General features: G+C 44.2%; 3 protein-coding genes, 1 long non-coding RNA gene and 2 pseudogenes across 14 annotated transcripts; 3 read left to right on the top strand and 3 right to left on the bottom strand.

Annotated features, from left to right (window-relative positions):
• The first annotated feature begins 672 nt into the window (after window positions 1-672).
• On the top strand, window positions 673-14,073 carry LOC119051633 (HAUS augmin-like complex subunit 2; annotated as a pseudogene).
• On the bottom strand, window positions 9,197-9,282 carry LOC119051637 (uncharacterized; annotated as a pseudogene).
• Window positions 14,074-18,173: 4,100 nt separating the features above from the next.
• On the top strand, window positions 18,174-32,426 carry ZNF329 (zinc finger protein 329). Of its 11 annotated transcripts, XM_053672096.1 has the most exons (7): window positions 18,174-18,233; window positions 20,698-20,834; window positions 22,766-22,856; window positions 24,864-24,939; window positions 25,956-26,039; window positions 28,167-28,335; window positions 29,654-32,426. In XM_053672096.1, exon 7 carries the CDS (start codon window positions 29,674-29,676, stop codon window positions 31,291-31,293), a length of 1,620 nt encoding a protein of 539 aa, XP_053528071.1. In that variant the 5' UTR covers window positions 18,174-18,233; window positions 20,698-20,834; window positions 22,766-22,856; window positions 24,864-24,939; window positions 25,956-26,039; window positions 28,167-28,335; window positions 29,654-29,673; the 3' UTR covers window positions 31,294-32,426. The 11 variants fall into 11 exon arrangements, with proteins under 11 accessions (XP_053528071.1, XP_053528072.1, XP_053528070.1 ...); XM_053672097.1 differs by lacking the exon at window positions 22,766-22,856 and having other exon boundaries at window positions 25,956-26,035; XM_053672095.1 differs by lacking the exon at window positions 22,766-22,856.
• Window positions 32,427-39,923: 7,497 nt separating this feature from the next.
• LOC128628407 (uncharacterized) lies at window positions 39,924-51,463 on the top strand. Its single transcript, XR_008392799.1, has 4 exons — window positions 39,924-39,990; window positions 42,423-42,479; window positions 44,448-44,683; window positions 51,129-51,463. It is a non-coding gene; the product is annotated as an uncharacterized LOC128628407 (long non-coding RNA).
• Window positions 39,990-51,534, bottom strand: LOC119051616 (zinc finger protein 135-like). The gene is made up of 5 exons (XM_053672093.1): window positions 51,458-51,534; window positions 49,690-49,775; window positions 45,020-45,146; window positions 44,267-44,362; window positions 39,990-41,501 (listed from the first exon to the last, which is right to left on the bottom strand). The coding sequence occupies exons 2-5, from the start codon at window positions 49,720-49,722 to the stop codon at window positions 40,069-40,071; spliced, it is 1,689 nt and encodes a 562-aa protein (XP_053528068.1). The 5' UTR covers window positions 49,723-49,775; window positions 51,458-51,534; the 3' UTR covers window positions 39,990-40,068.
• A 4,781-nt stretch (window positions 51,535-56,315) lies between these two features.
• On the bottom strand, window positions 56,316-57,725 carry ZNF135 (zinc finger protein 135). The gene has a single exon (XM_053672107.1). The coding sequence runs from the start codon at window positions 57,723-57,725 to the stop codon at window positions 56,316-56,318; it is 1,410 nt and encodes a 469-aa protein (XP_053528082.1).
• Window positions 57,726-59,327: the final 1,602 nt, after the last annotated feature.

Below are 59,327 nucleotides of genomic sequence, written 5' to 3'. Positions count from 1 at the left end.
TTTTTTGCATTTAGCAAATTAAGCATGCTATTTAATTTACAATAATTTGATTCTATTAAGAAAGCATTTCTGGACAAGTATCAGCTATTATGCATATAAAATGTCAAAAGTATTATGCATCCTCTTTGCACACAGGGTCCCAGTCCCCTGTTGAAATCCTCCAGGACCAGAAGTATTTTGGAATTCACAAGTGTTTGGGTTTTAGCAGGATTATAAGGTGCATACATCACTCAGTATGTACAATACATTCCAACAGGTCTGGGCAGTCTCTGGCCATCAAACACTTAAGTATATCTGTAGCAAAATATATGAAGAGTCATGCCATGTTAGAGAAGGAAAAAATGTAGAGAATTCCGGCCAAGATGGAGGCAAAGGTAGACACACCGTGCCTCCTCAAACAACCAAAATAAGGACAACAACAATTCAGAAACAAAATAACAACCAAAACTGAAAGAAAATTAAACTGTATGGAAGTCCGACAACCAAGGACTTAAAATAAATACATTCATCCAGACCCGTAGGCGGGATGTAGTCAGGCGGCCAATTGGAGAGCGGTCGCAGCACAGGAAGCGGTGACACTGGGTGCACAAGGCACCCCGGGCGTGCAAGGTGACACCAGGCAGACCCTGGACACCCAGGAGGCAGCTGTCAGACCCTGGGTGTGGGGTGGCAATGGGCAGATCCAGTGAGGTGGTGATTGAGAAGCAGGACATCATGCGTAAGGTGGCTGGCTGACTGTGCAGTGGTCCCACATTTGCGTACAGATTACTAGGGAGCAAGACAGATTGAGCAACCCAGGGTCCTAGTGCTGGGAAATGAAGCCTCGAAACGCCGATTGAAACACCTGTGGGGGTTGAGGCGCAGGGAGAGACTCCCACCCTCACAAAAATTTGTTGGAGAAAACCCACAGGGTCCTAGAAAACACACAAGCCCACCCACATGGGAATCAGCATCAGAAAGGCCCAGTTTGCTTGAGGGAAGCGGCGGAAGACACTGAGGTGCAACAGAGAGCAGAGGCCGTTTTTTCCTCTCTGACCCCACCCCCACATACAGTGTCACAACCCAGCGACTTGGGTTGCCCCGCCCTGGTGAACACCTAAGGCTCTGCCCCTCATACACAACAGGTGTGAGCAGACCAAAACATTATGGCTCAAGCAGAGAAACAGCTCAAAGCCCCAGAGCCAATACTTCTAAGCAACCAAGAGATAGCCAACCTATCAGATGCACAGTTCAAAACATTGGTGATCAGGATGCTCACAGAACTGGTTGATTTTAGTCACAAATTAGATGAACAAATGAAGGCTAAACAAAGGGAAATGCACAAGGAACCAATAGTGATGGGAAGGACACTGGGACTCAAATCAATGGAGTGGGCCAGAAGGAAGAAAGAAACATTGAACCAGAGCAGAATGAAGAAACAAGAATTCAAAAAATTGAGGAGAGGCTTAGGAACCTCTAGAATATCTTTAAACATTCCAACATCTGAATTATAGGGGTACCGGAAGGGGAAGAGGAACAGCAACAAGTGGAACACTTATTTGAACAAATAATAAAGGAGAACTTCCCCAATGTGGCAAAGGAAATAGTCTTTCAGGAAGTCCAGGAAGCTCAGAGTCCCAAACAAGTTGGACCCAAAGAGGAACACACCAAGGCACATCATCATTACATTAGCCAAGATTAAAATGAAGGAGAGAATCCTAGAAGCAGCAAGAGATAAGAAGACAGTAACCTACAAAGGAGTTCCCATCAGACTGTCAGCTGATTTCTCAAAAGAGACCTTACAGGCAAGAAGGGGCTGGAAAGAAGTATTCTGAGTCATGAAAGACAAGGACCTATATCCAAGACTGCTCTATCCAGCAAAGCTTTCATTTAGAGTGGAAGGGCAGATAAAGTGCTTCTCAGATAAGATCAAATTCAAGGAGTTCATCATCACCAAGCCCTTATTATATGAAGTGTTAAAGGGACTTACCTAAGAAAAAGAAGATAAAGATGAACAGTGAAAGGACAGCAAACTCACAGTTATTAACAGCCACAACTAAAACAAAAGCAAACTAAGAGGACAGCTAGATCAGGAGCAGAACCATAGAAATGAAGATCACATGAAGGGTTAGCAACAGGGGAGTGGGAGAAAGAGAAGTGAGGAGAAGGTACAGAAAATAAGTAGCATAGACGGTAGGTAGAAAACAGATAGGGGGGAGGGCAAGAATAGTATGGGAAATATAGAATCTAAAGAACTTGAGACATGTGGTCATAAACTAAAGGGGGGATGGTGGGGGAGGGGTGTGCAGGGTGGAGGGGAATGAAGGGGGGAATAGAACAACTGTAATGGCATAATCAATAAAATATATTTAAAAAATTTTAAATGAAAAAAAGGAAAAAAAATATCTTTTAAAAAAGAAAATAAAACCAGTAAGAAGAAAAATCTTTAAAAAAATTAAAATTCATTTGAAAAAGAAGAAAAATACTTTTCAGAGCTTGAGAATTTCAGGTTGAAAAAACAGGAGTTAACTATTCAGCATTTTATTGTATCATAACTTTCCCATAAAATTGGCTTTTGAGTCTATTTATTGCTGCTACACATTTACTACTTGCCTGTTCTCCCCCACATTAAAGATAAGACAAACCTAAGATTATTCAGATCTGACATAGCACATGGGGGAACCTGAAGAATCTGAGCTCTGAGCGGAGTCAAACCACAATCAGCTTCCAGAGAATGTTCTGTGTCATTAATGCGGGAAGTCCACAGAATGCACCTTGTACTTTAGCAAGTTGACACAATTTTTGGATTGAGGTGTGTGGATTGTATCAAGTCCTTTTTTTTCACCCAGAGAGGACTTTTACTGTCACCTACTATGAAGGACAGTGACAGAGAGAGTGAACATATCTACATGCGTAATTTGATGAAGCCTCTACAACATCCTCTTGGTCCCACTGTTTTCACATCATACCCTTGCAGCTGAGCTGACTTGGCTCTTCCTTCAGTGGACCTCTATTTTGTGGGATGCCCATCTCCCAAGGGGTAATGATCTGAGTGAGGCGAGCAAGGTTCTGAAGTGGATTGGAAGCAAAAAAAAAAGGTTATTTGAGAAGTGTCTTTGGCCACAAGTAACAGAATATGCATTACATGAAATCCAGAGGCATTGGCTTCCAGAGATGGGTTCTGGGCTTGACTGTTCCCCTTAGCCAGCCACTGCCCACCTTTTGGCTCAAGCCTCCTCTCTATTATCTTTTTTTAAAGATTGTGTTTATTTTTAGAGAGGGGAAGTGAGGGAGAAAGAGAGGGTGAGAAACATCAATGTGTGGTTGCCTCTCACATACCTCTTACTGGGAACCTGGCCTCTAAGCATGTGCCCTAGACTGGTATCAATTTAGTGGCCCCATGGTTGAGGTGGCACTCAGTGGCATTCAGTCCACTGAGTCATACTAGCCAGGTATTATCTTGATTATTCCTAAGTGTGTCCTCATAGTCTCAAAGTGATTGTTACAGTTCTAAGCATTACATATAGCCATGCAACATTTGGCTTAAGTTTTTGGTGTCAGGGAGTTGTATTTGTTTCCTTTGCTACTGTAAATTACCACAAACTATGACTTAAAACCACACAGATTTATCATCTCACCTCTGGAGGCAAATGTCCAAAATGTGTCTTGCCAGTTTAAAGTCTAGATGTTGGCAGGGCTGCATTCCTTCTAGAGTCTCTAGGTGAAAATACATTTCCTTGCCTTCTCTGGATTCTAGAGACTGCATGCATTCTTTGGCTCATGGCCTCTTCCTTCATCACCAAAGCCAGCAGTGTAGCATCTTAAATTGTCTCTCTGACTCTAACCTCTGAGTCTGTCATCACATGGGCTTTTTTGACTCTGACTCTCCTGCCTCTTCTTAAACAAGGGCAATTGTGCACTGGCTGGGTAGTTTAGTTTTCAGAGCATTGCCCCAATATGCCAAGGTTAAGGGTTTAATCCCCAGTCAGGACACATACAAAAATCAACCAATGAATGCATAAATAACTGGGGAAATTTTTATATTTCTCTCTCTCTCTTCACCCCCCACCCCTTCTTTTTCTTCCCCCCCAAAAAAAATCAATTAAAAAAAGGGCAATTGTGATGACATAGGGCTCACTACAAGTAGCTCAGGATAAGCTCCACATCTCAAGATCCTTAATTACATCTATAAGATCCCTTTTACCCCGTAAGATAACACATTCATAGGTTCCAGGCATTAAGATGTGGGCATTTTGGGGAAGCCATTACCCACTACAGGATAGGAATATCTCTTCAGAACCCATCTTTCTCATAGACGTCCTCAGGCCCCAGCTGACCAGGATTGACACATGCTGGGGCCACTTGGTGTGGTATCAGAGACTGTAGCCCTCTGCAGGTGAGGCCTTGAAAGAGGCCTGTAAGACTTGACAGGAAAACCAGGAATGCAGGAGGCAGGAATGACCTGATGCTAGCACCGGGGGTCCCTGTGGGAAATCAGGCCTGAAGAATGTATTATACCCTCTGAAGCTTGCTTTGCTTTGTGTAGCTCTGTTGGTATAAACCAGATGTTTGAGTTCAAAGCATAAGAATGAACTCCTGAACTCATGATCCATGCCTTAATGACCCTCTGGCGTCAGCTTATCTAACAGTCCCTGACCTAAGGCAGGTCTCTGTGTTCCTTCAATTGTTATCTATAGATAATATCTGTTTTCTATAATTATAGTCTTTGGACGTTGTTTGATGAGCTATGCATGCATGCTGTATACCCTCCCCTACATGTACCGATACCAATAAAATCCATTTTGGAGAGGGGTTCAGGGCATTCTCCGCTAGAGGGAATCAGCTCCTTTCCCCAGACAGATTGTGTCCCAGCCAGCTCATGTCATCCTTGACTGGGAGGATTCTGAGGGACAGGGTTTCCCTCGGACACATGTGTCCATGTCCTAGCTGTGAGAACAAGTTGGCAAAAGAGGGGCTGGCATTTTGGCATTTGTAAAGGGAGTTGGGCCCTCCACAATGGTGCAGGGTGGCACAGCCACCCACAGTGGCAGGCATACAAGTCTGCTCCAGTAAAGCTCATCTGCCCAGAAGCCTCAAGATGAGTTATAAGACCACACTCCCAATCTGACAACTGTGGGTACTGGAAATTTCTGGACTTTCTACCAGCAGAGATCTGGAGCTGAAGTCAGTCTCAACCTCCAGGGAGCAGCCAGCAGATGGCAATTCGGTAAAGGGTTTGGTGATAGAGCTGGGAAGGAAAGGTAGCATTCCATGAAGTGTAAGAGAAGAGCAAGAGCTCTCCTTTAGGTCTAAGAGGAAACCCAGCATACTGTGGGTGCTCATAAAAGCAGAAGAAGCAGAGGTCCTCAGGTTTCATGTGTGGGGACGTCCCTCTCTTTCTCCAGACCACTCCAGATACCCATTTGGGCAGGTATGGGTGAAGTTACCTCCCAAACCCAGCTTTTTAGGGGATTTTGGGTGTAGCTTGTAAGATGTGCATTATCCTTGGAGTTTAGACACTTCATCAGGGTCTAGTATGTCATTTCAATGCTGCTGGACACTGGCTATGCCCCTAGAACTGTGAAGGAACACTCAGCTATTTATGATACTTGTCTTAAAGTGAATAGAAATGAATAGAAATATTGGAAAGCCCTGGCTGGTGTGGCTCAGTGGATTGAGTACCACACTGCAAACCAAAGGGTTGCCTGTTCGATTCCCAATCAGGGCATATGCCTGGGTTGCGGGGCAGGTACCCGTTAGGGGATGTGTGAGAGGCAACCACATTGATGTTTCTCCCCCTCCCCCTCTGCACAAATACATAAATATTTTTTAAAGAAATATTGGAGAGTTAGTGTAAAGCTCTGTGATTTGCTTGAAGTGAAAGCATTTGTATTATGCAGGAGAAAATGGATGGTATGCTTTTCAACTTTCTTCTATGCACACTATACATTATTGTACATAGGCTGATCCCTATGATACTAAGAGATGAATGATCTCTGCATGACACTTCAAATTCAGTGGTTCTCTGATTCATATATGGTGTAAAAAGATAGATGCTGTTGTCTTTGATAATATTTACATTTTGTTATTTAGGGCAATCATTTCTATGGGACATTGTCCGTAAGGCCTAGACTCCTAACTCCCCTTAAATTGTGTTTCTGTGGCATATCAAGGGCATATGTTGAGCACAGCTGCTCATAACTGCTCATCCGCAATTGCAGGGAGCCACAGTGCAAAGTCTTATTACATTCAGGTACCTGTGTATGGATCAGAAATAACTTGTGAATTCTTTCTACTTTGTGGTTTATTTCTGATGTCAAATAAAATGGAATTTCAACCAACAGATTAGCCATATTATGTCCAGTGAGTTTCATTAATCTATATGAACTTCCTGATGTCAAATAAGGTGAAAGCTGTTGTTGAAAGTCCACCACATTGACCCTATTAATAGTGTTCTCTAGTATGAGTCTTCCTGTGTTGAGTAAAGTGAGAACATCCCCTGAAGGCTCTTCCACACCAACTACATGTATAAAGATTTTCCCAGTATGAGTTCTCTGATGTAGCATCGAAAGTGCCTTTCTCACAATGGCCACATCAGTAGGTTTCTCTCCAGTGTGCATTCTGTGATGCTGAGTAAGGAAGGAAAAAAGCCTGAGACCTCTCCATGAATGATTACACTGTAGTGTTTCTCGCTCTTATAGATTCTTAGATGTAAAGTAGTCTCACCTGGAAAGTAATCCCCTGTATTCACTGTTCTTTCATAAAGTTCTTTCTTTTTAAAACTTTCTAATACTTTTTATTTAGTTTTAGAGAGAGGGGAAGGGAGGGAGGAAAAGAGGGAGAGAAACATCAATGGGTGGTTGCCTCTCATGTGCCCCCACTAAGGACCTGGCCCGAAACCCAGGCATGTGCCCTAGATTGGGAATCAAACCAGGGACCCTTTGGCTCATAGGTGGCCACTCAATACACTGAACCACACCAACCAGAGTGAGAGTTCTTTTTTTAAAGATTGTGTTTACTTTTACAGAGCAGGAAGGGAGGGAGGGAGAAAGGGAGAGAAACATCTATGTGAGAGAGAAACATTTATCGGTTGCCTCTCACACATGCCCTGACTGGGGACTGAACCAGCAACCCAGGCATGTACTCCAACCAGGAACAGAACTGTTAACCCTTCACTTTGTGGGATGACATCCAACCAATTGAGCCACACCAGTCAGAGCTAAAATTTCTTATAAATGTAAATTCTGTCATACTGAGAAGAGGTAAATTGCATCTTTAGGATTGTAGGGTTTTCTCCTTTATGAGTCCTGAAATGTGCAGAAAGGCAATTTTTCTCCCAGATTGTCCCACACTCAACACATTGGTAAAGTTTGTCTCCTGAGGGAATTTGTTCATAGTTAAAAGGGTTGAGCTCTGTCCAGACTTCTCTACACTTTTTAGGTTTATATGATCTCTCTCAACTATGACTTCTCTGATGTCATTGTCTAGTGGAAGAAAATAGTGAGTTCCAATGAGCTTTTCCCTTAAATCCATTATTGTTGCTTCACGGTCCTGAATCAGTGTTTCCTCAGGGGGCCATATATTCTACCATGTCTCTTGCTTCTGTTGCTGCCTTAAGTGGGTCTCACATTCCTGGTCTTGACCAAATGTGGAAGGATGTAATTTAACACTTGTGAATCTATTTCCAGGATAGCACATGGTTCTAAGAAAATTGCCCTGCTTTTTTTTGTTGTTGTTGTTAAGTCTGCTTTTTATTCTAGTTTCCCAACGTGGAAAATAAAATTAAAATTTTAGCCCTGGTTAGCTGGCCCAGTTGGAGTGTCATCTCATAAACCAAAAGGGTGCAGGTTTAACTTCCAGTCAGAGCCCGTGCCTGAGTTGTGGGTTCGATCCCCAGTTGGGTTGTGTGCCAGAACCCAGCTGGGGCCCATGCAAGAGGCAACCAATTGATATTCATCTCTAGCATTGATTTTTCTCTTCCTCTCTCTCTCTCAAAAAAAAAAAAAAGAAAAGAAAAGAAAAGAAAAATGAAACCAATAAGCAGGTCCTCAGGTAAGGATTTAAAAAACATATAATTAAGTGTTTACAGAAAAACTCCTGGAGAGAAAATAGTGAGATTAAGTGAGAAAGCAGACTCGTTTTCAAATCTGCCCTATAATGAGTAGTTGAGCAGTGAACGGAACACTCCTTTTCCAGATGCTTTTTGGACCCCAGTTCTTTGGGGACTGATTCTGAACGCTCTTCTTTCTCCTACCAATGTGATCTGTTGCATTCCCCTGGATTCAAACACCATCTGAACATTGATGAATGGTAGTTCCATGGTTTCATTCCAGATTCTGGTATTGCACACATTCAACCGCCTACTGGGAATCTCAGCTGATTGTACAACCACAACCTGTCAAAACTGAATAATAATTCCACATCTCCACCTGCTCTTGCCCCAACTTTTCCCTATCAGTGGTAGCATCCTCATCAACCCAGTAGTTTGTGCCAGTGGCAAAGACACCTTCACCACAGTTTTGAATAATACCAGACTTTGAGTCCACATTAAACATACATCAAATCAATCTACTTTTTCTTTCCATTGCCGTGTCCTGCTTGGAGTCACTGCACTACTTTAACTGTCATCCATTCCGCTCATGCCCCAGCTCACCATTCATCCTGAGCTATCCTTCAAAAATGTAAACCAGATCATCTCATTTTCCTGCTTAACCTTAACCAATGGTTTCGCATTGTTCTTAAGTATTTATAATTTTTTTGGTAAAATATCCACCTCTACTTGCCAATGGCTAAATATAGAAAATACCATGTCTCTTTGTTTTGTGTATCCCTTCAGTCCCAGCATGTGTCATGGGAGAGCCAAGACTGTGTGTGGACTGATGGTCTGAAGTCACTTGCACCTCTCACCACTTCACTCTTGACAGCTATGTAGATAACTTCCAAGTCGAGATTATTAACTGCCAACTTCCACATTTCCAAAGCTTCTGACCACATAGCTGCCAGAAATTTGTCCCCCGTACAAAAAAGTTGACCTACAATATTATGTTAGTTTCAGGTATACAAGATAGTGACTAGACACTTCTATATTCCACAAAATGATAAGTCTAGTACCCATTTGACACCATACACAGCTACTATAATATCATCGACTATACTCCCTGTGCTGTATTTTATATCCCCAGGACTATTTTTATAACTGCCACCCTTTTTTAAGGGACGAATTTGCATTTCAACCATGGGCAGTGGCCATGCTAATTTTCTCTGTACTGATTCGGTTTTAGCATATTGCTGCCAAAGTGAGCACTATAACCGCCAATTCATATGTGTTCATCCTCTTCCCCCTTTCCCCCATTTCCCCTAACTCCTTCTTATCTTCAGTTTCTTTTTATGTTTTATCCTCACCCTAGGGCATTTTCTCATTGTACTTAGAGAGAGAGGAAAGGAGAGGCAAAGAAAGAGAAAAACATCGATGTGAGAGAGAAACTTCAGTCATTTGCCTTCTGTATGCATCCTGACCATGGATCAAACCCACAACCTAGATGTTCCCTGACTGGGAATTGAACCTATAACCTTTCAGTTTACTAGACGACCCTCCAACCAAATGAACCACTCTGGCCAGGGCTCATCTTCAGTTTCTTTATTTTAAAAAAATTTATTTATAGAAAGAGAGGGAGAGAAACATTGATGTATGAGAGAAACGTCAATTGGCTGCCTCTAGCATGGCCCCAAGTATGATCTGGCCAGCAATGCAGGCATGTGCCCTCATGGGGAATCAAACTGGCGATCCCTTGTATCACAGGCTGGTGCTCAATTTACTGAGCCACACCAGTCAGAACTTCAGTTTCTTGATTGCACCAAATTCTTTCCACCTCAGATCCTTTGCTAGTGCTTCTTATTCTGCCAAAATGTTCCTTCCACCCTGGCTGGGTAGATCAGTTCATAAGAGTGTTGTCCTATAAACTGAAAGGTTGTGGATTTCATTCCCGCTAAGGGTATATACAAAAATCAATCAGTGGGTGCATTAAAGAACAGAGCAACAAATGGATATTTCTCTCTCTTTTCACCCTCTCTCTCTCTAAAAATCAATACAAGAGAATTTTTAAAAAATTCTCTTTCCCAGTTCATCATATGCTGGCTTCTTCTAATGCTTGAGATGTTCGTTGTTTATTTTATTTTATTTTACTTTATTTGGAGTTCTAATGGTTTTTATTATATATAAAGGAAGAAATGAACAGAATACAGTATCAGCGTTCCAACAGAGATAATCATATTATGCTGGCTAGATGTTTGTTGTTTTAGTCTAGGAGTCAGAAGTCTAAAGCCTCCAGATTCAGTCCATTTTTAAAATAGCTCACAAACAGAGCTATCACTACGACTGATGGGCCCCAGTTTCCATGTCCCTAACTAAACATTCTAGAGCAGAGCTGTGAATGGTCAAGTACCAAAATTTGTACCAATAAGCCAGAGACAGGATGTGAGGACCAGGCCTTCAAACCCTGACTAGGAATCAAATTCGTGGTTCATAGTCTGGGGCTCAATCCACTGAGCTACACCAGGCAGTGTTCTCTCCCTGTCTTTCTCCCTCCCTTCCCCTCTCTCTACAAATAAATAATCTTAAAAAAAGAATCAACCAGTAAGTACATAAGTAAATGAAACAACAAATCTCTTCCTTCCCTTCCTCTCTCTAAAAACATAAAATAATAAAATGTTCATACCATTTTCTCTAGCACTTAGAAATTTCATTTCTAGAAGTTCTTCCTAAAAGTCACTTAGCAATAATAGCAATTTTGCATTAAGGGTTTACTGTGCTCAGAGCAAATCCAGTATTAGGGGGTTACTGAAAACAGGCATTCCGAAGGTGTGTTCATCTACAAGTAGATGAACAGAAACAAACCTGGTATCAGCGAAAAAAATCACTGTATAGTAAATACAATCCTCACAATCCTCTTAATTACTCCAATGTTCAAATAATGAAGGTGTTTTATAGAGTTGAAGTCTTCCGTCTTAAATTATGGAGTTAGAAAGCTGTGCTAATCTGAGGCAGAAGCTGTGTCTCAATCCATAGTCTCTCAATCCCATTCAATTATCATCAAAATATACCCCCAAATGGCTATGTGAGCAGCAACAAAGCACATATTGTTAAATATGAATTATATTATCTAGGGGCTGGGTGCACAATTCTATTCTATTCAGGTTTCTGAATATTTGAAAATGTTATTTAAAAAAAACATTTTATTTATTTATTTTTAGAGAGGGGGGAGGGAGGGAGGTAGAGAGTGAGAAAAACATCTATCGGTAGCCTCTCACACATCACCAACTGGGCTGGGGCATGAGCGGAATGGATGACAGTTAAAGTAGTGCAGTGACTCCAAGCAGGACACGGCAATGGAAAGAAAAGTGTATTGGGGACTTGGCTGGCAAACCAGGCACGTGCTCTGACTGGAAATTGAACTGGTGATCTTTTAGTTCACCAGACAGTGCTCAAGCCACTGAGCCATACCAGCCAGGACATGAAAATGTTCTTAATATAAGGTTGAGGAAAAGTAAATCCAATAAATGCAATATTTTTTAAGGTTCACATGTCTTTGGGTGAGAAAATTATCTTTTATTAGTTACTAGACAACTAATCCATTGATTTTTAAAATTTAATTATTGTTCACGATTTTTTCCTTGCATTAAAAAATTATCTTTAGACTTATCAAATTGACCAATTCATAAGTTGTATAAATTCCTATTTATTTGTTTGTTTCTTTTTTAGAGGGAGAGAAGGGAAGGGTTGGGGAAAGCAGGAGAGAAATTGGTTGCCTTTTGCACCACCTGGACTACAACCCAAGCATGTTCCCAGGTGGGTAATCAAGCCAGCAACCCCTTGGTTCACAGGCCAGTGCTCAATATACTGAGACACGTCTGCCAGGGCCATAAGTTGTATAAATTTCTAATCACTATGCTGTGTACTTCAAATGGATATATTGTACATCAACTGTAATTGAAAAAAATTTTAATTATTAAAAAAATTCTATAGTAAGAATAGAATAGCTAGGGTGGCCCTAGGTCAAATCAGTCACGGGATAAATAGTCCTCTACTGTCCCCTATAGGCCATGGTCAGTTCTTCACGCATCGCTTCAAAGTGTGAACCACCAACTACAGGCAACCCTTGGGACCAGGCTTACATGCTAAAGCTAAGGTCTACTGCTGGGCCATTTTGTAACTTTGGGGTTAGTCATTCAGGAAATGTAAAATATATCTACGAAATCAGCTTCTTGCTTTGTGAACTTCTCCGGGCTACATCAGATCACAAAAATTCAAGCTGAAATCAACTAACCAAACAAAAACAAATAAACAAAACCCTGAAAATTGAACTTCTAAGACTAGAAAAAGACTTAGTAGATATTGATTGTTTTTTTTAGGCTAGGAAGTGTCATACTCTGTTGCCCTCACTGGGCCGTCCTGATATGCCAAGGTGGCCAGCTGGATCTCCAGTCAGGGCACATACAAGGACCAATCAGTGAATGCACAATGGAAAGCATGATCATTTGAAGCAGTGCTGAAAGAGAAGCCCCTTGGGCAAGACTGCTGAAACTCACGTGCCAGGAAACCTGCCCATTTAAGATGTTTTATCACAGACACATAGTACATTTGCTGGAGTTGGCAGTGACTTTTATTGAGAGATAAGAAACCCACCCTGAAACAATTAGAATTATCCCTCATTTAGATGCAGATCCAAAGAAAATGAGTAAGGATTTAACAAAGATGGATATTTTGGTGACTGAGACAGAAAAACTGGCTGAGAATGTACTCAAGTGGTGAGAACAACAAAATGAAATTTTCTCTGTATCCTCAAGATATTAGCTGAAGAAAATAATTTTCACAAACAGGGTTTTATGTTGCTTTCTTTAACTTTTACTTCTAAGTTAATATCCAAAATAAAAATAAAATAAGTTCATGTCCAAACTACTAATGGCCAAATGATTCAACTGTTCATTTTTGCTTAACTATGTGTAGTCATGAACAGCACATTTCTAGTCAGTGGTAACAAGGGTATTTATAGGCTTTGCTTCTAGCAATGCTGAAAGAGACCCTCTTTATATTAAAGTACTAAGATTCCAAGTTCATCAAGACAGAACTAAATTTTCCTTTCTTTTTCATATATTTTCATTCCACTTTTCAATAAAACTCATGGAAGTCAAAAAATAAAAATGTGTGAATCGCACTACGATGGGTCTCAGGTTCTTGAACTGTGGCTCAAGTTTGAGTCCCACGGATGACCTTTCACCTGTGAGGTCACTCACTTTGAAGCCCCATCCTGAGTGCCTTAAGGACCTTGACATCTGCAACGCCTGTCATTCCCCTGCTGTCGCTAGAGGGCACTGACGACCAGGCTAACGGGAATAGCGGGAAAAGGTGGTGCGCGGAGAGGCGGCCAATTCCAAGTGAGTGGGTTCTTCTGCCAGATCCCTCTTTCCGACCAGGGGCCTCCCTTGGTCCTGGTCTGACCCGTGTTCCTGCAAGACCCCCACCCTCTGAAGGGGTAGGACCGCCGGTGACAGGCACCCCTGGCCCTTGGACATGTGTGCACATCTTTCTTTTCATATTTACATACAGCATTCCCCTCCCCGAGGAATAGCTCAAGGGTTGTTGTGTGGACATAAGAACCTCCGGACCTGTAGAGAATTTGTAAAAAATGTTATTCGAGCCAAACACGATATGCCTGGAAGCAAGATCTCAACAGATTAAGAAAACTGCTACCGCCGAGATGACAGTTTGTAGCGTCTTTTAGGCATTTGAAATAAAGATGGGATGATAAGATTACAGGAAGAAGAGAAGGCTCTGAAAAGACGCATTTCAGACAGGATCGGGCGAATTCAGGGTGGTATGGCCAAGGACTGAAAAGACACCTTTCAAAGGCTCAGAAACAATGCACAGGGCTTGTGTAAGGCGAAGATAAACCTTTCACTAAAGATACTATAAATTTGGAGTGTGACAACCCATCTGCCTGGATAGGCATTTGTGATCAGATCATCCTGTGAGGTTGCTTTCCACAGTACCCTGATTTTGTCCTCACCTGTCCCCTCACAGGAGACAGAGAATCCTAGCCATCCTTTAATCTTCAAACTGAAGGACAAGGTATGAGCCCCACCCCCACTCCCAATGTGCAGTTTTGAACCCAGACGTGATCCTCACAGAAAAGGCTGACTCTAGCGTACAGCACTTGAGAACTCCTGCTCTGACCACAGAGGAATTTCCATATCAAGTGAAAGTTCTATATCTGGCAAAAAATATCCTTTAGGAATAAAGCAAAACAACAACAACAAAACAAAAGCAAAAAAAAAAAGTATTTTCAGGTGAATTCATGGCCAGTATACCTTTTCTGTAAAAAATGCTAAAGGAAGTTCTTCAGGCTGGAGGAAAATGACAGCAGAAGGATAAATGAAACTTTAGGAATGAAGGAAGAGCAGCAGAAATGTAACTTTTTGGGTAAATATAATAACTTTTGCTCCTCTGAAATTCATTGAAATATGTGTGAATGTTCAAAACAAAAATTATAACATTGGGAGTTTTTCAATGTATGTAGATATATTACATATGTGTAAGGTGACCTAATATGATTGTAGGACATCTATATTTTACTTGTAGTTTAAGAATTAATGCTAAGCAGTCTATGAAAAGTTGGATATATATATATAGTCCCTGGAGGAACCACTAAAAATAATACAAGGCTATATAGCTAAAATGCCAGTAGATAAACTAAGATGGAATGCTGTAAAATACTCAACTAACCAGAGAGGGCAGGAAGAAGGGGAACAGAGGAACAAAAAACAAGGGACAAACAGAAAACAAATAATAAAATAATAGGCCTAAACTCAGTCTTAGTAATAATTACATTAAAGGTGAATGATCTAGCCCTGGCCGGCTTGCCCAGTTGGTTGGACTGTAGTCCCATGTACCCGAATCTTGACAGTTTGTTTCTTAGTCAGGGCACAAACATAGGTTGCAGTTTGATCCCTGGGTAGGGTTTGTACGTGAGGCAGCTGGTCAATGTTTCTCTCTCACATCAATGTTTCTCCCTCACACCAATGTTTCTCCTTCTTTCTTGGCCCTGTCTGTTGTGGCTCAGTGGATTGAGTGCTGGCCCGTGGGCTTGCAGATAAAAGGTGGTCAGTTCAAATCCCAGTAAGGGTGTGCAAAAGGCAACCTAATGATGTATCGATGTTTCTCTCTCTCTCTTTCTCCCTCCCTTCCCCTCTCTAAAAATAAATAAAACATTTAAAAAATTTGTAATTGTTCAAGAACAGTTTTCTGCCTCTTCCCAGCCCACCCCCAGCCCTCCTCACCTCCCTCCCGTTTCCACCCCCGTTATTGTCCATGTGTCTTTTATATTTGTTCCTGCAAACCATTCATGCTTTCCCCCTGAAATTCTCTTCCCTCTAAATAAATACATCTTTTTTAAAGCATTTTTATTTCATTATTGTTCAAATACAGTTTTCTGTCTTTTACTTCCATCCCAGCCCACCGCCCTAAATAAATACATTTAAAAAAATATTTTAGAAAACATCCTTAGGTGAGGATTTTTTTAAAAGTGTGTGATGTACTCATCGAACTGTAAATGTAAACTTTGTGCATTTTGTTGTATGTAAATTATGTCTCAAAAAAGAAGCCTATTAGGACCTAAGATCATCAGAATGATACTTCTGTGGCCACATGGGACATAGGACACCCAGTGCATACCTTGGCAAATAAACTCAGATACTCCTCCCCCAAAAGTGAATGATCTAAACACAGCAATTAAAAAATAGAAAGTGTTAGATTACATTAAAAAACAAACAAAAACAAACCCAACTCTATGGTATCTATGAGAATCCAACTTCGAATGCAATGATATTGGCAGGTTAAAAGTTAAAGCATGAAAAAATATACATGGCCAAAACTAATCCAAAGAAAGCCCAAATGGCTATGTTATTATCAGACGATATAGACTTCAGAGAAAATAAAATTACCAGGAAAAAGAAGGATATCGCATAATTATAAAAGGTGAAATTCAGCAAGAAGATGCAATAATCCTAACATGATTGCACTGGAAACAGAGTTCCAAAATAAGTGAAGCAAAGACTGGTAGAATTAAAGGAGAACTAGATCCATAATTATAGTTGGAGACTTTAACACTGCTCTGGAACAACACTGTTAACAAACTTCATTAAGTTGTGATTTGCCCCATCATAAACCACTGGGCAGAATAAGAACACTGAAAAAAATGAACAGAACTTAAGAGGCCTATGGGACAGTATCAAAAAGTCTGACATTTCTGTCCTTAAAGCATCAGGCAAGGAGATAGTTACATAAAAAAAGCTCGAAGAAATAATGGATACCAACTCCCCATACTTGGTCTCATTTGGCCTCTCAATTCTTTTCCTATACTATTTTTATGAAGACTGAATTTTTATGAAGTACTATTTTTATGAAGTACTTTTAATCTTTTGCTTACTACATGGACTTATTTTTACATGAATATTGGACTAGAGCTCTCTTCCTGGATTTTTTATTTTAAAAATAGTTTAACAGAAACGTTTCAAAAATAGAAAGTTCCTGTTACCTTTCACCAGTTTCTTCTAATGTTAACATTTTATGTAACCATGATGTAATTATCAAAACTAGGAAATTACCATTGATTCAATCTTAATGACTAAACTATAGACTTTATTTGAATTTTGTTTCCCTTAATGTGTATTTTTGTTCCAAGATCCCACATTGCATTTATTTGCCACATCTCCTTAGTCTCTTCCACTCTGCGACAGTTCTTCAGTCTTCCCTTGTCTTTTTTCAAGTTTTTTAAAAATAATTTTTTAATTTAATTATTGTTCAAGTACAGTTTTCTGTCTTTTACTCCCATCCCAGCCCGCCCCCCCCTTTTTAAGTTTTTATTGTCTTGATTTTATTGTTGTTTTTCCTTCTCTTTCATGATCTTGACACTTTTGCAGAATACTGCTCAGTTATTTTGTAGACTGTCTCCTAGTTTGGCTTGGTCAAGTGTTTTTATGATTAGATTAAGGTGTTGCGTTTTGGGCAAGAGTTCAGCAGTGATGGTTAAGGTGGTATCTGCCAGGTTTCTACACTGTAAAGTTAATGTTTTTCCCTTTAGAATAAAAAATGTATATTGGAGGAGATTCTTTGAGAACTCTCGTCTCACCCTTGACTGAAGTTGTGCTGGGAAATACTGTCATGGTGCCCTGGGCCTCAGACCCAGCCTGAGGTGCTCTGGGAGTACTGCTGTTCACCCTAGACATCCAAGGGCCTACCTTGGATGTAATAAAGTATGGGTATATTCGCTGCTTTTAAAAAACATACAAATTACTTACTGGAATTATTTTATACATACATAAAATGATATTTATTTTTAAAGCAAATTTTAACTGCTTATTACTGATATTTAAAGATTTTATTTATTTCTAGAGAGACAGGAAGAGAGGGAGAAACAGAGGAAGAGAAAGATCACTGTGTTGGAGAATCGATGGGTTGCCTTTCACAGAGCCTGTCCCAAAACCCCGTGCCCTGACAGGGACTTGAACCCGCGGACCTGCCAGCGCTCAAAACACTGAGCCACATCAGTCAGGGCTACTGATGTTTATGCATTGATTTTTTTCCCATAAAACACATACATTGATTTATATGTTAATCTTTTACCTAAAATCGTTTTTAAAAATCGTTATTTAACCGTTCTACCAATTTATAAAACACGTAGCTTCTATTTTGATTTATAAGTAAACAATTACCTTGCCAATAATAACGAGGTCCAATTCTCGGAATTTTAACATATTTTTGTCCAAATAAAAAAGTATGGTATGGAATCATTTTGGCAAACTGCGCCGTAAACAAAAATAAGGGCCTACAATAATAATGGCATTGAATTAAAACCATAGGAAGAAAAATATCCTTGAGTCCATATGTACATCAGTAAGTGGGGGAGGAGGAACAGCCCTGCGGGATACGTTGTCCTGGAGATGCGCGCACAGGGCGGCGGACCGCACCTGGTCAAAGCCAGCTCCTCTGGAGGTAAAAGCTGGTCGTCCAGCCCGCAGAACCTTGCTCTGACCCCGGGAACTGAAGATAAGCAGCCCAGGGCAGCAGAGAAGAGTCGGAACGACCCTCGCTTCGCGCTGGGTGGGTGGGGCGGGGCCTCCAGGGACTTGCACAGTCCAGTCTAGGCTCGCGCACGCGCACTCGCCGGAACATGGCTGCCGCCACTGGCTTCTCGCTTGAGGTGGGTCCCGTGGCGCCCTATGTATTTCGGTGTCTCAGTTTTTTCCTGCGGGAGTGTCTGTGTCCGCCGGATCCCGGTCGGTCGTGAGCGGCGCGTTGGCGACGGGTTTCGGGGCTCAGTCTGCTCAGACGGCGGGGATAACCCGGGACGCGGCCGCCCTCTCTAGTGAGGACGCCCCCTGCGAGGGAAGACGCCTCCCGCACAGTGAGGGTACCGCTCTGGGTGTGAGGTTTTCTCTTGGCTTCCATCCCTCTCGTCGTGCAACTTAAACGTTCCACGCTAGTATCTGCTGGCCTTTCCTCAGGGACAGTTTCGCGCGGGCCTGCCTCTAGTCCTGGCCGCGCTGCAACGGCGACCCCCCCTACCTCTCCTCTGCTGCCTGGTGGTGGGAAAGCTGTGGTGCCAGCCACCTTTCTCCCCCTTCCCCACTTAATATTTACCGAGTCCGGTTTGGTGCATTTCCCAGTGAGGGCCGCATTTTTCACCTTTGGTTTTTTTTGTGGCCGTTCTGCTTTTCTCTTCCTTGGTTTCGGTAGTTCATTTCCTTAGCTCCTCTTTCTCCAATAGTTCAAGGAATAAAGTTTTCATACGTGTAGAAAAGTTGAAATTATCGTGCGACCTTATAGCGACCCATTAACATTTATACTTGCTGTATCTCCTGTTTCCCCCTATCCATCCTTTTACCCATCCATTAAGTATTTTTAGGGATACGTTTAAATTAAATTGCAGATACCACCGCGCTTTCCCCTCACCGTACTTGACTTCAGCTGGAGTTCATTACTACTGCTTTCGTAAAATTTAGAGGCAGAATTGTATGTGTTTTGACAAATGCAACCCAAAACTTTCTCAAAACTACCATCACCCCAGTAAGATCCCTTATTCTTCGCCTATTCAAAAATTTGGTCGTTAGGCACTTGGGCCTGTGAAAATGTTTTCAATACCAAATCTTTATTTGTTTGGTTCATTTCCCCCCCAGCAAGTTACTTCCCTCCATTCTGTTGCTTGTTTTCTCTCCCTTACCACCCGACTTTAAAAAAGAGATTCTATTTATTTATTTTTAGAGGGGAAAAGAGGGAGAAAGATGTGTGAGAGAAACATCATCACTTGCCTCTCACACACCCCCAACTGGGGACCTGGCCCACAGCCCATGTGCCCTGACTGGGGATCCAACCAACTCCTTTTCACTTGGCAGGAGGAGGCCCCACTGAGCCACACGGATCAGGGAAAACCTCCATGTTTTTTGATTGGAGTATTTAATCCATTTACATTTAAAGTAATTATTGATGGATATGTAGTTACTGCCATTTTATTTATCATTTTCATCTTTTTCTTAAGTCCCTTTAACGTTTCTTGTAATACTGGTTTGGTGGTGGTGAACTCCCTTATTTCTTGTCTGGGACCAGCTTTTTATTTATTTATTTAATTTTATTTTCAAATATTTTATTAATTCACCTTTAGAGAAAAGGGAAGGGAGGGGGAAAGAAAGAGAAATATAAGTGTGTGGTTGCCTCTCCTGCGTCCTGCACTGGTCCTGCGACCCAGGCATGTGCCCTGACCAGGAATTGAATGGGTGACCCTTTGGTTCATAAGCTCGCACTCAATCCACTACACCAGCCATAGCCCAACTTTTTGTTTTTAAAAGTATCATACTTACAGAAACGTTTCAGTAGTAGTTCAACAAACACTTGTAAAACTATCCAGATTCTCAAGTTAACACTTTGCTGCATAAGCTTTACCTTTATTTTCTCCTTGTCTCAAATACTAGTATAGACATTCACTTCTTATATTTTACACATACACCCCCAAGAGGATCAAAGTTTGATTATTCACATAATGAGGCTTCCTTGAGGGACCAGGGTATTCTTCTCAAAGTAATCTGAAAATAGCCTGAGAGAGCAGGAAAAGGAGGATGGCTGGGCTTTTACTGTGATTCCAGAGTGGAGCTGGCATGAGGGTGGCCTTGCCTTGCTTGGGGCTTACATGGTTTGAGCTTAGTGCTAACTCCAAGGAGAAAGTATTCAGGCTTTCTCGTTAGCTTGCCTAGATGTGGGGTAAAAGGAGATGATGGTGGAGAGGTGCTTGGAAGCTGTTAGTAGTCAGTCATCAAAAATGGAGTCAGACTTTAGCACAATTGGTAGGGAGTTGACTTTGTTAGGACAGGGATAAATTTGGTAGATAAGAATCTATTTTTATTAAAGAATACATCATTTTCCCAGCTGGTGTGGCTCAGTGCATTGAGTGCCGGCCTGTGACCCAAAAGGTTGCCCATGCAATTCCCAGTCAGGGAACACATGTCTGGGTTTTTGGCTGGGTCCCCAGTTGGAGGCATTTGAGAGGCAACTGATCATTTCTCTCTGTCTGTCTTTCTCCTTTCCTTTCCCTCTCTCTGCAAATAAATAAATAAAATGTTTACAAAAATGCATTATTTAAACAAGTAAACATTGTTATCATGTTTGGTCCACAGAGATGGCAGGAACCATGCAGACGGTCTTGTACAGTTGAGGTCTGGCAGCCCTCGATTTCAAACATCCAGGCACTGGTCCTAAGTGGATTTCTTTTCAGGCTCCTGAAAGTGGAGATTGGGGATAAAGCCCTTCAGAGGTGAGTGCCAGGGAATAGAATTCTACACAACTTTGGCATATCTTATAAAACTGTTACTTCATGAAGTCTTAGGTCCAGAATTGTGCCAGATGGGGTCTAAGTCAGTGGTTTTGACCCTGACATACTCAAGACCTGCTTTTTTTTTTTTTTTTTTTTAATGCTGTTTTAACCCTGGCAGTTGTGGCTCAGTGGTTGAGTGCAGTCCTACGAACCTAAGGGCTGCTGGTTAGATTCCCAGTCAGGGCACATGCCTGGGTTGTAGGCCAGGTTCCCAGTAGGGGGCATGTGAGAGGCAACCATCCATTGATGTTTCTCTCCCTCTCTCCCTTCCTTTCCCTCTCTAAAAAATAAAATAAATATATATTTTTTAAATTAAAAAAATGCAATTTTATTGAGATATAATTCATAAACCATATAGTTCACCATTCTAAGATATAAAATTGAGTGGTTTTTCATATACTTACTAGGTCATATAGTTAGTTGTACATCCATTACCAATAACAATTTTAGAATTTTTTTAAAAATTTTTTTAAAAGATTTTATTTATTTACTTTTTTTAATAATTAATTTTATTTAGTTATTTTTCAAGTACAGTTTTTTGTCTATTTTTCCCATACAATTTTAGAATTTAAAAAAATTTTTATTTATTTATTTTCAGAGTGGGGAAGGGAAGGAGAGAGGGAGAGAAATATCAATGTGTGGTTGCCTCTCATGTGTCCCCTGCTGGGAATTGGCCTGCAATCCAGGCATGTGCCCTGACTGGGAATTGAACCGCAGTCCTTTGCTTCACAGGCCCGTGCTCAATCCACTGAGCTGCACTAGCCAGGGGTAGAGTATTTATTTTTATTTTTTAAAATATTTATTGATTTTAGAGGGCCAGAAGGAGGGAGAGAAAGAAACATAGATTTGTTGTTCCACTTTTTTATGTATTCATTGGTTGATTCTTGTGTGTGCCCCAACTGGAGATCAAACCCACAATCTTGGCTATTGGAATGACATTCTAACCAACTGAGCTATCTGGACAGGGCAATAGAATATTTTTAGCATCCCTGAAAAGAAAGCCTCTGTCCATTAGCAGTCACTCCCTAATTTCTCTCTTCCATTTAGTCCCAGGCAATCACTTTGAGTTTATTTTTGGGTAATGTTCATTTCTTTATGATCAAGTTTGCAATGTGCCTTTTACTAGTCTGAAAGAAATTTTATAGATAATATTACATAGCTACATAATTATAAAAATTCTAAAGTCCTATGTGCATGTAAAGAGTCAATTAAAAAAAGAGTCAATACAAAGAAAGGCATTTGTATGAAAATATATGTGTTTATATTTAAATGCTTGGGTACATCTACCGTATGACATAGGAAGCAGTCTGGTGCTGGAGACTGTAGGTTTGGATTAAGAGAAATAGAATAGGCAGAATTTATTGTCTTCAGTGAAATTGCATGAGGTAAGGTATGGGTGGATGCTGCTGGAACAGTGAATATTGGAGAAATGGACCTAGATTGGGTATATTAAGGAGGAAAGGAAGAAACATAGTACCTTGGTGGGAGTGGGTTCTGAGTACTTACACTGCAAGGTAGCCCAGGGTGTCCAGATGAGCTGGGTTGTATCCACAGCTGAGTCATCTCTGTGTTATGACCTCAAACGGCATCAGGACAATTTATCATAGAAAGTTCTCTAGACTTGGTGTGTCAGCGTGTGCTGGGACAACATCCAGTGTGTAGAAAGCCTTGGAAACCACCTTCTTCAATGGGTATGGGGAATAGAAGGACAGGCTGGGGAAAAGTAGTAATACTGGGGCTTCAGAGAAGTGGTATAGTAGACATTCAAGAAAAAGATCTGTGGATGAGTCGGAGGGATACACTGACCCCAAAAATATGTGAACAGCATCAAGATGAATTTTTGTAAAGATTTTATTTATTTTTTCTTTTAGAAAGAGGGGAAGGTGGGGAGAAAGAGGGAGAGAAACATTGATCACTTGTCACCTGCATGCACCCCAACCAGAGACCCAACACGAAACCCAGGTAAAATTAAACCTGTGACCTTTTGCTTTGCTGGACCATGCCCAGCCAACTGAGCCACACTGGTCAGGGTAAGGTGAAATTTTTACAATGTAATTTTTACATTATTGCTAAAAACAGTAATACACAAATACATGTAAGGGAAATAATGTGAGATATTTTATTTCTTAATTTTTTATTTTTAAGAATTTTTAGAAGTTTGAGCTAAACTGATGACATATGCCCTAGAGCAAGATCTTAAATGCTCCTGAGACATTTTTTAAACAAACAACTAATGAAATTCAGTGTGATTCCTACATTAGAAGTTCTGCTTTAATACTGTTTTCCCAAAGTCAGTTCTAATGTACTCCTGGTCATCATTTGTTTTTTGTTTTGCATTTTTTGGGGTCTTTTGTCTTTTTGTTCCATTTGTTCTTTTTGCAATAACCTCACTATGGCACTCACACCCTCATTGACTGAGGGTGTATTTGGAATGGCCAGTTTTGTCAAGGTCAAGGAGGGAGGTGCAGAGTGGGGAATGAGTTCATGAATTTAGTGCAGTATCTGGATTTCCTATTAGCTTCTTTCTTAACAAAAGCACACTTTTCATGATATCTTGTAATACACGCAGTATTGTTCTGTTCTGAAGTACCCCAGGATGATACCTGTAGGGTCTGTGGGACACAGGATAGTTAGACATCACGTGGGACAGTTCCAGGTATGGTAGCAAATCTGCCTCCCCAGCCTAGGCCCATCCAGTGTCAGGAGTTCCCCTGATTCCATCATTGTGACAACCTAACACCTGCAGATTGCCAGACGCCCCCAGGGGATACTGCCAAGGGGAAGTGCTGCAGGTCTGGCTGGGGGAGATTTGTCTCTTATAGGGCGGATGTCGGTGCTTAGCATCACTAGCATTGTTCTTGAGGCCGTAAATTTACTTTTTACAGCTTGATTGAGATATAGTTCATATAATACACAATTCATCCAAAGTTTACAATTTGGTAGTCCAGTATATTCACAAAGTTTTGCAGCCATCACCACTGTAATTTCAGAACATTTTTATCAGACCAAGAAAACAACTCATACCCATTATCATTCATTCCCCATTCCCTGCTTTTTCCCAGCTCCTGGCAACTACAAAGTCTTTCAATGTTTTATGGAATCACTTGTTTTGAATATGATATAAATGGGATCATATAATGTGTTGTTCTTTTACTGAGCATAACGTGTAAGGTTCATCTGTGTTATTGAAGCATGTATCAGTACTTCATTTCTTAGGACTGAAGAATAATAGAATATTCCATTATGTGGATTTCTTTTTATTTTTTAAAAATATTTTACTTATTTATTTTTAGATGAGAAGGGAGGGAGAAAGAGAGGGAGAGACACTTTGACATGAGAGAGGAACACCGATTGGTTGCCTTTGTACATACCCTGACTTAGGGCTGAACCTGCAACCCAGGCATGTGCCCTGACTGGGAATCAAACCTGTGACCCTTTGTTTTGTGTAACAGTGCCCAACAAACTGATCCACACCGGCCACGGCCGTTATGTGGATTTCCACATTTTGTTTAGCTATTCACCTGTCAGTTGATGTACATTTATTTGGATTGTTTTTACTTTTTGTTTACCATGAATAGTGCTGCTATTCATGATACAGGTTTATTTGTAGACATGTTTGCATTTTTTTATATGGATACCTAGGAGTGCAATTGCTGGGTCATATGATGACTCTGTTTAACTTTTCAAGAAAGACTGTTTTCCAAAGCAGCTATACCATTTTACGTTCCCACCAACAGTGTGTGAGAGTTCTAGTTTCTTTACTTCCTCACAACACTTGTTTTCTGGGGGATTTTTTTTGGTTGGCCAGAAGTGATGTTGATGAACTTTTCTTGTGCTCTTATATCTTCTGTGCATAAATCCTTTATCAGATGTGTGCTTTGCAGATCTTTTCTACCATTTGGTCGGTCATCTGTATTTCTTAGTGGTGTATGTGTATAAGTCTTATTTCAGTAAACATGTCTATTATAGATGAAATGGACATTTCCTTTGCTCCTGAAGACCTGTTCCTCTTGATGCCCCTAAGACCTTCATGATCACATCTTTGGTAGGTATCTTGCCAGGGCATTTTTATATTTTTACTTCCATAATATTTTGTTTAAAAAGCTTTCCAAAGTGGTATCCTTTTGTGTGTGTCTGTCTTATCTTGTTTAAGGGCACACATGCATCCTCTGTCAATAGACCTCTAGGAGGTGCTCTCCATGTCTTATTTTCACAGGACAATCACAGGTCACCCAGGCCCCAGTTTACTCAAAGGGCCCAATGTAGGGAACATACGGCAAGGTGTTCCAGGCAGGCTCAGGAGTCCATTTCATTATCAATGGTCATCTGGCCCTTTGATTATCACTGCTGAATGCCGTGGACGCAGCAGACATGTGGGGTCTTAGTCTTCACTTCAGAGTGAACAGTCCTTATGCTTTCTTATTAGGTGTGACATTTACCTTAATTCTTCACTTTCTTAGTTGTTAATAATTTTCGTCATGAATCAGAATTTTCCTTAAAGTACTTTCTGAATTTATTGACGTAGGGTAAAGGGCCTTCTACTTTAGTCTGAGAGCATTTTGATCAGGAGTCTGGGTGGGATTTCTTTCAATTAGTGCTTTATGAATACATTGAGATTTGTTGCAGGGGGCTGTGTTCTACTTTTATCTGAAAATATGGGAATTGTGTCTGTGGATGTTCTAATGTCCCATTGTCCTTGCATTGCTAGGAAAAACCCAGCATTACCACTTTTTATTGTTCCTTAGTTAAATCCCCTTTGCCTGACTGATATCACTTATCTGTACCTCCTTTCTCTTTTTTAATGATCACACTTGCCAAACGCATATCTATTTAATTGGTCTTTTCAAGTAACAGACTTTTGGGTTTCTTCATCATCTTGGTTGTCTCCATGTTTTCAGGTTCTGTAATTTCTGCTCTTTATTTTTTTCTCTCTTTTTTTCCCTCTCTTACCTTTATTATCACCGTCCATTTCTTATTCATTTACTCCATGGTTCTTTCCTTTAAGTCTTGTTTTTTTTTAAATTCTCATTCAAGGGCTTTTTTTTTCTTCATTGTTTTTAGATAGAGGAACATTGGTGTGAGAGAGAAACATTGATTGGTTGCCTCCTGTACATACCTGGACCTGGGATCTAACTTGCAATGTAGGTATGTGCCCTGACCAGTAATTGAACCCACCATTCTTCAGTTATGGGACGATACACCTACCAACTGAGCCATTTAGACCAGGGCTTCCTTAAGTCTTAAATTGAACAGTGAGCTCACTAACCTTTAGTCTTTTTTAAGTGTAAATATGAAAGCCAATATTTTCCACCTAGGAACTATGTTAGCTGCATCTTCATTTGCCACACATTTTAAGTTATTCTATTTCATCGCTTGTTCAATTCTAGGTGTTTTCTAATGTCTGTCAAGATTTCTCTTTATCTGTGAATTACTGAGAAATAATTTTTTATTTTCCCAAATAAATAAGGGTTTTTTAAATATTGTTTTTCTTGTATTTGGTTTTGTTTCTGTTACTGGTTTTTAACTGGACCGCATTTGTCAGGAGGCTGTGGCCTGGTATTTGGTGAACTTTTTATTTGTCCTGGTTTATGACTAGTATTAGCAAATGTTCCATTTGTGCTTGCAAAGTGTTTGGCTCTAATTGTTGGTACTGCACTCTTCATCAAGCTCTGCAATCAGGCTGGCTGATTGCATCCTCTCCTCATTTTTAATCCATTTTTCTGAATTTCTATTTCTGAATGAGGTTAATTAAAACCTCCCAGTATGGTTGGGTTTGCTGATTTCTGCTAATTTTGATTCATAACCTTGACTGACGTTGCTTTGTGTCAGTTAGCAAAGAATCATAAAATCTTTGGTTAGCATTTGTCTCTTCCAAGTTTTTGCTGTTGTTTTCTATGTTTTTTTTTGGTTTAGGTGTGTCACAAACACATTGTGATGCAGCATCTTTATCTGGCCATCATGGCCATGTACATTTATTGTTGTTTTATACTTTTTATTTAATCAGTTCTTTCTGGGCTTTACCCCTTAGTACTTTCTGGATTGATCTGGTTTTCTTTTCTTTATTATCTTCCCTCCTACAACAGGGTTTTTCCACATTAGCGCTGTTGACACTGGAACTGGATCATTCTGTGTTGTGAGGGGCTTTCCTGTGTATTGAAGGGTGTTCAGCAGCATTCCTGGCTTCACTGTGCTAGAGTCCAGTGGAACCGCTGCCTAGTGATGACAAGCAGAATGTCTCCAGGCATCCCAAAATGTCCTTTGTGGGTAAAACTGTCTCAATTTGAAAACCACTACTCTGTGGGCTTAGAAGTTTTACATGATACTTTTGTTACTGACTTGCCCAGGTCTGACTTGAATCATGAAAAATATAAGGGCATCAAGACACTTAAGTCTCTTTTTTCTTTTTAATTTAATTGTATTTTAATTGTTGTTCAAGTACAAGACACTTAAGTTTCTTACTCCTTTCCCATCTCTTAGTCTACTGACACCCAGGGTTTTAGTTCATCCCATTCTTAACCCCATGAGTCGCTTACTGCTGCATTTTGTGTGGTCTGGATTTAATTTTAATACACATTCATTATTTCCTTTTCTTTCACTTTTTTTCCCTGAAGAACAACTTCTCCAGTTCTTTTGGCTGTTGCCTTTGGAGATAAACTCTGCTTCTGCTTAAAAAATTTTTTTTTGTTTTATTTTTTGATTTGACAGAGAAAAATTTGTTGTTCTACATGCATTTATTGATTGTCTTGTGTGTGCCTTGACTGGGGATCAAACCCACAACCTTTGGTGTGTGGGAATGATGCTGTAACCAACAGAGCTACTTGGCTAAGGCCTGCTTCTGCTTTTCTGAAGTTGTCTTTATCTTACCTTCATTGTTGAACAATAACGTATCTGACAGTTTTTACCCTCAGCACTTAGAAAGTAACCTCCCATTACTAGCAGGTTTCTGTTTTGCTATCATGATACTTTTCATGCCTTCATGAGTGGTCTGTCTTCTCCCTGCTGGTCTTTAAGACTCTACTTGGCATAGAATGATGTGCACTTAGGCTCAGGGCTTGTGCTTTCTGAGCCTGAGATGCCTACATGTGGAATCACTGGGTAGAGGAATGCACTTACTTTGTGTTTTGACAGCTACTATCAGATCACCAAGCGGCCGGCCACGCTCAGTGCCCGTTGACTCTCCCTGCATGAGCTGCCCAAGCTTTATATTTTCACACCTTATTTTATTTTAATTTTTTAATTAATTATTTATGTATTATTATTATTTTTTTTTAGAGGGGGAAGGGGAGGAGAGAGGGAGAGAAACGTCAATGTGTGGTTGCCTCTCGCGCGCCCCCTACTGGGAACCTGGCCTGCAGTACAGGCATGTGCCCCGACTGGGAATGGAACTAGTGATCCTTTGTTTCATACCCCTGCACTCAGTCCACTGAGCCACACCAACCAGGTTCGTACCTTATTTTACTTTTACATTTCAAATATGAAATGTGCATATCTGATGTTCATTCTTAAAGTTGCAGTTTATAATTGCCTGAATGATGGTGGGAAAGAGCAGATACCCATGTTTTCAAGGCATTTTTATTTTCTCTCTGTGAAGTGCCTTCTTGTATCCTTCAGCCAGTTTTTTTTTCTTTTTTGTGTTGTTCTGTAAAAATTCTTTTTAGCTCTCTGCACTATTCCTTTGTCTTTTTCATATTTTATAATACTTTCTCTCTACCTGCCACTTGTACTTTAATTCTTAATTGTGTCTGTTGTTGTGTGAAAAGTTTGATGTTGTTGTAAAATTTGTTAATCCTGATCTGCATGGCTTTTGGTTGTTAAGCCCTATTGATCCAGGAGTTCCCATTTATGAAAGTATCCTACAGAATTTGAACTTTGATTTTTAAGTTGAGGTCTTTATCCACCTGGAATTTTTAAAAAATATTTTTTCTAAGGTAAGGGTCCAATTAATATCATTGTACCTAAAAAAATACGTGGAGAGCCAGTTGTCTTGATACCATGAAGTGGAGGTGTGGGAGGGTGGTTATAGGAGAATCAAGAACAGTGATGATACTGGCAGCCACCTGCGGAACACTGTCCCTTCTCCAGCTCAGAGCCAGCCTCAGACATGATCTAACTCCTAATATTCCTGCAGGGCGGTCACTCAGCCCGTGCTCCATTCCATCCTTGAAGGTAGAGCTCTGACCACCAAGCTGGGGCAGACTTGCTCATTCACCAGTACCGTACACACATTGTGACTTCACAGCTTTGAAATGTGTGCTGGTTGTTATACGGGTGATGGGGACTACCACACAGTGGCTGAGAAGGTGGCCCAGTGTGAGCAGGGCACCTGTCCTCTGGTCTCTCACTTGGCAGGCTAATCCTGTTGGTGATATTTACCCTCAGTACTCTCTCTCCTGCCTTTTCTTTAGGAGGATAAAGACTGTGTGGCTGCCTTTGAACTTGGCTCGCCTCCATGCCTTGATTCTCATTTTATCACCCCCTTGTATAGATATGTATTTGAGAAGCTCTGGAAGGTAGCTCAGTTGTTTAGAGTGTCATCCCAATGTGCTAGGGTTGCGGGTTTGATTCTCAGGACACATGCAGGAGTTAACCAGTGAATGCATGAGTGGGCAGAACAACAAATCAGTGTTTCTCTGCCTCTTTCAAATCAATCTTAAAAAGTTTAAAAAGGTAAAATATCCCTGCCTAGCACCATTTCTCGTTATAGTTCCATGCGTAGCTTCATGTACTGAAGTTTGTCTTTTTCATTCTTCACCTTTCAGCCTGTGGCACAAGAGTGAAAATGACAGCTCAGAATATTCCTGAGGAAGAACTACCCTGTGTTGTGGAAATGGAAGGGTTTACAAGAGAGGGCCTCCATTTCTCCATTCTAGGTGACAGTTGGAACTGTAAGAACTGGGAGGGACACCTGAGGCAATCAGCTTTAAGTCAGGACAAGTTGGAGGCTCAGGAAGCAATTCGTGACTATCCCGGACTTGGGCGGCCTTTGAGTGCAAGCTCAGACCTTTTACCCTCTCAGAGGGTCCCTACATCAAATAGCTTCCATATACATGACTCAGAGGGTAGAGGTTTGGATTGTGACACAGCTTTACCCAGTTCTCAGAAAAGTTTTGTAGCTAAGAGAACTGCTGACAGTGATGCCTATGGAAAAGCCTCCTGCCGTTCCATGGACGTTATTCAACAACTTAGAAGAAATCAAATGAGAGAGAAGCCCTATAAATACCCTGAAAGTGTTGAATCTTTCAACAGTTTCATTCCTCTTGGTGAACAAAAAATAACAAAAAGAGGGGAGAAACTGTATGAAGGCAAGGACTTTGGGGACATCTTTACCTTAAGTCCATCTCTTAATGTAAACAGGAGGAGTCTCCCTGGAGAGAAGCTGTACAAATGTACTGAATGTGGCAAATGTTTCAAACGGAACTCTTCTCTTGTTTTGCATCACCGAACTCATACTGGAGAGAAACCTTACACCTGTAACGAGTGTGGAAAGTCCTTCTCCAAGAACTACAACCTGAGTGTACATCAAAGAATCCACACAGGAGAGAAGCCCTACAAATGCAATAAGTGTGGGAAAGCCTTCAGTGATGGGTCAGCTCTGACACAACACCAGAGAATTCACACCGGGGAGAAACCTTACGAATGTCTAGAATGTGGAAAAACCTTCAACCGAAACTCATCTCTGATTTTGCATCAAAGAACTCACACGGGGGAAAAACCATACAGATGTAACGAGTGCGGGAAGCCTTTCACGGACATCTCCCACCTCACTGTGCATCTCAGAATCCACACGGGGGAGAAGCCCTATGAGTGTAGCAAGTGCGGAAAGGCTTTCCGGGATGGCTCATACCTCACTCAGCATGAGAGGACTCACACTGGAGAGAAGCCCTTTGAATGTGTGGAGTGTGGAAAATCCTTCAATCGTAACTCTCACCTCATTGTACATCAGAAAATTCATTCTGGGGAGAAGCCCTATGAGTGTAAAGAGTGTGGGAAGACTTTCATTGAGAGCGCATACCTTATCAGGCACCAGAGAATTCACACTGGTGAGAAGCCATATAGCTGTGACCAGTGTCAGAAACTTTTCAGGAACATTGCTGGCCTTATCCGGCACCAGAGGACTCATACTGGTGAGAAGCCCTATGAGTGTAGTCGATGTGGAAAAGCCTTCAGGGACAGTTCCTGTCTCACCAAGCACCAGAGAATTCACACCAAGGAGACCCCGTACCAGTGTCCAGAGTGTGGGAAGTCCTTTAAGCAGAACTCCCACCTTGCAGTACATCAGAGATTGCACAGTAGGGAGGATCCCAGCCAGTGTCCTCAGTGTGGGAAAATGTTCAGAAGGAGCTCAGCCCTGGTCCGACATCAAAGAACACATGCTGGAGAGCATACCATGGACACATAATGAATGTGGGCACACTCGTTTCCTGAATTCTCTTGAAAACCTGTGTGAAGGAGGGGTGTCTTTGGAAAGGCTCTTCCTTCAGTACAAAAAAAATTTTTAAGGAAAAAAGTCACTTGCAGTGGCACCCCCTGTGGTAATCATTATTCAGCAACATTCCGGTGACCATCCTTCCCCCACCTCTTTATGTGTACATAATTTTGCATGGATGGAATCACATTACACACATGGTTTTTTAAATATAGAAACCTATTTTTAAATGTTTCTGCCCTATCCAGTGAATTGAATGTGAGACATTCCTTAGCCATACCATTAAATCACTAAACTGCTGGAGGGAATACAGAATGGTAATAAATGTGGAAAAGGCTTCAGGGATGACCAGCCTGTACCAAACATGATAGCACATACACTGGAATAAAACCTGTGGGTGTCAGGAAGATGCTTCTCTGGAGATACCCAGCTGCTCCTACATCAGTGTGTAAACTGGAAAGAACCTGTGAATGTGTTCTGTAGCCAGTTGGTACCAGGAATCTTTTAATTAGGAGTGTCTGCCATATTGTACATATGCACACTCTTAGCAGAATTGAATGTAATCAGTGAGCAGCTTTTGGCAGGAGCTCTTATTTTCTTGTCTATATCAGCAAAGATATCCTGGTGAGAGTCTCCCACCCTGCTCCCCACCACAGCAAGTACAGAATTAGAGCAGATTGCTGTTTGGTTGTGTTTTGGTGTCATAGTCCTGCTAGGTGCAGAGGATTCATTTCAAAAGAGACACTTGGATGAGATTGTTGTGAATATGCAGTGATACCATCCCTCTTAAGACTGAAGTGGTCTTGTACAAGGATGGAACTGGGCTGTTGTAGAAATGTGATACACTGCTTTAGTTGTTGAAACAAAATTACTGAATTATGTTTACTTTTCTCCCCTGTTGTTCACTTAGGACACCTCTGATTTGTTCTGTGCTGAACCATAATTCTAAAGGTTTTGTTCCCATATTGAAATGTTATAATATGGCAGGCAACAACAAAAAAGTGGCATAGAGATGTGCTGTTGTGACAGCCATGTGAAGGTATATTTACATGTGGTTGTAGAGTGGACGTTGATCATGGAAAAATAAATGTGGTTTTCTTAAGGAACTGCAATTGTGTATGATATTTTTCTCCTACAAACACATTGTTGCTATAATAACTTTATAAGAAATAAAAAGGTGAAGTCAAAAAGCATGAACTTTTTTTACCAGAAGGGACTAGATCAGGGTCCCATGGCAGCCATAAGGCAAGATGCTGGGCAGCCAGGGAGAAGCTGCTCTAGAATCCGAGCATCCAGGGTCCAGGGCATAATAATTTCCTTCTTTGGGACTTGGATTGTGAGGGGGTATCACTGTGGAGGAACGGGTAGGCCTCAACAAATGGGGAGTACAAGACTACAGAGAGGTCAGGGATGACCTGGGAATGTCCTTCTTGAGGCAGGTAACCAAGTAAGAACCATTTCAGCTGCTTGACAGTGCATCAAAGTCTGGGGGTGGCTTTTCTGTTCACATGACAGCTTCCTTCTCTGAGCCCTGGGTTGGCACTGCTCATGTTCTCACCTTGTTTCAGGCAGCAGGAGGTGGCAATAAAGCAAAAGAGCGTATGTGAGGAAATCTCCATGTGTGAGATTCTCATAGGCTTTTGAGGGATGTTCTTGTTTGCCCTTGATGGACACCACCAGGGGAGTAAGGAAAAGCAGTTGTAGAAGAGTTTGAATTCTCAGGAGGGTGAACCAAGCCCTGTCACTGTCATCTACAGGCAGTCTATCACCCAGGAGCCAGTCTAGGGTGGGAAAAAGCTGTGGAGAGCCTTTCTATGCCTGGAATGCCACCCACCCCACACTGAGGACTTGGTAGGAAGAGGGCCTTCCATCACTTAGAGGTGATGGGCCAGGCCCTGAGTGTGCCTCCAGTGTAAGTTACCAGCAGTATTGTGGTGTGAAGAAGGAACTTGTGGCAGGCGATGAGCCTGGAGTGTCTTGAGGGGAGCCCCATGTGTCCAGCCAGTGTGGGGAGTCCTTCATGTGGGTCTCACATTTCATCCATCACCTCGAGTCTCCATGGCAGAAAGTTCTACATACGCCAGGAGTACTGGCAAGCCTTCCACCTCAGGCTGACCCTGGCTGAGCACTAGATGACCCAGGAGAAGGAGCAAGGCCCCAACCCTGCCACATGCAGAGCCTATGCCAGTGGGGGCATCGCTGGCTCCTGGAATGTGTGGACATTGATGTTTTCCTTGTACAATCTGAGGCACAGAGATGAATTACTGGTCTGTGCCCCTGGAGGACAACTTGGCCTAGGATTCCCAAATAACAAATGGGCTCCTTTGAAACCCTCACATGAATTCCTGTGGTGTCTGTGTGGATATAAGCCAGCTTGTTTGTTTTCTAAATGAGCTAATATGGATAAAATGGCACCCAGGAACATCCCACAGCTAACACCTCCTGTAAGCACACCACGATGGTCACATGTGAAGTAAGACTCTGCTTTCTTCTGTAGTCATTTTAGCACCAGCTACATATTGGAAGATTTGTCATTGTGCAAAGTGTAGATTTGCTTTCAAGTGTGTGATCTGCCAACTCTTTCTTGATTGAACACAGGCACAGTTTACACATGACAGTAACTGCTGCTGGGAGGGAATCCTCCCATTTCAGTGAGCAACTGTTTAACATCTAAGACTTCCATACTCTACATTACATGCTCCTGGTGGTATACAGCATGAGGCTGTCTGATTGCCTTAAATGAAACTCAGGCCCAAGGTATGATGCCTTTCCCTTATCACTGCATCTTCCCTTGATGACCCTGACTATGTGTCCCAATTCTGCCTCTTTCCGTTAGTACTGTGTTGTCCTTACTGCAGTATTCAGGATATGAATTTTCTCTGTGCAGAGGCTCGTGAGCATAGAACAGGGCCTGGCACCCAGGACATGTGAGTATGTGTTTGATGAATTAATAAAGAAGCATAGATGTTGCCTGGCTTGCAGTCAGTGCTCAATGTTTTGGGTAAAGAGTCTGTTTTCTGGGTCCCAGATGACAGGAATTAAATTCCTAGACTGGAATTAAAATCTTGTGTTTCTGGTTTCCTCCCATGTTCACCCTTTTGGGACAGAAAGACCTCGGGGAAGGTGAGGCTGCATTTGACTCCGAGGTCTTCCTGGCCTTGAATTCCGACGGTCCCCCAGTGTAGGGCTGATTCAGGTCAGCCTGGTTCTTGGATTGCACCTTGGAGAGCCAGGAGGTTGGTACCTCTTCGACAAAGCCAGGACCCCGTCTCAGCACAACATCCGCCTTGTACCTTGGGAATCCCTTTACTGGGCACCGACCACTCGACCCGATTCCTGCCGCCCTGGAAGCCACCCACCTGTTGCGCAAAGTAACAAAGAGGAACATGAGAGTATTTTGTCACCGAGTAGAGACCACGGCTGTAGCTCCAAGAAGAACGCCGGATCTCTGAACAGCACCCCTCTCTACGTTGTCGTTTACCGAACCAGGTCCGTAGCTTCCACCCTCCAGGAGGTACATCTCCCTTGAAGATAGCATGCTCACATCCGATTACTCCAGCCTTGCCCTGCTCCCTGGAACCGCTGCAGCAAGTTTGGAATCCGAGAACTGCCTCACAAACTCGCGCTGGTTGAACCGTTTCGCCCTAATCCAAAACCATCGACCGTTAGACCGTGGCCACCCACACCATTCGAAGCAGCACAAACTACAACACCCAGAAAGAGATGCGTCCACTTCCGGTGATGCTGCGTTCACTCCTCCAAGGTCGTGGTGTAAACTGGGCCCAGAGCTCTGGACAGTTCCGCCTTAAGCCACATTCAACGCTCTTTCGCTCTTTCGTCTAATTGGTGGTTGAAGGTACGCCTGCCGTTTGTTGGGACTGCCCTGCATTGGCGCGCAGGTACTACAGCTCCCAGAGGGCCACTCGTCACGTTCCGGGAACCGCTTCTCCCACACCTTCGAGCATTAGAGATCGAAGTTAGATTCCTGGTGCGCGTACCTATTTCCCCTTGTGAGTATTCGCTGCTGCCCACTGTTGCCATGGCGGTCCTTGTGGTCATCACCTAAACGTGGGCGCTGGGCAGAGAGAAAAATAAAAGTAGCGGAATCAAAAAGGGAGCTACTGAGAGAAGTGATGGGAAGTTTCGATTGTTCCCTGGGTTTCACTCCAGGAAACGGAAAAAGAACGGGTCTGAGTCCACCCGGACACCTCACTACGCTCCCAATTGCAGAGACTCCGGGACAGTAACATAACATTTAAGTTTATGTCTTCGTTGACTATAGAAGGCACATCGCGACATTTATTTCATTGGGTCCCAGGACCATGTATTTGTGGAAGGGGCTTGTGTGAAATTCGCGCTCAATACTCACGACCCACTGAGGCCCCCTCTCCCGGCCTCCTCCGGTGTAGCTTGTCCTGCTGGGAGTTGCCTTCCGCAGCTCCGTGAGTACGGAGCCGGAGCCTGACACATTCAATGGACTACTACTCTCCGGAAGCTTTAACTTCTACGAGTTGCGAATCCATGGATGCGCACTTTGCGTCCGGTTGCCTGGAGGGGCGCCCGAACTCAGGGAGTGGTAGTATCAGGGGTCGGAAATCGTCACCTAGTGAACTTGGTATAGACAAGATTTTGTGTAACTCCTGATTTCTCAAGCCCAGTTTTTCCGGACTCTGCGGAGCCACTAGATCGTGATTCCAGCTCAACAGTAGCCTCTGGAAATGGTAAGGATCAGAGCAGCCTAACGTTGGCCGGGGAGCCTACCCTACTACTCCCAGAAGTCCCGTCCCTCTGAAATCTAGGGCAGCCCTCTGTTCCCTCCTTCGAGAGCGCCGTCTTTGAGTAGTAGTAGTACGAGCTCTAAGCACCTGTCTGGGCCACCATGATTCCCTGATTCCCTACAACTGCGGGAATTCTCAAAACCTAGGGACTTTGCGGGACCTCCCACCGCCCTTTTCCCGAGCTTGGAACGCCAGCCCAAAGGTAACCTCTTGGAAATAAATAAGAAAAAGCCTTCGAAGTAGGCCTTACAGCGAGCAGGGGAGCCTGAACTTCAACTCTCAGAAAGCGTTGCTCCAAGGTGAATTGGTTTGTCTGTGGCTGTTCACTGCCTCCTTACGTGGGAAGGGCTCAGCCTTTTCGGAGTATTAAGAGGCATTAGATATCCCTGTTTGCCACCTGGTGAACGAGGTTAGTGTAATCATGATTTTCTGTAACTCCTGTATTTTTCAAACCCAGGCTTCCTGGACCCTTCTGCAGGTTCAGACGCCTACTCAAATGTAGCCTCTGGGAATTATATATAGAGAGAGGTGTGTCTGGGAGCCTTCGCCCCGGCTGAGAGGCGGGACTGCAAGTCTAGCAAGGCCCTGTCCCTGACATGGGCCTGGTAGTTCTGGCCTCCTGATTGGGCACATCCACTGCTACACTCGTGGGAAATGCAGTTGGCCTCAATAGTAAGGATGCTGGCACCTCAAAAATTGACATATTAATCTACTGAATCCTAAAATAGCTTTTAAATAGTTTCAGAATTGCTTTTCTCAAACTATGAGAAAAAACAACCTATAGAAAAGATTTCAGGATGGATTCTCTAACCACCACCATCCTGCCCAACAAATGGCAACAGACAGAAACACAGACACATAACCAGATGTTCCTACTCATTCTCAGAGAAAGCTGAGTCAGTAGCTTTTGACTCGGTCATTAGTGGTAACGAGTGTGTGCTAAGGGTCTCAACTACTAACCAAAGGTGCAGGCACCTGAAACCCATATAATTTCACTAACCAATGTCACCGGAATAGATTCAACTAAAAAACCTAATATAGCCCTGGCTGGTGTGGCTCAGTGGTTGAGTACCAGCCTGTGAATCAAAGGGTCCCTGGTTTTGCTTCCTAGTCAGGACACATGCCTGAGTTGCAGGCCAGGTCCCTGTAGGGGGCGCATGAGAGGCAATCACACATTGACGTTTCTCTCCCTTACCCTAAAAAAATCTTTAAAAAAACAAAAGAACCCAACACGAAACAAACGTGCAGAGAAATGGACCACTGATAAAAATGCAGAAAGGTGAGGCACCAAGAGCGTGTCCTAGGTCTCACCACTGGAGTTTGGGAAGCTGAAAAGTGTAGAAACAATGGGGCTCTGAGCCAGGACTCAAAAAGGAGGTACCTGGAGGGCAAGGGATAGTCCCAGGTGGGCTGACAACGAATGGGCAGAGTTCATGGGGTAGCGAAAGGTAAATCACACACATGGAAACCTGGTATTTCGTGGGAAGAAATGCTTAAATACCCTGTTATAAACTGAATTGCAACTTCCTTGTCCCCAAATCTATGTTGAAGTCCTATCCCCAATATGACCGTATTTGGAAATAGAGACTTTATGGAGGGAAAGTCAAATGAAGCCATAAATATGGGGTGCTAATCCCACAGGTGGAGATGGTTCTCTGTATACTTTCAGTCTGTCCAGAGTGATAGTCCTTAAATGAAGAAGCAAATGATCGTTGTGTGTACTACAAAGTCTCTGGAAAGGGTTCTTTGAAGAAAAATTCATGCGTCAGAGACGGAGGCTCTATAGCCATGAACCAGTGACAGGTAGCGGGAGCGGTCCCTTAAAAAAGCAGAAAGGGTGTTTCTGTGGTTCCTGAGAAGGGCAGCATAATGCGTTTAGAGCAGCACCCTCATAATATAAATGAGTCAGCCTCATCACACCCCCCCAAAGATTTGGACTCATTTGTTGGCATGCAAGGGTCAAGAGTCTGCATGCATAACATACACACTGGTGATTTTCATGACAAAGTCATGGGTCCCATTGTGAGAGACTATTTTTCAGAAAAAAACAATCAAGGTCTGTGTAGCTGGCACAGACACCTGGGGTAGACTGAGACTCAAAGGTGTGCAGATGCCCAATCTTTCAGCACCTGGTCTGTCACAATTAGGGCTTTTTCTTTATCGGAAGAGTGATAGGAACCACTGGAACACATGAGGCAAGAGAGACCCAATTGTATTTGTAGTAGTAAAAAAGGTTCCTAACCTGATTGGTGTGCCTCAGTTGGTTTGGTGTTGCTCTGCAAAGCCAAAGGTCGCCCTTTCCATTCCTGGTTAGGGCACATGCCTGGGTTGGGGGTTTGGTCTGCAGGTGGGGTGCATATGAGAGGCAACCAATGTTTCTTTCTCATGTCATTATTTCTTTCCTGCTCTTTCTCCCTCTCTATGAATACAGAAAATGAAAAAGATTATCAGAGTGTTATTAGTTATTATTGCTATGCGGCAACAGTCAAGGGTGGCAAGACACCATTTAAGGATCATGGTTGTCAGGGAGACTGCTTTTAGAAGATTTAAGGTTTATTGAAATACTATGGACTTTCTTTCCACTTACATTAACAAAAATTTATTAAGCACCAGGATGAAGAATTAATGAAAAAATGCTTCAAGAAAGGATTAATTTGCACATATCACCCACCAATAGCCAAATCTTGCAAAATATAAACTTTCAACATGGAAATGCTATTGCTTATGAGAAGGGACTCAGGAAAAATTTTGGTCTTTTTGTGCAGTGGCACCATCTGTCTAATACCTGTGAGTGCAGTAAAGAAATTTATAGCAGAACAAACCAGCAAAAGCCATTGCAGAACCTGCAAGGAGTTATGGAAGTTGTATTTCAAGACTTCCTACACAAACCTTTCCAATTCCATTGCATACAAGGGTTAATTTGTTGCAAAATAATGCTGATAAGTAATTTAAAATCTGTTTACAGTACAAATTTTACTGATATTTTGTCACATGAAATTCAAATCTGACCGGTTGCTGAGTACCTCGATCAGACAGTTTACACATAGACCAGAAAACTTTATACTGACACAGTTCAGTATGCATAGTGATTCCATCCAGATGCCACTCGAATATGTGGAAAACTGCCATTATTATTTTTAGGGAATATCAGTGTCATTTTGTACCATTCATAAGCACTTCTCCCCACTCAAGAATGTACAGTAATGTTCAATAATGATAAAGTTGGACTGCACTTAGTTCTTTTATTTTTAAAAAAGATATTTATTTTTAGAGAGATGGGAAAGGAGGTAGAAAGAGAGGGAGAGAAGCAGTTGATCAGTTGACTCTCGCCCCCAACCATGGACCTGGCCTGCAACCCAGGCATGTGCCCTGACCCGGAATCAAACTATGAATCAAGCAGCAACCTTTTGGTTTATGAGAGGACACCCAGTCCACTGAGCCACACCAGTCAGGACTGTACTTAGTACTTTTATAGGAAAAGCATTTGTTGGGGTTTTTTACCAGTGTGAAGATCTAAAGTTTGGAATCCAGTGAATCCGTAGAAGTCATGTCCAAATCCAATACATTGTCCCACTTCTCCTTGTGTGGATTCTGTAACATACCGTTGATGGTCACTCACATCTGAAAGTCTTCAACATTGTCTACACATTCCCCTACTGTTAGGATGATCTGTGGACTATACCGTGTGTGAAAGCGTGTGCACAAATGTCTGTCATCTTCCTCATGAAGTGTAGGAAGGGATGAACTATGGCTTATGGCTTCCTATGACTCAAATTATGTAGAGCGCCTGTTTCTAGTATGTTCTGTGGCCCTTTTTCAGAGAGGAGCTGCATGTGAAGAACTTCCCACAGTCTCTGCACTCGTATGTATGGATTTTCCAGTGCTGAGCGAGGTGAGTGCTCTGTTTGAAGGATTGCCCACAATTTACACACTTGTATGGCTTTTCCCTAGTGTGTCCTCTCATGCTGACTCAGGAATGACTGCAGGACTCCCCCAACTTGTTGCACGTATAGGGCTTTTCCTTAGTGTGAATCCTAAGGTGTTGTATGAGAGGGGAGCTCTGGCTGAAGGCTCTGCCACACTCATTACACTCATAGGGCTTCTCTCCTGTGTGGGTCCTCTGATGTAGAATGAGTGAAGAAAGCTGTCTGAAGGTTCTACCACATGTGTTACACTCATAGGGCTTCTCCCCAGTGTGGATTCGCTGGTGGTTAGTTAGGGATGAGCTGTGGCTGAAGGCCCTGCCACAGTCACTGCAGACATAGGGTTTCTCTCCTGTGTGGATCCTCTGATGTAGAATGAGTGGAGAGAGCTGGCTGAAGGCCTTGCCACATTCATTACACTCATAGGGCTTCTCCCCAGTGTGGATTCGCTGGTGGTTGGTTAGGGATGAGCGGTGGCTGAAGGCCCTGCCACAGTCACTGCACTTATAGGGTTTCTCCCCTGTGTGTGTCCTCTGATGTTGACTGAGGTGTGTGCTCTGCCGGAAGGTCTTGCCACACTGACTACACTCATAGGGCTTCTCTCCAGTATGTGTCCGCCTATGGTGACTGAGAGATGAGCTGTGGCTGAACGTTTTTCCACATTCATTACAGCTGAATGGCTTCTCTCCTGTGTGAATCTTCTGATGCTCAGGTTGGAGTGTGTTGTGGCTGAAGGCTTTCCCAAACTCATAGCACTCATAGGGCTTCTCTCTCATGTGAATCCTCTGACGTTGAGTGATGTGTATGCTTTGCCGAAAGACCTTCCCACATTGACTGCACTCATAGGGTTTCTCACCTGTGTGAATCCACTCCCGTTGACTGAAGGAGGACCTAACATTGAAGGACTTCCCACATTCGCTGCACTCATAGGGCTTCCCATCTGTGTGAGTTCTCTGGTGCTGGATCAACGGTGCAATTTGATCGAAGGTCTTCCCATAATGCATGTACTTATAAAGTTTCTCACCAGCGTGGATTCTCTGGTATTCTATGAATGCAGAGCTGTGACTAAAGGATGTCCCACATTCCTGATATGTGTAGGATTTCCCTGTTGCATAGGTTTTCGGCTGCACATTTAATTTAGCGCCTGGATGTTCCCTTTTTCCATGCATTGCCCATGTGTAGGAGCACCGTCTTTCAGGAGTCATGGGTTGAGTTGGGATATCTAGGCTCAGACGTAAGTATTCCCCAAACCCAGTCCCTAGTTGCTGCTCCTGAACAGATGCCTTCACAGGCTGGAAGTCCGCCTGTACCACATCATCAAGACTCTCACAACTCTGTACCCAGTGGCCCTCAGCATCTTCACGCTCAGAGCCTGGCTGACCATTCCACAGGAACCTATCTACAAGGACATTGTTGGATGTTTTTTCAGAGATGTCTTGCTTTGCAGCTGACAATTTGGTTTTCAATCTAGTTTCTAAATCTGAAAGAAACAACAAAAAAAATGGGATTGTCCCATGATCACTGTTTGGGGGGGAATAGTTTACCTATCGATAGGTGGATGGAAGAATTAAAGTGACAGTTTTGAAAGTTTCAAAATGCAAGTGGCTTTGGCCATCCACCCGTACAGTTTTGCAAACCAAAGAAGGAAAGGGGGAGGGGAAGTACAGAGAAAAGGGGAGTCAGTAGTACAAGGGGTACAAATGGAGATGACAAGGCAGGCACAGAGAGTTTGGGCAGGAGAAGATGCTGAGGATATAGTGAGACTTCAGGGGAAATCTCACCAGATGCCCAGGCTTGGCGGGAGCAAAGTGATGGCCAGGACCCAGGAAACACAGAGTCCACCACACTAGATGGTGAAGGAGGAAAAGTCACCATGTGGGAAGTACCACTCAGCCCTCCCATTGCTCAGAATCTCTTCTTGGAGGCCCCTCATTGTTGTACCACCTCACCCCGGATGTAAGGAAACCCAATCTGGAATATGCTGGAATGTCTGTCACTAGGAGGATCAATAAATAACTGTGGTATAGCTGGGGCAGGTATGGTTCAGTAGATTGAGTTCCACTCTCAAAGCGTTGCTGGTTTGATTACCAGTCTAGAGCACACGCCTGGGTCGCAGGCTGGGCTGCTGATGCGGGGCATGCAAGAGACAAGTACAGATTGATGTTGCTCTCCCTCTCTTCTCCCTCCCTTCTCCTCTCTAAAAATAAATAAGTAAAATCTTTAAAAAATTACTGTGCTATGTTAGAGCCCTTTGAGCTGGTTTATTTGTCTGTCTTCCTAAGTGGGAGGATCCCATGGGCCATTGCCTGCCTTCCTCACCACTGAACCCCCACCTGTAACAGGGGTCAATGGATGTGATGAATGAAAAACACATGCACTCCTTCTCCCTCCTTCCTGGCAGGATGGCCGTCCTGCCCTGGTACCAAGCCTCCACTGTTGACACTGGACCGACCTGAAGGTATGACGTGGACATCTTTCTCATTTATGCTCCACTCCACTGAAAAGTTAAGGGGGAAAAATTAATCAAGTGCAGAATATTGTCTCCCAGAGGTGTTCACATCTGAAGGCCTGCAACTGGTGAGTATGCGGTCAACTTACATGTGAATGAGACATTAAAGTTGCTGATCACTGGTGACTATGCTGGAGTTTTGGGATTTCCCCATGTAGCTACAGGGTTCTTTTTTTTTTTTTTTTTAATACTTTTAGAGAGAAGGGAAGGGAGGCAGAAACAGAAGGAGAGAAACATCCATGCCCGAGTGAAACATCTATTGGTTGATTCTTACACACCCCCAACCAGGAACCTGGCCAACCACCAGGCATGAGCCCTCACTGAGAATCAAATCTGAGACCTTTTGGTTTGTAGGCTGGCACTCAGCCTACTGAGTGATACCAGCTAGGGCTAGCCAGGGCTCTAAAATGTGAAAAGAAGAGAGTCAAGGTCAGGGTGGCCTAAAGTGTGGAACCCTGACCAGCCAAGGCTGACACTGAAGATGGACAAGGCCATGTGTCCAGGAGTGTGGGAACCTTGAGAGGCTGGACAATGAATATGCATTTTCCCTAGACCCTTCAGGAGATACACTGTCCTGCCAACACCTCAAGTACAGCTCAGTCAGATAGTTTGGACTTGTGGCCTCTAGAACTATAAGACTATTTGTGTTGCTTCAAGTACTACACTTGTGGTGTAGTACTTGCTAAAGCTGCAACAGGAGCCTAATACACTGGGTGAAAGTTTGTCATTTGAGGAGGGGAGACCCTGCAGTGACATTCCTCTCAGGAGGAAGGATCTGTCATCTCACACACTGTCCCTCTTTCCTGGGCACTCACCATGGGCCACTGCTTACATAGGGTCATGGCCTGACACAGTGGGAACTGCCTGCCCAAGGGCCAGGACATACCCATTTCTTACAGAGGTGCCTGCCGGTATCAGGAGCTAGACAGCAGGTATGAAGAGCAGAACCACCCAGCCATCTACAAACACAAGAACCAGGCCTAGAGCCATGACACACAGATGCCTGAGTCAGAAGCGAACCTCTGGTTTAAAGCACTGAGGCTGGAGTGTCTGTTACTTCAGTAAGAAACCTGTACTGCACCACCCCAGTGCCTATGTGCTTGCCATTTCCTCACCTGTTCTCCCAGATTGTTTCATGGAGGCCCTGTTCTCACGGTTCAGGCTTCAGCTGCCGTGTCACCTCCTTCGACAGGTGAGCCCTCATTTCTCTGCTCAAGTCCTCCCCCCAATTCTAATCTCTTCCTCCTCATCTACTTTCACTTTCTTAGCATTCATCCTAATCTGTAACCATCCTGTTCACTGTTGGTATTGTATTTTTATTTATTTAAGATTTTATTTATTTTTAGAGGGAGGGGAAGGGAAGGAGAAAGAGAGGAAGAGAAACATCAATGTGTGGTTGCCTCTCGAGCGCCCCTTACTGGGGACCTGGTCTGCAACCCAGGCACTGACTGGGAATGAGAACCTGCAACCCTCTGGTTCACAGGCATGCGCTCAATCCACTGAGCTGTATACCAGCCAGGGCATTTTTAGTTATTTATTGTGCGCCCCTCTCCCTCACCAAGAATGGAAATCCGGGGAAGACAGGAATTTGGTGTCACTCAAAGAAAAGTAGTGATTGGTGAATGTTCACTACAACAGTGAGTAGTCAGTTTGCTCTAAAGAATCTGAGATCAGATACAGAGAGAGACCTATGCGGGTAGGCAGGGTCATTCCAGCCCTCAACACTGTCATCTCACCTGGACACACACCTGGTGGAACCTCCTCACCCACAGGCCACGGCTCTGCCTTCCGTTCCAGCAGGGAGATGAGCGAGGGCTTCGGGAGCCAATGTCCTGCTCAGGGTGAGATCCAGGGAGTAAGCATCTGTGTCCCGCGACCTTTCCCAAACCTCTGCCCACTCTACCTTCACTCTTTCAGGACCCATGTGGCTGAAAACCAAAATAAGCCAGTTAATTGTTGTAGGCATGTGACCCAGACCTGGCCAGCGAGAGATCTGCCTCTTCTGCTGCATACTGGTAACAATGACCCATGTGGAGGGGATGTAGTGGCTGAAAGAAGGCAACCCAGGAGCCTCTGATGTGCACCCCAGACACACTCTTCTCTACCTGTCTTGGAGCCGGGAAGGTGTCGTTTCAGCTTCAGAGGGTTCAAATGTGAGTAGTGGCAGAAAGAGGTGCAGAGGGAGGCGGTGAGGGAGGAGCAGGCTCCTAGCAACACAACAGAAAGACCCAGGTCTGGCCTAGGATTCTGAAGTTCTGGGATGCAGTGTGTCTCTTACACAAGATGTCCTGCCTCTAGCAGTTTCAGGTGAGATCTATAACTAACAGGCAAAAGATCCTCACTGATATTCCCTAAACCAGAACAGCCTGTTGCCTCAGGTCCATATACATTCAAAATACCTGTTTTAATTTGAGACTACCCCACTTTTAACCCAGGAGAATTAGAGTTCCTATTGGGGGAGACCATGAGGGGCATGGGTATGGACTTACCCACAGAGACCAGGAGCCCGAAGTTCTCCAGCATCACGTCACGGTACAGGGCCCTCTGGGCAGGTGTCAGCTGCCCCCACTCCTCCTGGGTGAAGTCCACGACCACGTCCTCAAAGGTCACTTGTTCCTGGAACATCACACAGGAGTTTCCTCAGTCACAGTGAACCTGGAATTTGGTGCTTTGGGAATAGCAGGTAAACAGGGATATGTCCAAGTCAGGTGGTGGAGATTCTCTCAAGTCTGAGGATTTGGGTCAGGTTTTTAGGTGAGGCCTGGGGTCTGGGCAGTAGTAGGGGAAGGCAGCACCCGAAAACCGTTAGGTTGGAATCCTGCCTCATGCTTATGGACAAAATAACAACCTGTCATGTCTAAGACATGTGCACAATGAATGAAATAAAGCCCTTGAAAAAAGAGACATTTACAAAATCTTTGAGATGGAGATCTTTCTAACCCTAATCCTCTATCTTTATGTTTCACAAAACATAAATTACCCCAAATTTAGTGTCTTAAAACAGCACCCGTTTATCATGTCATTGTCCTGTAGGTCAGAAACAAGCACAGTATGGGTCGGTTCCCTGCTCAAGTCTCACAGGGCTAAAATCAAGGCATTAGAGTGTGTTTTATCCAGGTGCTCTGGGGGAAAATACGCTCCCAGAGCCATTCTTGTTCACAGAAACAGTTCATGAGGTTGTAGGATTGAGGTCCTACTAGCTGCTAGTCAGAGGTCCCCCTTAGCTCCTCAATTGACAGCTCACAGCAAGGATACGTGCTTTCTTGTGGGCCAGTCAGAATGCATCTCTCCACCTTCCTCCTGCAACCAGCCAGGCCAGGTAAAAATGCTGTGCCTTTCAAAGGCTTGTGTGATTACACCAAGTCTAGACCACCTCCATGTCTTCAGACCCGTCGTGTTATAACATAAGGTAGTCACAGGAGTGCTGTCATTTTACGAACAGGCTCTGGGGATTATGCTTGCACACTATAGAGGTAGGAAATCTGGAGCCCATCTTAGAATTCTGATGACCACACTTCTCTCCAAGAATGAAATGAGGTGTTCAATGAAAAAGGTGTGAACTGGACATCTGGGGGCAATGCTGTCTAGACCCTTGGACCCAGCCCCAGGCATGTCTTTTTTTTTTATTTAATTTTTTTATTGATTACGCTGTTACAGTTGTTCTATTCCCCCCTTCATTCCCCTCCACCCTACCCCCCCATCCCCACCATCACCCCCCCTTTAGTTTATGACCATGTGTCTCAATTCCTTTAGATTCTATATTTCCCATGCTATTCTTGCCCCCCCATCTATTTTCTATCTACTGTCTATGCTACTTATTTTCTGTACCTTCTCCCCCCTTCTCCTCCTCCCACTCCCCTGTTGCTAACCCTCCTTGAGATCTTCATTTCTATGTTTCCACTCCTGATCTAGCTGTCCTTTTAGTTTGCTTTTGTTTTAGGTGTGGTTGTTAATAACTGTGAGTTTGTTGTCCTTTCACTGTTCATGTTTCTTTAACTTCTTTCTCTTAGATAAGTCCCTTTAACATTTCATATAATAAGGGCTTGGTGATGATGAACTCCTTGAATTTGATCTTATCTGAGAAGCACTTTATCTGTCCTTCCATTCTAAATGCAAGTTTTGTTGGATAGAGCAATCTTGGTTGTAGGTCTTTGAATTTCATGACTTGGAATACCTCTTTCCAGCCCCTTCTTGCCTGTAAGGTCTCTTTTGAGAAATCCGCTGACAGTCTGATGGGGACTCCTTTGTAGGTGACTGTCCCCTTAGCTCTTGCTGCTTCTAGGATTCTCTCCTTCATTTTAATCTTGGCTAATGTAATGATGATGTGCCTTGGTGTGTACCTCCTTGGGTCCAACTTCTTTGGGACTCTCTGAGCTTCCTGGATTTCCTGGAAGTCTATTTCCTTTGCCAGATTGGGGAAATTCTCCTTTATTATTTGTTCAAATAAGTTTTCCACTGGTGGCTGTGCCTTTCCCCCTCTGGTACCCCTATAATTCGGATGTTGGAGCGTTTAAAGATGTCCTGGAGGTTCCTAAGACTCTCCTCATTTCTTTGAATTCTTGCTTCTTGACTCTTTTCTATTTGGCCATTATTTGCTTTCTTCTGGTCCACTCCATTGATTTGAGTCCCAGTTTCCTTTTCATTGCTATTGGTGTCCTGTGCAATTCCATTCATTTCAATTAGTTTCGCCTTCATATATTTGTCTAATTTGTGGCTATAATCAACCAGTTCTGTGAGGATCCTGATGACCAGTGTTTTAAACTGTGCGTCTGAGAGTTTTGCTATTTCTTCATCGCTTAGATCTATGGGCTCTGGGGCTTTGAGATATTCTTGCGACATTTTTGGTCTGTTCTGGCCCTTTAAGTGTGAGAAGCGGCGCCTTGGACTCCCAGGTGGCTGGGTTGTGACGCTGTATGTGGGGGCGTGGCCAGAGTGGGGAAATGGCGGCACCCCCTGCTGTTTCTCACAGCTGGGTGAGGATTAGCGTCTTAGGTGGTTCACCTGGGCCGGGCCACTCAGAGTCGCTGGGTTATGACGCTGAATGTGGAGGTGGGGTCAGAGCAGGGAAATGGCGGCGCCCTCCGCTTGCCGCGGGACCCTCCGGGCCCCTGTCCAACCGCCCACTCCCTCGCCTGTCCGCCCGCGCACAAATGCGCGACCACAGTCAACACGCAGCACCCCTGCCCTGCTGTCTCCCCCGTGGTCGCTCGCCTGGTGGCTCGCTCGGTCGCTCACTAGGTCCAACCCTGCGCCTGGATTCCGCGCGTCTGGATTCCGCGCCTGAGTCTGTCTGACCGAGTCCTGTGCAATCCCGCTTCCCCAGCCGCTGGTTTCGCCCCTTACCGGTCAGGCTGAAGAATTTGTTGTTAACGGACTTCGGAAAAGTTCAATTTTCCGTGTTCTGGCTGTGTTTTCTGTTGCTAATATTTAGTTGTCTCTAAACTTGGTTGTGTGAGAAGGCCCTGCAAGTCCACCTATGCCTCCATCTTGGCAGAAGTCCCCCAGGCATGTCTTTAACTTCTATTGCCTCCCCGCTCTCATCTTTAACTTAATGGGAACTCCGAGAGGCCTGCTGGGAGGAGTGAAGGAATTAATGTGAAGCGTGTAACCTGGGCACAGTGCATAGCAGGTGCTTTATCTGTGGGCATCTCTTTTCAGACTGGTTTGCTGTGGGCTCATGAGTTTTTAACTCTTTCACTAACTTTCCCTATTGCCAGCACATTTTCCACATGTACTGGGTCTCCCTGAATGGTTATTTGGGGTTCTACTAAATGCAAGTCACCGTTCTGGGCACAGCAGGCACTGTGGAAACAAGAGACACCCATACAAGCCTGCACGTGTCTGTATGCCAGTGCAGGGTCAGGGAGCTAGCAATCTAAAATCCCAGGAGGGTCAGTGCTCTGGAGAACATGGGAGGGATGCTGCTGGGCCAGCCACTCAGAGATCTGGAAGGAGTCATGAAGGTAACAAACGGGATGTGTGCTGGGCACCGGGGGCCGCAGCGTGGTCAGATGGTCAGAGCTGGGCCCTCCTCAAACTGGTGGAACGTAGGAGATGACTTGTTTGTGTGCCTTGGTTTCCTCCTCATTTCACTTCATGGAGCTGAGATAAGGGTTGATTAGGGTCACATGTGTCCAACACTGACCAGAGTTCAGAATGTCCATTGTTCCACCCATTCGTAGATTCCCCCTCTACACAGAGTGTTTGCTAGGCCTTTGCAAATGGAAAAAATGGCCAGAATTACTTCCCAGGCCCCAGGCGTCTGCTCTAGGAGACCTTGTTCTCGGTCTTCCTGCTGTGTGTGTGCCTGCCCTTTGTGGAAAGTGCCTGTTGTGCTTCACTTGAGCCCTTTGTTCATGCTGTTCCTTCTGCTTGGAACATTCTTTGTGTGAGCCCCCACCTCACTCCCACCCCGCCCTTGGGCTTCTTCTTTACAGACGCCTCCCACGTTCTTCTAGTTCACAGGGAGCAAACACAAGGCCTGTGGTGTGAATCCAGCCCTCCACCTTGTATCTGGCCTGGCACCTTATTTCTACCCAGTGGTAGCACCGAACTCTCGCTTAACTGTTAAGAAGCAGTTACATTTATACAGTCCTAAAATTACATTCGGCCTTTTAAAGACAAAACATGAGGCTGATGTGGCCCCCTCATTTTCATGTGGGTAAAAATGAGTTTGAAACCCTGTTCTAGTTAATGCCTGTTACACAAGCCCTTCCTCTTCTGGGCCTCATTTCCTGCACAATTCACATGTTTTACATTTCTCTGGAGGGTTGTGAGTCCCCCAGAGATTTCTGCTTCCTCATCTGTTCCTACACCTGCAATTCCTGAAACGGTGCGTGGACCAGTGTCTGGACCTTGGGTGGTGCTCACTACACATCTGCCTAGTGATGAAGAGAGTGAGCTGAGAGTACGGACCGGGAGCCCTGTGTTGAAATGCCTGACCCATCAGTGGGATGGAGGATCAATGACAGCCAGGCAGCAGGGGCAGGCCAGGGAATCCACCTGGTCCTCAGAGTGAGATCTGAAGGAGGACACAGAGTTGGCTACAGGACATTCCTGGCAGGGGGCAGAATGAAGACAAAGGCTCTGAGGCCAGTTGAGCCTGGTGGGAACCACAGGCCACAGCCTGGGAGGCCTGTCCTGACAGTGGTGTACTCACTGGCAACCCCATGTCCAGGAGCCCAGCGGTCATTCCCTCCTCCTCTGGTCTCTTGCAGGAACAGCTGGCTTTTTCTGCAGGCAGTCCTGGGGTTGGGGGGAAGATGTGAGACAGTGAATAGGTGCCTGTGGTGACCAGAGGTCTCAAGTGTCAGAACCCCTACCTGGAGGTAGAAGGAGCTGCTGGTGTCAGAGCCTGGAGCCCAGCACCCAGCCAAACCCAACAGCAGTGTCCCTCAGCTTGGCATTTCCCAAGCGCCTGCTGTGAGCCAGGGCTGCTCTTAGCGCTATTGAAGAATGACCTCAGATTTACTTGTGCTATTCCAAAGGCAGAAAGACTGAGACTTGGGGTGGGCAATGGAGACAACCCTGGGTACTCAGATGATTTCCAGGGTGACGACTATTTCTGCTGTCATGACAGGGAGCCAGACAGTCTGGGTTCCCCGGACACTGCTTGCTGTGCCTGTTTCCCTCTCTCTTAAAATAAGGGTGGTGACCTGACATAGAGGTGACCAGAATGACAGTGAAAAAAGGATCCTGGCTGGGTGGCTCAGTTGGTTCCAGGTTCGATCTCCAATCAGGGCAGATACCTACGTTGTGGGTTCAGTCCCCTGTTGGGAGACAACCTATTGATATTTTTGTCTCACATAGATGTTTCTCTCCCTTTCTCCCTTACTCTCTCTTGAAAATCAGTAAACATATCCCCAGGTGAGGGTTAAACATAATAAAAATAAGTGAAAATGGAGCAGTACAGCAATATACTCATGACAATGATGAAGGGGGAAGCCTCATGATTCAGTGAGCACTTGTTTACGCCTGCGATATACGTACTATTGCTTGTTCCCTGTGGTAGACAAGCTTGACCCTGTGTGATTGCCCACAACAAAAACTCAGGCCCAAGGCAGGATGCATTTTCTTGTTACTGCATCTTCCATTGATGACACTGACTGTGCATCCCAATTCTGCCACATCCCATTTGTGCTGTGTTGTCCTCATTGCAGTATTCATGGTGAAAGTTATCTTTGTGCAGAGGCTGGCAGGCATAAAACCAGATGGCACCCAGCACATATAAATACATGTTTGATGAATTAGAAGAAGAATGGATGGTATCTGGCATGCAATTAGTGCTCAATAGGGGTTTTACTTTTTAAATTTTATTTATTTTTAAGACAAAGGGGAAAGGAGGGAGAAAGAAAGGGAGAAAAACATCCATGTGTGGTTGGTTGCTTCACATGCATGCCCCCAGGGGGTCTGGCCCCCAACCCAGGCCTGTGTCCTGACGGGGAATCAAACCGGCCACCCTTCGGTTCGTAGGCTGGTGTTCGATCCACTGAGCCACACCCGCCAGGGCAGGAGTTTTACATAATGAGTCGTTTTCTGAGTCCTAGGCACATTGGATTAAAGTCTTGTTTTTGTTTTCCCCTCACCTTTAACCTTTAGGGAGAGAACGCCCTTCAAGAAGATAAGCCAGAATCTGACTCCAAGGTAGGAATGCTGCCTTCCCCACCCTCGGAACAGTGCAGATCAGGCGGGCTCCAGTTTCCGAAAGGTCAGCCCGCTGCCTGTAGGTTTCCGTCCACTAGTCGGGCGGCTCCGACCCTTTTCGCCGAAGTCACAGCCCACCCCAGCCCAGACCTGCCTGGAACCTGGAGCACCCCCTTATCGGGCCCCGCCCACTCGGCCCAGCACAGCTGCCCTGGAAGCAAGCTGCTCAGGATCAAGAGAGAAAAGGGGAAAATAACACAACCACGCTGCGGCTTGGTACTCACCGCGCGTCTGGAGCTCCAGGGAGGTGGCAGGGTCCTCTGCCTGCGCGACAGTCCCTGATGTATATACACCACGTATCTCGTTGGCTTAACCAAGTCCCCTTAGGGAACTAGTCAGGATTATGCAGTCGGGCGACAGGGACCACCGTCCCTTGCACTCGCCCAGTTTCTGCAGAAGTGGCTGAACCCAGGACAGTAGCAAGGTTGGAATCCGAGAACAACTTCGTCAACTTCCGTCTGTCTCAGCAGTTCCGCCCAGGACCAGGCCCACTTCATGTTACACCACAGCACAAAGGCTGCGGATCTTCCAGTCACTCGGTCCGAACTACATCACCCATAGTGAGGCGCGCGCGCTCCCGTGGACCGCGGCGTCGTCATTCCACCGGAAACCTCCCATGCTCACCCTTCCATCACCGGCGGGACAAAGTCCACCTTTGCTGTTGGCTGGGACTGAGCCTGCACCGACATGTATCAAACTACCACTCCCAGAAGGAGCCGCGCGAACTTTCGGCCCTTTACTTGTTCACCTGACCTTGGACCGAGGTCTCACCCGTTAGGCTGGGATCCGAGATCTGCTCCCAGACACCGCTGGCCTCCGCGTCACTAACCCCCATGAAACATCCCCATTAGGCATTGTTTTGTGGAGCGGAGGACGAAGGCCACCTCTCCTTTTCTCAGGGACTGCGCCCGCGTTTATCAAACTACATATCCCAGGTCGCCTTGCGTGGCTTCAGTGCGCATGTTCCCCCACCAGTAGCATTCCTGGCTGTAATTCGATTCCTGACGCTGATACTTATGTCCCCTTCATAAATATTCTCTCTCCGCCCCCAGCGTTGTGGTTGTCGTCCCAGCTTGCAGGAGAGATAGAGACAAAAATAGAAGGGGCAATAAAGAGGGAATACTGATAAAAATAAAGGCAAAGTTGATTGTTCCCTGGGTTTCATTCCGGGAGGCAGTAAAAGGACGGGTCTGTGTCAGCTGGGACGTGTCATTATTCTCCCAATATACAGAGACTTCTGGACATTGACATAATATTTAAGTTTGTTTCTTCATGGAATACAGAAAGCACATCGCAACAGTTATTTGCATTTCGTTCAGCAAAATGTCTGAGAATGTGGCATGTTTGAAATCCACTCTGAAGACCAAAATGCGCTGAGGCCCATCGTTCTGCCACATTTTGCTCAGGAGTTGCAGTCCACAGCGTTGGGGAATTGGAGCCCAGCGGCTGTCAATGGACTATGACTCCCAGGAGGCTTTGCTCGTGTGAACCACCGACCCCCCCCCCCCCCCCTGCATTCAGTTGCTGTCTACTGTGTCCAACTGTCAGGAAGGACAACCGAACAGGTACTGTGGAACCTTCCTGGAGAAATAGTAGGAGTCAGAGATTGCTATCTGGTGGACACGTTAATGTAAACACGATTCCACGACACTGTGGAGCTGCGGTCACAGCCTTCTTAATGCCAGGGCACCCGCTCAACAGTAGCCCTTGGGAACTATAGGAATTAACACTTATAGGAGCGGCCTTGGCCTGGTGGGGAAGCCAACTCTAGCACTCCCAGAGGTCACCTCTCCCGCTGTAATCCGTCAGTCCCCTATTCCTTCCCTCGATGGGGAAGGGCACTCGGGCATCCGATCTTCATTTGGGAAGTAGAACCTGGCTCTAGGTGGCTAACTGCGCCCCCTGGTGGACAAGTTTAGTTTTAAGGAACCATGATTCCTTAAAACTCTGGGAATTCTTAAACTCCTGGGTTTCTGGGAGGTGCCCACTGCGCCGTTCCAGAGGCCCGAAAGCATAAGGAAGTAGCCTCTCGGAAATGTAGTGAGAAAAAACCTTCGACGTGCGACCTGCATTAAACGGGAGAGCCTAGACGTCAACTCCCAGAAGGCGTTGGACTTCAACTTCCAGAAAGTGTGGCTCCCAGGTGAGTTGGATTGTCTGTAGCTGTCTACTGCCTCCTTACAACTGGAAGGGCCACAGTACCTCGAAGCCTTTTGGGGCAGCAATAGAAAGCGCTAGTTGTCGGAGTTCGCGACCTGGTGGACAAGGTTGGTGAAATCGTGATTTTCTATAACTCCTAGATTTTTCAAACCCAGGCTCCCTGTACTGTGCCAAACTGTCCACCGGCGCCCTTCTTCAGGTTCAAACGCTTACTCAAATGTAGCCTCTGTGAATTATATATAGAGAGAGGTGTTTCAGTGAGTCTTGGTCCTGGCTGAGTGTCCTGAACGCTCTGACCCAGGGACACTGGCCCCCTTGAGGGACACCCGCACCACTGGCATTTCCCCCTGGGAAATGCAATTGGGCTCAGTAGTGAGGATACTGGCAGCTCAAAACATGACATGTTAATTTACTGCATCCTAAAATAGTTTCAGAATGGCTGTTGTAAAACCACTACAAAAAAACAAACGTACTGAAAATATTTCAGGTTTTGCCTTTCCCCTAACCACTACCACCATCCTGCTGGAGACATGGTAAAGCTTGTAAGTGGATGCTTTCTTTCCTCAACAGACAAAAAATAACATGTTCCCACTCATTCTTAGGGGAAGTTGGATTAGCCAGGCATTAGCAGCAAAGGGTGTGTGCTGAGGGTCTCAACAACTACCCAAATGTGCAGGCACATGGAACATTGACAAAAGTGCAGCAAACAGGGAGTATCAGAAGGTGACCCAAATCTCACCAATGGTATTTGGAAAGCTGAAAAATGTAGTCCACAGGGCACTGAGCCGTGACTCAAAGGGATGTAAAATATTTGGAAGGCCAGGGGCAGACCCAGATAGACTGACACAAGGAACAGGCAGAGTTCATGGTGTAGGGAAAGGTAAACCACATACATGGTAACCTGGCATTTCATGGGAAGAAATCTTTAAATACCATTATAAACGGAATTGCAACTACATGTTGAAGTCTAAACCCCCAATGTGACTATTTGGAGATAGGGCCTTTATGGAGATAATTTAGGTCAATTGGGGCCATAAGATGGGGCCCTAATCCCACAGGGGCTGGTAAGGGTGACCTCCACTTTTAGTCTTTTGAGAATGATAGTCTTTAAAATAAACAGAAATGACTGTCATGGGTACTACAAAGTCTCTGGAAATAGTTCCAGGAAAAAGATTTATGTATCAGAGAGAGGATATGTGGGCATGAACTAGTGACACACAGAGGGAGCAGTCCCTGAATCAGCAGAAAGCGTGTTTCTTAAGTCCCTGAGAAAGGCAGAATGTTGTGTTTACAGCAGATAGATGATACAAGAATCGGCCTCATCACCCCTACCCCCCAAATTTGGCATCATTTGTTGGCATGCAAGGCTCAAGAGTCTGCATTCATAACATACACGCTAGTGATTTTCATATATGACAAAAAGTCACGGGTCCCAGTGTGAGAGACAGTTTTTCAGAAAAACAAGATCTGTGTGGCCAGCAGAGAGACACCCGGGTTAGGCTGAGACCCAAAGGTGGGCAGATGCCCAATTTTTCACCACCTTGTCTGTCACAGTGAGGGTTGTCTCTATCTGGAGTGATAGGAACCACTGGAATGTATGAAGCAAGAGTAACCCACTTGTATTTGTATTACAATCTCCCAGAGTGTTATTAGTTTCTATTGCTGTGTGGCAATAGTCAGAGATGGCAAGGAATTATTTAAGGGTCATGGTTGTTTTGGGACACTGCTTTTAGTATTTCCATGAAATACCGTGGACCTTCAAGTTAAATTATCTTTAAAAACCCGAAAGCTTATTAAACACCATGAGAATCAATTAAAAAGTGCTTGAAGAACAAATTAATTTGTACACTTCACAGATAACTAAATCTTGCAAAATATAAGGTTTCAACATGGAAGTCCTATTGCTTATGAAATGGGACTTAGGACAAATCTTGGTCTTTTTGTGCAATGACACCATCTGCCCAATGACCATAAATCCTGTAAAGAAATTTATAACCAGAAAAGAGCAGCAAAACCATTGTGAAACCTGGAAAACTCCGTGGAACTTAAATTTCAAGAGTTCCTATATAAAATTTCTCCAACAGGGCTTATTATAAGGCTTAATTTATTGTCAAATGATGCATGTCATATGGGATTCAAATATGTGAGATTAGTTGCTATGTACCTTGAATAAATAATTTACACATAGATCAGAAAATTTGTACAAAGACAGGCAAATATGCATGGTGATTCCATACAGATTCCACTAGCATGTGTAGAACACTCTGCTGTATTGTTTTCAGGGAATATCAGCATCAATCTGTACCATTCATAAGCACTACTCAAAAAGGTAATGTGAAATGATAAAGTTGGACTGCATCTGGTTCTCTTACATGAAAAACATTTGTTGGGATTCACACCATTTTGAGAATCTAAATTTTGGAATCTGTTGAATCCTTAGAAGTCATGCCAAAATTCAATACATTTTCCCCCTTCTCTTTTTTGTTTTTAAAAAATCTCCCCTAAGGACATTTTTTCCCACTGGTTTTACAGAAAGAGGACGGGACAGTGGAAAGAAGAGAAAAACCAACTGCCTCCTGTCTGTGCCTGGACCAGGGATCAGATGCACAGACTAGGTATATCCCCTGCCTGGGAATTGAACCTGCAGTCCTTTAGCTATGGAATGACACTCCAACCAAGCCACTTGGAATAGGGCATCCCAGCTTTCCTTTTCTGGGTTCTATAATAGATCATTGATGGACACTCATTTGAAGGTCTTCAACACTGTCTTCACATCCCCATTAAGATGACCTGAGGAGTCTACTATGTGTGACGGCATACGTACAAATGTGTTGTCTTGAATATGAGTATGATTGGGTCAAGTGCTGGAAGGGATGAACTATGGTTTAAGGCTCCCTATGTCCCAATTCATATAGAGTATCTCTACCTAGTATGAGTTCTCTGGTGCTTGGTCAAGGAAGAGCTGTGTGTGAAGGCCTTCCCACAGTCCCTGCACTCATATGGCTTCTCGCCAGTGTGGATCCTGCGGTGCTGCGTGAGGTGAGTGCTCTGCCTGAAGGATTTTCCGCAATCTGGACATTCATATGGTTTTTCCCCAGTGTGTGTCCTCTCATGCTGGCTCAGCGATGAGCTGTGACTGAAGGACTTCCCACACTCGTTGCATGCATATGGCTTTTCTTTGGTGTGGATTCTCTGGTGCTCTATGAGTAGGGAGCTCTGGCTAAAGGCCCTGCCACACTCATTACACTCATAGGGCTTTTCTCCTGTGTGGATCCTCTGATGCTGAATGAGTGGAGTGAGCTGGCTGAAGGCCCTGCCACATTCATTACACTCATAGGGCTTTTCCCCAGTGTGGATTCGCTGGTGCTTTGTTAGGGATGAGCTGTGGCTGAAGGCCCTGCCACAGTCACTGCAGACGTAGGGTTTCTCCCCCGTGTGTATCCTCTGATGTTGACTGAGGTGTGTGCTCTGCCGGAAGGACTTGCCACACTGACTGCACTCATAGGGCTTCTCTCCCGTGTGGGTCCGTTCATGCTGGCTTAAGGATGAGCTGTGGCTGAAGGTTTTTCCACACTCGTTGCACCCATAGGGCTTCTCCCCAGTGTGAATCCTCTGATGCTCAGTCAGGAGTGTGCTCTGGCTGAAAGCTTTCCCACACTCATTGCACTCATAGGGCTTCTCTCCTGTGTGTGTCCTCTGATGCTGAATCAGTGGTGTGATCTGGGTAAAGGCTTTTCCACACTCATGACACTCATAGGGCTTCTCACCAGTGTGAATTCGCTGGTGCTTAGTCAAGGATGAGCTGTGGCTGAAGGCCTTGCCACACACTGCACACTGATAGGGCTTCTCCCCAGTGTGTATTCGCAGGTGCTGGGTAAGGTGGATACTTTGCCGGAAGGCCTTCCCACATTCACTGCACTCATAAGGCTTCTCGCCTGTGTGAGTCCGCTCATGTTGGCTGAAGGAGGACCTAAAACTGAAGGACTTCCCACATTCTCTGCACTCATAGGGCTTCTCACCCGTGTGAGTTCTCTGGTGCTGGATCAATGGGGCAATTTGGTTGAAGGTCCTCCCACACTGCATGCACTTATAGGGTTTCTCACCAGTGTGGATTCTTTGGTGTTTAGTAAGTGCTGAGCTGTTTCGGAAGTTTTTTCCACATTCATGACATTCATAAGGTCTCTCTCCTGTGTGCGTTCGGTGGTGTTCAATGAGCGCTGAGCTGTGACTAAAGGGCTTTCCACATTCCTGACATCGGTAGGGTTTCTCTGTTGCACAGGTTTTCTGTTGGACATTGGAGTTGGGAGTCTCCCTTTTTCTATGCATCCCCATATGTGGGAGGCTCGCCTTGCAGGAGTCATGGGTTGAACTGGGAGATCAGGGCTCAGACTTCAATTTTCCCCAAGCTCACTCCCCAGCTGCTGCTCCTGAATGGATGTGGTCACATGCTTCACGCCTGTCACGCCTGAATGCCAGCGCAATAAAGACTCTCACAACTCTGTTCCCACTGGCCCTCAGCGTCTTCAGGCTTATAGCCTGGCAGACCATACCATAGGAACCTTTCTACCAGGACATTGCTGGATATTTTTTCAGAGATGTCTTGCTTTGCAGCTGGCGTTTGGTTTTTGATCTGGTTTCTTAGTCTGAAAGAAACAACAAAAAAAATGGAATTGTCCCTGAATCTCTATTTTGGGAATAAGAGTTTGTCTGTGGATAGGTGGTTGGAAGAATTAAAGTGACAGTTTCTAAAGTTTCAAACACAAGTGGCTTGTGTTTTGAAACCATATAGCTTTACAAACCACAGAAGAAAAGAAGACAGAGGGAAAGTACAGAAAACAGAGCAGGGGAGTTGGTGTTAAGGGGTAAAGATAGAGTGGGCAAGGTGGTCACAGAGAATTTGGACAAGAAAAGATGCTGAGGAGATAGTGAGACTTCAGACGTGCAGGACTGGAGGGAGCAGAGTGATGGTCAGGCCCCAGCTAACACAGCGTCAACCATGCCAGGTGGTGATGGAGGAAAAGCCACCACGTGAGAAGGACCACTCATTCCTCCTGTTGCTCAGAACCACTGTCATCTTGGAGGGCCCTCACTGTTGTACCACCTCACCACAGATGTAAAGAAACCCATCAGTTCCCCAAAGTGCAAACTACTGAACTATCACCAGGACAATCAATAAATGACTGTGGTGTAGCCCTTTGAGATGGTTTACTCTGTGTCTCACTAGCTAGGAGGATGCCGGGGCAGGGCCTTTGCCCGCCTTACTAACCAGTGTACCCCTATCCACAGTAGGCACGAACAGATGTGCTAAACAAAGAGCACATGCAGTCCTCCTCTCCCCCCACCACTTCTTCCTGGTACGAGGGCCATTTTGCTCTGGTACACAGCCTCTACCCCAACAGTGGACTGGTGTAAAGGTGTGTGATATAGGCACATTTCCTATTTATGCCACATTCCATTGAAAAGCTAAGGGGGAGAAAACAGTCCAGTCAAGTGCGTTTGTCAGCATAGTGTCTTGGAAAGAACCTAAGCCCTGAACTGGGAGTATTCTATGACCTTGCATGTGAACAAGGAATCATGGTTGCTAATCATTTGCCATTAGTCCATCACTGTGATTACCCCGGATTTTTCAGGTGGACACCCTGTAACCACAGAGTTCTAAAATGTGAAGGGCAGGAAAGTACAGGTCAGGGTGTCCTGATGTATTAAGATCTGACCAGCCACTGATGGCACTGAAGATGGACAAGGCCGTGTGTCCAGGAATGTGGCAGCTTCGAGAGGCTGGATAAGGATGGAAAATGGATTCTCCCCAGACCCTCCAGAAGGAACCCTGTTCTGATGACCCTGAATGCAGCCCAGTCAGACCCGTTTTGGACTTGGTTCTTCTAGAACTGTAAGAACATTTGCGTTACTTCAAGTACTGCATTTATGATAATT

The sequence above is a fragment of the Artibeus jamaicensis genome, unplaced genomic scaffold, assembly GCF_021234435.1.
Source record: "Artibeus jamaicensis isolate MK-2021 breed Jamaican fruit bat unplaced genomic scaffold, CSHL_Jam_final contig_723, whole genome shotgun sequence".
NCBI classification, from domain to species: domain Eukaryota; kingdom Metazoa; phylum Chordata; class Mammalia; order Chiroptera; family Phyllostomidae; genus Artibeus; species Artibeus jamaicensis.
This window is presented reverse-complemented; position numbering and strand designations above follow the sequence as displayed.

Coding starts and splice junctions, on each gene's coding strand:
- ZNF135 (XM_053672107.1), bottom strand. CDS start 57,725: ATGGGGATGCATAGAAAAAGGGAGACTCCCAACTCCAATGTCCAACAG.
- ZNF329 (XM_037148463.2), top strand. CDS start 29,674: ATGACAGCTCAGAATATTCCTGAGGAAGAACTACCCTGTGTTGTGGAA.
- LOC119051616 (XM_053672093.1), bottom strand. CDS start 49,722: ATGACCGCTGGGCTCCTGGACATGGGGTTGCCA. Junction 44,363..45,019: donor CGGGCTCCTGGTCTCTGTGG/GTAAGTCCATAC, acceptor CACCCTGAGCAG/GACATTGGCTCCCGAAGCCC. Junction 41,502..44,266: donor TCCACCAGGTGTGTGTCCAG/GTGAGATGACAG, acceptor TGTTTCTTTCAG/ATTTAGAAACTAGATTGAAA.